The sequence below is a fragment of the Phacochoerus africanus genome, chromosome 14, assembly GCF_016906955.1.
Source record: "Phacochoerus africanus isolate WHEZ1 chromosome 14, ROS_Pafr_v1, whole genome shotgun sequence".
Taxonomy (NCBI): Eukaryota; Metazoa; Chordata; class Mammalia; order Artiodactyla; family Suidae; genus Phacochoerus; species Phacochoerus africanus.
The window spans coordinates 45,963,092-46,035,180 of NC_062557.1; the positions used below are offsets into that span (position 1 = coordinate 45,963,092).

Sequence of the window (72,089 nt, forward strand, 5' to 3'; positions counted from 1 at the left end):
AAAAGAGTAAAGAGTTATTTCCTTAAAGAATTATTTCCTCTTGGAGTTCCCATCGTGGCACAGCAAAAACGAACCCGACTAGGAACCATGAGGTTGCAGGTTTGATCCCTGGCCTCCTTCAGTGGGTTAAGGATCTGTTGCCATGAGCTGTGGTGTAGGTCGCAGACCTGGCTTGGATCCTATGTTGCTGTGGCTGTGGTGTAGGCCAGCAACAACAGCCCTGATTAGACCCCTGGCCTGGGAACCTCAATATGCCTCGAATGGGGCCCTAAAATAACAAAAGACAAACAACAAGAAAATTTATTTCCTCTTAAGCTAATCAGGCTCCCCAGAGAACACTTCCCATCTCCTGTGCACTAGGGCTCTAGGAGCCCAGTATGCCTGAGAACATTCAAGATGCAAATGCTCACATAGCTCCTTTAAGGCACTTTCACCTTCAGCTCAGTTTCTGACCTTCAGGCCATTAAACTCTTTTCCTCTCGAGAGAATAAATCTTGAATTGGCTGCTGTTGAGAGGGGGAGAGGCAGTCACCCAGCTACCCAAAGCAGGGAGGGAATTTAACAGATATTCAACCTTTCAGTAAGGCTCTTTTTACTCCCAATCCCCAGAGTAAGGCTCTCTGGTGCTCCCACATCTGACTCTTTTGGGGGTTATGCCATGAAAAAATGGTTTGCTTATCATTTTCTGTTTCCACTGCTGGCTTAGGATTCAATTTTTTTCAGTTCTGCTAAATTTTTCAATGCCTCCATCTGCTTTCCAGTTTGTTTCTCCTTTCCCTTCCTCCTGGGGCTTGGGGATCTATGTCTTCCAAACAAATTCCTTTACTGTCACTTTTGATAAATTTACGGGTATCTTGTGTTTCTCAACTTCAGTATAATAATACACTCCTTTCAACTTCTTTTGCCTGTGGGTATATACTTTCTTGGGGACCAGCCTTGTCAAATATCTGTTAATTTGCTGCTGCTTTTTTTTTTTTTTTTTGAAGAACCACTTTTGAAGAATCCCCTGCTCCTGTGTTTAATTTCTGCACTCATCTTTCCTATATCCTTCTACTTTCTCCAGGTTTATTTGGTACTTATTTCTTGAAATAGATGCTAAGCTCAATTTTTAGCCTTTCCTACATTCTAATAAAATTTTAATGCTATAAAACCTAGGTAGTACTATTTTAGCTGTATCTAATTTTTTTCTTCACCACCCCTGTGGCATGTGAAAATTCCCCAACCAGGGATCTAATCCAAGCTGAGCTGTGCCCTACACCACAGCTTCGGCAATGCCAGATCTTTAACCCACAGTGCCACTGAGTGGAAACTCCTGTATCTGATTTTGATATGTACTTTTATTATTGTTCAGGTTAAATTTCCTTTTATTTAGTTATTAGTTATTTATTTTTTTCTTTTTAGGGCTGAACCTGCAGCATATGGAAGTTCCCAGACCAGGGGGTGGAATAGGAGCTATAGCTGCTGGCCTATGCCATGGCCACAGCAACACTGCATCTGAGCTGCATCTGCGACCACCACCACAGCTCACGGCAATGCTGGATCTCCAACCCATTGAGCAAGGCCAGGGACTGAACCCAAATCCTCATGGATACTAGTCTCATTCATTTCTGCTGCACCACAACGGGAACTCCCATTAGTTATCATCTTTATTAGTTTTTATAGCTTTATTAGTTACCTTTTAATTTTTGGTTCCTAACTTCATTGCATTGTGGCTTGAGTGTGGTCTGCATGGTAGCCATCCATTTAAATTTGTTGAGACTGACTCTACTGCTCAGCATGTGGTTCATTTTTGAACAAGTTCCATGTGTGCTCAAAAAAGAATGAGCGGTTGTTAGATGTAGTAGGACACTAGGTGGTTACTAGATGTCCATTATATCAAACATATTAAATGGTTAAATCTTTTATATACTCCCCTGATTTTTTGGTTGATTGATCAGTAACTGAGAAGTGTGAAAATCTTCCATTAATGATATTGGATTACTTATTTTTTCCCACGTAGTCATCATTTTTTTTCAAGGCCGTTATTAGGTACACACTAATTTAGAATCTTTATAACTTTATAAATTTTTCTATATTTGTGTTTCTATCTCTAGTAACGCTTTTTGTTCCAAAGCCAATTTCTAGGGCTACTGTACTGTATCATTCCAGGATAGTTGTGAAAACCTTATCCTAAAATTAGTCTGCATGGCCAGGTTGGCTGGTTATTAAGACAGTTACATCAGACTTATTTTGGTTAGCATCTGCCTGATATAGCTCTTCTATCCTTTAGCCTAGGTTACTGATATCTCTCCTAATCAACTTAGAGCTGAACTTCTTTCAAAAATCCCATTTGACAATTTGTTTTTCTGAAACATTTAGCCACTTATAGACACTGTAATTATTGAATCATTAGATTTATTTGTCTTATTTTGGACAATGTATTTGTCCTGTGTTTCCTCTCTCGTATCTTTATTTTTGATATATTCATTATATTCTTGATTAGAAACTACATCCTGTTTTATTTCAGTAGTTAATCTAGAAATTTCTAGCACATACAATTAACATATTAAAGCCTGAAGTTAATCAATATACTCATCTTCTTCCTGAATAACATAAGGACTTTATTTTATATTTAAAAAAAATTTTTGGAGTTCCTGTCATGGCTCAGTGGTTAACCAATCTGACTAGGAACCATGAGGTTGCGGGTTTGATCCCTAGCCTCACTCATTGGGTTAAGGATCCAGCGTTGTCGTGAGCTGTGGTGTAGATCGAAGACACGGCTCGGATCCTGCATTGCTGTGGCTCTGGTGTAGGCCGGCGGCTACAGCTCTGATTGGACCCCTAGCCTGGGAATCTCCATATGCCGCGGGAATGGCCCTAGAAAAGACAAAAAGACCAAAAATAAATAAATAAATAAATAAATAAATAAATTACTTTTGGCATGTAAAAGTTCCTGGCACAGGGATCGAACCTGTACCACTGCAGCAACCTAAGCCATAGCAGTGAATGCCAGATCCTTAATCTCCTGAGCCACCAGGTAACTCCCAACATAAGAACGTTAGAATATGTTTATCTCACTCATCTTCCTAATGACCTATTTTCATGTATTTTGGTTTTATCTTTTTTTTTGAATCCTATAAGACTACCACTTCCTACTTAGATGATACACAGATTTATCACTTTCTGTTTTTTCTTTTTTGGCTGTGCCTGAAGCATATGGAAGTTCCCAGGCCAGAGACTGAATCCAAGCTACAGCTGCGACCTACACTAGAGCTGTGACATCAGAATCCACTGTGTCACAGCAGTAGTTCTTTTATCACTTTCTTTCTTTTTTTATTTTCTTGTCTTTCTGTTTTTCTAGGGTTGTACCTACGGCATATGGAGGTTCCCAGGCTAGGGGCCCAATTGGAGCTGCAGCCGCTGGCCTACACCAGAGCCACAGCAACATGGGATCCAAGCCATGTCTGCAACCTACACCACAGCTCATGGCAATGCCGGATCCTTAACCCACTGAGCGAGGCCAGGGATCCCACATTCTCATGGATGTTAGCTAGGTTCGCTAACTGCTGAGTCATGACGGGAACTCCTTTCTTTCTTCTCTTTTTTAATGGTTGCACCCATGGCACATAGAAGTTTCTGGGCTAGGGACTGAATCTGAGCCATAGCTGTGACCTACACCACAGCTGTGGCAGGGCTGGATATTTTAACCCACTGAACCTGGAAGGAGACTGAACCTGTGCCTCCAGAGCGACCAAGCTGTTCTAGTCAGGTTCTTAACCCACTATGCCACCTCAGGAACTCCCTTCATCACTTTCTTTGACCTGACATTCTTTGTTGAATTTCAGATCTTCTGTTAGATCACTATTGCTCTGGCTGGGCAACAGTTTTTGACTGAAAATATCTTTTATTTCACCCTTGTTCTTAAAAAAGTTTCACTCAGTAAGGAACTCTAGGTTCACGGTTAATTTCTAATTGTACTTTGAAGATATACTTCACAGTCTTCTGGCATATATAGCTGCTGATGAGAAGTCAGCTGTCAATTTAGTATTTCTTTCCTGGATGCTTTTAAGATCTGTTCTGGGGTTTCACCATGATGTGTCTAGAAATGGATTTCTCCTGCTTGGAACAGGATTACTAGAATATTGTAAACACTGATTAATCCTGGATAGTGCTGTGACAAACAATATTCCATGCTAGGACTGAGAAGATTCGTGGACAGCCTGAAAGGTGGGGAACTCAGGCCTTGATGGAAACGTTGATTAGGGTGCTGTGCTGATTTGCTTTCAGTGAAAGGGAGACCCAGTCTTAGTAAAATACTCTTCAGCCCATTCTAGGGCTGGACCCAGCAGAGCCTTACTTCCCACCCTTGCGGTGACCCTGGATCTTGGTGAAAGAATGGTTAAATGGAAGGAGCACAAGCCCTCCTAAAGTCGGTGCCTGGAAGCCCTGTGCAGAAGCCAGTGAGGATCAGCACAGGCTGGGAAGCATCATATATCCCACGGAGAAGCTAAAGCAGGGAGGCCCTTACTCATTTTGCTGGTGGTTTCACTTTTAAGAACACAAGCCACGTGGTTGTTTTCCTTTGCAGCTAAATAAACACACACTTCTTGGATCAAATAAGCCAACTTACTCTCATTTAGCAAAGTGTTTTATTCAAAAGCTTCTCAGCACCATCTAGTTGTCAGAAAGAACGGATATCTCCTTTTCATGCCCACCCAACTCCCAATTCCAGAGGGAGAAGTTAAACTGTTTGGTGAGAGCTCCCCCTAATGATTATGATGCAGATCATGATAAGGTTTTGGTTGGTCTCTCACCCACTTTCTCTAAGCCTCTCCCTAACCCTGCATCGAGTAAAGCTGTGTTCCCCACAGTTCAGAACAACAGGAAGGAATCATGTCAGTTTCGATCAACCTCCCATTCCTGGGCTATCAAGAGGCGCAAAAAATTACCTTGAAAACACTGACCTCAGAGACTGCCATCTAGGAGGGACAGTGCTACTGTCAGGCAGCATGCAGTTTCGAGAGCTCAAGATTAGGGCACCCTCCCCCTATTCTACTCTAGGAACAAGGAACACTAGGTCCATTTTCTCTCCACACACCTCAATTGCTCATCCTCTCCCGCCTTATGAAAACAGACACTGAACCAAACCTTTCAGACAGAGTTAAGACAAACAATGCCATCTGATTAAAACGCTAAGAGATCCTGAGCTGTTGGAGATGAGGAGAGTAGACGGTATGACCTGATCTTTCCCTTTTTTTCTTAAAGAGTATTTTGCTTCCGCATAAAGCACACTTCCCCAAAGAGGTTCCTGGAGGAGAAATCCAAGAGTCTGACTGTGTCCTGTGGGAACACACAGTCACCTGTGTAACTTTGGCTTCAGTCCCTGGATCTGTCCTTTGTAGCTACTTCAGGTCCCACAGGAGGCGGAAAAGCTGGAGGCAATATCACTCGGCCAAAGCACCCATGGGGTCCCAGGCTGGCAGGACAATGGGTTCCTGCTCTAGTACAGCTAGCACCTCTTCGGGGACATGCTTCTTGTCCACCACCACTTCGTAGACATATTCAGAGAACCACTCATCTGTCATGCACAGGTAACCTGGAGAAAAGAATAGAAGCCTCATGAGTCTAGAGGGCAAAGGGCAAAGAGCAGAAACCCTACTGGCACTGTTCAAAAAGCTTTTCACAAAACTAACATTTGTACCTGCTCTTCAGCTTTCCCATCTATGATCTCATTTAGTCTAGCAAAGTCTTCAATCCTGGGATGCAGACAGGGCAGCATGACCGTATTTTTAGCAATTAGAAAACTGGGGCAGAGTAACTAAGTGATGTGCCCAGGTCACATGGAAAGGTCAGAGCTGGGCCTTGGCCCTAAGGCTGCTACCAGATCCTGTGCTACTGCACTGCCAGGTGCCTCACTGAAGGTGGGTCGATGACCCTAGAAGGCAGGTGGAAATGTCTGCTATTCACACAGCCACACCTAGGGGATTAACCTCCAGGGTCAGAAGGGCAAGCATACCAGTTTGAGTCTTACTCTACCCACCTTTCTCGGCATCACTGGCTGTTTTCCTTTCTTCCTCTCTATCGTAAATTCCTACAGTAACCAGCTAAGCCACTAGGCGGGTGCTGATGGGGCCAGCGCATCATTCCCAGGTAGTCATTGATTTGCAGATGATACTGTGAGTCCTTGTTTTCTCAGGAGGAAATCTGTAGTGAGGACCAGGCAGAACCGAAGATGAGACACCTGCTCGGCCTGTATTCCTCACTAAGGAGGCCCTGGGACTTACGGATCTCTCCAGTGGTGGGACTGCAGAGGGGCAGAGCTGAACTAACACTCTCGATTGAGAGCTTAGCTGGGACAAGTGTGGTGTTATCAGGCATTTATCCTAGAAACCTGCCTCTTCCCATCAGGGAGACTGCATCTCAGGCTCCACTAGGAAAACACAAATTCCTCTTTAAGAACATAACTCCAACTAACTTTAACAGGGGGAAAAATGCTTCACCTGAGCTGCTGCTAAGTAAGAGCAAAATTAAAGCAAGGGATGAAAGCATGTGTGTTTAAAACAAGAATGGACCTGGGAGGGAACAGAGGACAAACATGGACACCTGCACGCGGGGATTCCCAGGAACCAGCAACCTTCACCTCCACCATCATCTTCTCTCTAGTGCCGTCCCTGTGCGAGACACGAGCTGTCTTCACCTCAAAGTGTTGATGCAGTTCTAGGTCCGCGTCATGTCATTTCCCACCACACGAGACCAAGGAAAAGGGAGGCGATACAGCTATTTCTCTTGAGGTGGTCCTCTAGAACACTGGTCCTCAAACTTCTTAACCCCAGCATCAAAGACTTTACACCTGAGGAGTTCCCTGGTGGTGCAGCGTGTTAAAGATGTGGCATTGTCACTGCTGTGGTTTGGGTGGCTGTTGTGGTGTGGGTTCCATCCCTGGCCCTGGAACTTCTGTATGCCACGGGTGTGGCCAAAACAACCAAAAAAACCAACAAACAACAACAAAAACCCTGTACACTTAAAACTATTGAAGACGCCCCCAAAAGTTGTTTATGTAGGTTATTTACTGTATTTACCATATTAGAAATTAAAACAGAAAGTTAAAAATATTGATTCATCACAAAGAAGAATTAGAAACCATGAATATACATATTTTTAGGAAAAAATAATGACAGACTCCAAAACAAAGTAAACTGGTTGGGAAAGTGGCATTATGTTACAATTGAGAAGACAGCTGAGTGTGCCTGTATCTGCTTTTGTGTTCAATCTGTTGTTCTGGATGAAGCAGATGATGCACATCTGGCCTCACATAGATACGTTGTCGGAGCAGGAAGACCTTGCAGATGCTCAAAAAGGGTCCCAGGGCTTGGCAGGGGTCCTCAGACCATTCTCTGAGAACTGCTCTCAAAAAGCAAGACTGATTTAAATAATTAAAAGGCAACATGATAGTAAGTCTATTTTTATAAGCTAAATGGTGTGACAGAAGACATTACTTAACTTGAAAAGAACTGCGTGGGGAAGCTCAGCTCTGCCTGATTCTGCTCGTCCCACTGACAGCAGAGACGGCTCGCACTGACCTGGCACCGCATGTCCACCCTCGCCAGAAACCCACGGGGAAAGCGCACAAGTCAGACCCTGACGAAGCTCTCATGATGGCAGCCTCCTGATCCGCTGCTCCTTTCTCAACAGCAGATACAGGGAAGAAGAACACAGACAACGCTGCAGCCTGCGCTCTTCCAAAGCCCCTGGTCCCTACCGTCACCTACTGCCACTAAAGTCCCGGCAGCCAAAGCTTGGTCCACTGAAGGGCCGACCAGTACCACTTCTGGCTGCATCCTGAGTGAGTGCTTCCTGAGAGGGCCAGCATCTGCTTTGCTGAAGAGGAGCTTTCGGTGGGCAGGAGACCAGGCTTTGAAATACTACAGCACTTGAGACACTAGGCATCCTTGCCCTCAGCCTAATGCCCGCTGAACAAATCCTTAGAGTGGCTCGGGGCAGTGAGGCAGGTGAAAGACAGAGGCAGATATCATGTAATAAAGTTCTGTGTCCTTATGACAATACTATCATCACACAATCAAATGAGTCTTCAAAGACTGCCCAGAGAAGATGGACAATAAGTACATCTACCCTATCTTGTTCCAAAAGCAGGCGATCAGATCAAGTCCTCACAAATTAAAACTCCTATCAGCTGTAATCCACCCTTTCAGTGTCCCTGCCAAGAGGACCTGCCTTGATTAGTCTCTCTCTTCAGGATATGAGTTCTTTGGGGGCCCACAAAAACCTCACAGTCTTTGTGGCTGCCAAATAATTGCACCCTGAGTAGATAATGAAGTTGCGGCTGCTTTAACTGTTGTTACTGCCTGTCCTGGAGTTTGACTGAGAAGATTAGGATCAGTATGTCTGAAGCCCAAGTGAGGGCTGTGAAGAGGAGCAGCGAAGCAGCCACTCCGGCAGGATGAAAGTGGCCATTCTGATCTGAGGAAAGCTGCAGCTTCGAGCCCTTATGTGCTCTGGCCACTAGAAATGAGCACTCCCCAAGAAAAAAGAAAACAGAAATCTGCTCCAAAGATCCCAAGGCTGCATTTAGGGAAATAAACAGACAGATGGATAAAGAAAGTCAGCTTTAGGAACTAAGGTGAAATTAAATTTTGTTTAAACTTTAATGTCTTGTTTACATGCAATGAGGAAGAAATAAAATAAGTGAACAGTCCCTCAAAGACACTGGCCATGTTTCTGTATTTCAGAGAAAGGACAGTATTGGTCTATCAAGGGAAAACCAGTGTCTGTGGATACAGCTCTGGACAGGTTAAGCCAAAACTCTTCACCCAGAAACAGAAGAGTTTTGAATGGATTTGTTAAAAAAAAGAACTTTAAATTCAAGAAGAACCTAAGAAAAAAGTTTGCTGAAATCCTACCAAAGATCTAAGTTTTAAGCCTCTCAGACTTAAGTCTTTCAAATTAAGGTGATAAGTGTATTATCACTTATGAACTGGATATCTTTTTTGCTTTGTTCCATGCATTATTTCACCTCCCTAAAAAACTATTTGTAGTTAAAAAAAATTTTTTTTTCCCTCACTATTTAAAAAAAAAGTATGACAAAATCAAACTATCTGTTCTGCTATGATGGATCTGTCTGGCAGCACAGACCTGTGGAAGCTGGACGACTGAGGCCTCGTTAAGTCACTGCCCATCTTTCACCTGATGCTTGGTAACTCAAGGCTGAAGAAAAGCTCCCGGAAAGGAAAGCAAAAACCTCACTGGCACTTGTCTCATATTTCAAATTTCCTAATAAATTGTGAGAAACCACTTCACAGAACATTAATTAGTCATTTAAAAGAAAGTTGCAGGAGTTGTGGAGGTCCTAAAAAGCAAAAAACAAAACAAAAAAACCCCTCAAAACTGGGCATATATAATTACACCTTTCTTTTTGGGTCCAATTTGAACTCTTCTCTGTTTGTCTGCTTATTTACAGTTTTCTTTTGTAAAATGTCTGTTTGGGACCTCTGCCTAATTTTAACTGGTGTGCTTGCCATTTTCACAGTGATTAGTAATAGTGCTCTCTATATTAATGTATTATAATAATCGCAAATATTTTTTCCTATTATGTAATTTGTCTTCTAATTTAGTTGATGATGTTTTTCTAGTCTACTAAAATTTTTTATTTTTATGAAGTCAAATTTATCAATCTTTTCCTTTATGGCTTCTAATTTTTTCATTATGCTTATAAGCATTTTTCTGCTACTACATTTAAAAAAAGAGAGAAACAGGGTAAGTGGTAAGAAAATATAAGAAACACAATATCAATGAAAACCCCCCCACTAAGGCCTTGGCACAATCTAGTGCCCAGCTAAGAAAACACACAATTTCAATAGGTAATTAAGTAGTAACAATCTGTCAACCACTTCTGTTGGTTACCCACTGCTTAAAGCAAGCTCTAATACCTTACATTTGTAGAAGAGTATGCTGCAATTGTACAAAATGACACAATTCCTACGGAATGGAATTTAGCAATCTAGAAAAAATTCACATGCATTTACCCTCTTCACTAAGCAATGCCATTTCTGGGACTTCATCCTACAGACACACAGTACTCACATGCACACTGTATTTATTTATGCACAGTAACAGCTAATACTTATTCAGCTCTTACTACGTGTCAGGCAATGTTCTAAGCATTGCACAAGATTAATTCACTGCAATATCGTTTGTCATAACCAAAGCCTAGAAAGAACCCAAGTTCCACTAGTAAGGGAACTGGTTGGTTAAACTATGGTACATCCAGGCAATGGAAGATAATGAAGCTGTACTGCTGTGAAAATGCACTGCTGGGGCTCCAAAACACGCTATTAAGTGAAGGGAGAGCGAGAGTCAGAGCAGGGGATCACTAAAGCCACCTTTGGGGCCCTAATGCAGAAATGAATAGAAACAGTAACCTGGGGAGTTCCCGTCGTGGCGCAGGGGTTAACGAATCTGACTAGGAACCATGTGGTTGCAGGTTCGATCCCTGGCCTTGCTCAGTGGGTTGAGGATCCGGCATTGCCGTTAAGCTGTGCTGTAGGTCACAGACACGGCTTGGATCCTGTGTTGCTGTGGCTCTGGTGTAGGCCGATGGCTACAGCTCCAATTAGACCCCCTAGCCTGGGAACTTCCATATGCTACTGGAGCAGCCCTAGAAAAAGACAAAAAAGAAAAAAAGAAAGAAAAAAGAAAGAAAGAAACAGCAACCTGGAAAAAGGGGAGGAGAAAGCAGTAGAAAAGGTGACAGCCAGGGAGAAGATTGCTCTTTATATACTTTTTTTGTCTTCTGATTTTGGAACAATGTAATTTTATTTATTTAATTTTTAATTTTTCTCTTTTTCTTTTTAGGGCTGATCCTGTAGCACATGAGAGTTCTGGGCTAGGGGTCGAATTGGAGCTGTAGCTGAGGCCTAACACAGCCACAGCCACAGCCACAGCCACATCAGATCCAAGCTGCAGCTGGGGCCTATACTGCAGCTTGAAGCAATTCCAGATCCCTAACCCAATGAGTGAGGCCCACATCTGCATGGACACTGTGTTGGGTTCTTAATCCACTGAGCCACAACAGGAACTCCAAATTTTATTATTTATTAAAAGAATTGCACCTTAGAAAGCAAAATAAAACAAACATACACACAAAGATCTGTAGGGAGCATAGCCTTCAAAATACAATTTTATATCAACTATGCTAGTTTTTTTGGTTTGTTTTTTTCTTTCTAGGGCCACACCTACTGCATATGAAAGTTAGGGGTCAAATTGGAGCTGCAACTGCCAGCCTACACCACAGTCACAGCAATGAAGGATCTGAGCCTTGTCTCTGACCTACACCACTGCTCACTGCAACGCCAGATCCTTAACCCACTGAGCGAGGCCAGGGATTGAACCTGCATCCTTATGGATACTAGTCAGATTCGTAATCCACTGAGCCACAACAGGAACTCTGACCTATCCTTGTTTTGATTCTAACCCTCACATCAACACTGTGAGGCAGGCAGGGCTGGGATGAGTTTTTTAAAGTCACAAAGCCAGGAAGTAAAGCCTATACTCAAATCTAGGTCTTAACTCCAAATTCAGTCTTTTCCATGGGGCTTAGTGTCCTTCAAAAGAGTACACAGTGGCAAGAGAGTGGCAGGTAGTCAGTTACAGCTTTGGCAACAGATAGCTGTGTAATCCAGCTCAGGCACCTCTCTGGAACCAATTCTATCTGCTCACACATCCCATGTCCATAGCCAGGGGTCCAATTTTTGAGGGGTCCATTTATGAAGTATTTATTTTCTTTAAATCAAAGAGATGTCATGTGGTCTAAGAGAATTTATGTAGAAGGACAGAGAACAGGATGGGCTGGATGTTTAAAAAAAAAAGAAAACACCATTTAGGAGACAGACATCTGTATAGTGATCTGAGGAGAGGCTTCCTTTCCTACAGAGTAAACACAGCAGTCTGGCTCTGTGGTGAGGACATATTCAGCTTCCTCTGTGTAAGAGAAGGGAAACTGTCAGAGCTGGATATTACCTGTGGCCTCTTTCAAAAACAAGGACCGGAGAAGATTCCATTTCCTTGGCAAGAAGGCAGAGTGGAAAATGTGGTTGGGAAAGAGAGTTGTTTTGGTTTGTGGGTTTTATTTTTTTCAATCATTAAAGCACAACAAAGTTCAGCCAGCAGTAGCGCTTACTTCCTGAGGAAGCGCCTCTGCCAGAGTCCAGAAGACGCCTGTCCACCTCTGGGCTGAGGAGAGAAGGCAACACACCAACCAGTCAGACTTGCTGTTTCCCTGGACCATGAGCACCATCCAACAAGTCTGCGATCATACAAAATTCTGCCAAGTTCTCTGATGTTGGACAGGAGGAGAAAACATAAACTTGGGTGTCATTCAGGGGTGTGTTTTCTCACCAAAACTCAATGACTTTTCTCTAACCCCAAACATCACTACTCCTATTTGTTTCCGGCAAAGCCTGCTTTGTGATCATTCCTCAAAAGCTCCATGTACGGGAGTTCCCATAGTGGCACAGCTGGAAAGAATCTCACTAGGAACCATGAGGTTGCATGTTTGATCCCTGGCCTCGCTCAGTGGGTTAAGGATCCGGCGTTGCCATGAGCTGTGGTGTGGGTCGCAGACATGGCTCGGATCTGTGCTGCTGTGGCTGTGGCGCGTAGGCCGGCAGCTAAAGCTCCTATTTGACCTCTAGCCTGGGGACTTCCATACACTGCAAGTGTGGCCTTAAAAAAAAAAAAAAAAAAAAAGGCTCCATGAACGGAGGCCATATTATTTCCTAGTGCCACACCTTAGGCCTGCCTGAAGCACGAGGTCAAGAGCTTCCCTTCCCTTGGCTGGCCTCCCACTTCCTTTCCCCAAAAGCCACAACCCTAACATCTTTCCTAAAACTCTACTCACTCCTGGAAGAATCATGAAGGAGCCTCACCAGTTGCAATCACTCACATCTCTCTTGTAGCTTATCCCCTATATTATTTTGCATTTACTCTCATGTTTGTGTCCTATGTATTTGTTCTCATAATCAATAAAAAAACACCAAACAGAGCCAGATTTACAGCCTCCATTGTCCCAGGTCAACTCCCCTCCTCCCGCCCCCAACTCCAAGCATCTGAAGGAATCAAGTACAAAATGTCTTCTGTGGCCTTAACAGCACAGTTGGGCTTCTACCCTCACCGCTTCTCAAGTTTCCAGAAACCTGCCTTTTAAAAGCCCAACCCCGAAAGCCTCTCCCTTGACTCATTTTCTGGCTGCCTGCTGCAGCACTATTCACCACCGTGTTCTGCCTGCCCTCACCCAGTCCCATGACTTCTGGCCCCTCAGCTTCAATGTCTTTCTACTGTCTCCCCACTAAGGGGCTCTTCCCTGGCTCTTTTGCTGTCATCTGCCTGTTTGGAAAAATCATCCCTTCTCTTGCTTTGCTCAGTCTACTTATCCTATATCTTACAGTCTGAGGAGCACACCATGAATGCCACTTCTGTCACATCTCAGCCTTCTTCAAATCTCCTTCTTGTGTCACAGGTGAATAAGTATAAACTCCTCTGAGGGTCAGAGACGTTCATTCCACCACAGCCTGTGCACAGTTCCCTGCATCCCGTCAACAGACGTGAGGTGATGCTATTGCTAATGGGTTTTCCTCAGCACCAGGTTTATGCACCACCACTGCTTTCTCTCCTGAAACTAAACCCACATGACAAGTTATCCATGCAGCAAACTGGCCATGTGGCCCAACAGTCACACCAGGGTCCTACATTCTTAGAGACCCCATGCTAGAACTGCGGGCAAGGTAGACAGCCCTCTTCCAGAGGGAAGGATTAAGGCGCCTTTTGCTCTTGTTCTCCTGCCCTCATCCGTCTGCAGAAAACATTCACAACGACAGCTGAGATCGTCGTGCTCTTCTTATACGCCCGGCACGGTGCTCACGACATCCCTGCGAGGGAGGTGCAGTTATTGTCCTCGTTTTACTGATGAGAAAACCAAGGCTTAGAAAACCAAGGCTACACAGCCAATAGGTGGGACTGCCAGGATGTGTCCCCAGGCATCTGGCTCCAGGTTTTGTGCTTAACCTCCATCCTTCTCAAAGCAACACAAACACAGTCTGGTGAGGACAGATCCTCTCTACAGGAGAAAGCAAACACACACACACACACACACACAAATCTATGCTAAATGTGAAGGGACTGCTCCCTGAAACCGAGGCCTGCTTGCAGGTTGGGGGAGCCTCTGTTCCATAGCTTGTCCCCCTCTCACAAACGGCAGCCCTCTCCTGGGCACACACGTCAATCTGAGAGCACGGACTGCCTCTGCTCCACTCACGCGCACTATCTTTCAGCTCGAGTCGTGCAGGGTCGTTGGTTAATGAAGACGGAAGATGAGGCGTCCCTCTGAAAGAACTCAGACACCTGAATTCGAAGGTAGCAGCCCCTTTCCCAAGCCTGGAGAGACACGAAAACCCTGAGGTGACAAAACAGATTTGTATCTTGCTCCTTTACAGGAAACCAGGAGCCTCTGCTTTTAGCCCATATAATGTTCTCTTATTTCAGCAAGTTCAGTTCAATGCTATCTGAAATTTACATTTTTTGTGTGTGCTAGGAATCCAAAGTAAATCTCACACTAATCTGCAAGTAATTGTCTATTTTTTACAGGTAATATACATTTTTAGGGAAGTTGCCCATGTCAAACTAAGAAATCTGAATCCCAATTCTATCTCTGACATTGGGCAACCTAAGTCAAACCTCTCACTATGTTGTAGTTTTTTCACACAGAACATGGTTACACTCATGCTCTCCAGTTACTCTACCTGACTCCATGAGGGAAAAAAAAACCATAAACACATCAGCAAACTGAATTCTTTTTTTTTTTGTCTTTTTGTCTTTTTTTGTTGTTGTTGTTGTTGTTGTTGCTATTTCTTGGGCCGCTCCCGCGGCATATGGAGGTTCCCAGGCTAGGGGTTGAATCGGAGCTGTAGCCACCGGCCTACACCAGAGCCACAGCCCGTGAGCTGTGGTGTAGATCACAGATGAGTCTCCGATCCCGCATTGCTGTGGCTCTGGCGTAGGCCGGCGGCTACAGCTCCAATTCGACCCCTAGCCTGGGAACCTCCATATGCCGTGGGAAGCGGCCCTAGAAAAGGCAAAAAGACAAAAATAAATAAATAAATAAATGCCCTTTTTTCTGATATCAGACATTTTCTCATCTCCAGATACTTTATACAAGTTATATGCCCCCTTAGTCCTAAAAAAGAGAAGCTCAGAGGAAGCCCAGTTCACTGGTTAAGAAAACAGGCTCTAATGTCAGACTGCCTGAATTATAATTCTGGCTCTACCGCTTATTAGCTAGCAGACCTGTCAGTAGATTTGGTTTAAAGATTATTCTCTTCTCAGATAAATTTCTGACTAAGAGTGAGAAGCACCGTAGGTTATTTCGCTTATTTAAAATTCTTAAGCATTTTACAATTAGACTTCGACAAGACTATCAACTTTTCAAAATGAAGAGAATGCAGCAAGTCTCAAAGTCTATTCCCTCATTCAACTATGAAATTCATTCCTAACATGATCCATAAACAAGGTACAAAATGCAGTCAAATATTTCAAGAAGCAAGGCAGTAAAGAAAGCCATGTTGGCTGCACCCCGTCTTAGATATGTATCTAATTTTCAGTCCAGCTGACTAGAATACTAGCTCTCAGCAATATGAAGTAACCCAATGAGCTCAATAAGATAAAATATGTCTCTCGCGGTCAGAGCTAGTATTTGTCCACGTTGGGAAACAGATCATTTGATTTAGTTAGTAGTCTCTGGGCCATGAATGTGCCCAATGGAGAAGACCAAAGCCAGAAATGGGCAGCGGGAAAAGGCCACCTGCCCAGGTATCTCTGCTCTGTTTACCTCCAGCCTGTATTCTTTTTTTTTTTTTTGTCTTTTGTCTTTTTTTGTTGTTGTTGCTATTTCTTGGGCTGCTCCCGCGGCATATGGAGGTTCCCAGAGCCACAGCAACGCGGGATCCGAGCCGCGTCTGCAACCTACACCACAGCTCACAGCTCACGGCAACGCCGGATCGTCAACCCACTGAGCAAGGGCAGGGACCGAACCCGCAACCTCATGGTTCCTAGTTGGATTCGTCAACCACTGCGCCACAACGGGAACTCCGAGAAACCATCAATCTTAACAAAAGAAATCCCAAAGAGAATGGTAACAACCCATCAACAACGTTATCTACAGAGGAGTTCCCAATGTGGCTCAGCGGTAATGAACCTGACTGGTATTCATGAAGATATGGGTTCGATCCCTGGCCTCGCTCAGTGTGTTAAGGATCCAGGGTTGCCATGAGCTGTGGCACAGGCCAGCAGCTACAGCTCTGATTCAATCCCTAGCCTAGGAGCTTCCATGTGCTATGGGTGTGGCCCTAAAAAGACAAAAAAAAGAAAAAACAAAACAAAACAATGCTATCCACAGAAACAAAATCCCAGCAATGCTGTTTAAGGCTGTCATGTCTCCAGAGAGCGCACAAAAGAAGTTCTCTCTTAGGCATGGCAGATGGGAGGGTCCTGCTGGGGTAAACACACGTCGCCAGCATAATAACATGCTATGCACTCCCTTAAGGTCAGGCCAACTATGCCAATTAAATTAGATCATGTTTTCTTTCCTTCCTTCCTGTTAAGTAGGAAAGAACATTACCAAGAAACACATGAGAGTAATTTATTTTGGCATTGAATGAACTATTCCCTACTCCCACTTAGTTCAATTTCTTATCTTTTGGCTCTACTGTAATGCTTTGCTCTGTAAAATCTCGGGCATTTCAGTTATTCCAGAACAACAAAAAAGTTAGTTTAATTTTAATTAGCCACCTGCAGGTTTCACTAGGCAGGCTTATAGGCAGACCATAGCCATTAAGACCCCAGCCCTCTCAACATAATAATGGAGTATGTCAGTACAAACAAAACTTTTACTGAGTTAGGAGTAAAGAGGTACAGTTGAATGGGGAAAAAAAATTAGCAAAGTGGCCTAGAATCCTCTTTAAGAGTAGGTATCTAGGTTCAAAGTAATAAAGATAATAACTCAGACTACACAAAACATAGAACATTTGCCTGACTTTACAAGTGTTTATCCTTTCTTAAATGGCTATCACTATAATCTACAAACTCAAGTGACTGTTACAGATAGGAAAGTATCTCAGGAGTTCCCCTGCCGTGGCGCAGTGGTTAACGAATCTGACTAGGAATCATGAGGTTGCGGGTTTGGTCCCTGCCCTTGCTCAGTGGGTTAACGATCCGGCGTTGCCGTGAGCTGTGGTGTAGGTTGCAGACGCGGCTCGGATCCTGCGTTGCTGTGGCTCTGGCGTAGGCTGGCAGCTACAGCTCCGATTCGACCCCTAGCCTGGGAACCTCCATATGCTGCGGGAGCGGCCCAAAGAAATAGCAAAAAAAAAAAAAAAAAAAGAAAAGTATCTCAGAAACAAGCCAACGAGTCAAGGCTAGTCTAAATAAATCATAACTTTAGTCCCTTTCTTGGACGCTAATCTTTATAACAAACCCATTTGCAGGGACCAAAAATGAAACAGAAGCTACAGAAATTCATCTGAAGCAATATCTTCTTTTGTTTTTCTGGCCATATCTGTGGCATGCGGAAATTCTCAGGCTGAGGATCAAATCCAAGTCACAGTAGTGACAACACCTGATCCTTAACTGGCTGTGCCACCAGGGAACTCCTTGAAGCAGTATCTTGTTTTAAAACGTTACAAATACCCAATCTTTCCAATTCAAGACATGCTTTCCCCTTGCATTCGTTTCTTAGCTATCATCAATCTACATATATAACGGAATTCTAAGGTGCTTTTTTTTTTTTTTTGGTCTTTTTGGCATTTTTTGGGCCGCTCCCGCGGCATATGGAAGTTTCCAGGCTAGGGGTCCAATCGGAGCTGAAGCCACTGGCCTACACCAGGGCCACAGCAACGCGGGATCCGAGCCGCGTCTGCAACCTACACCACAGCTCACGGCAACGCCGGATCGTTAACCCACTGAGCAAGGGCAGGGACCGAACCCGCAACCTCATGGTTCCTAGTCGGATTCGTTAACCACTGCGCCACGACGGGAACTCCCTAAGGTGCTTATTTTTAATCTTTCCACTAGCTTTGTTAAGGTGTATGTATACCCATCTCTACCCGATCCCAATGTTTTTGTGTCTTAAAATGAATCCATCTTTTTTTTTAATGTCTTTTTGCCATTTCTTGGGCCACTCTCGCGGCATATGGAGGTTCCCAGGCTAGAGGTCTAATCAGAGATGTAGCCGCCGGCCTACGCCAGAGCCACAGCAATGTGGGATCCAAGCCGCATCTGTGACCTACACCACAGCTCATGGCAACACCGGATCCTTAATCCACTGAGCAAGGCCAGGGATCGAACCCGCAACCTCGTGGTTCCTAGTCGGATTTGTTAACCACTGAGACACAACGGGAACTCCAAAATGAACCCATCTTATAAGAAACCACCAATTAAAAAATTTGTTGCACTTTAATTCATAATAGGTAATTTAGCAAGTACCCATAATTGAAGAACAATAACAAGTCACAGAAGGGGGACATCTCTGATGATGAACAGAGATGCACTAACAGTGCTGATATCTGTTTACATATAAACAACGAGTGCTGAGTTTCAAGCAGATCCCTGGAAGAGGTAGCCAAAATCCACCAGGGATCATTTCATGGAGAGATGAAAAGACTTGGAAGAATAGATTAAATGGCCTTCGGGTGCTGGCCATCACATACAGGCCTGTGCCACTCAATCGCAGCATTCTCCACTCTCCTCAAGGCTCTTCTAAGACAGTAGTTTTCAAATATAAACTCCCGAAGCCCCATTTGCTCATTTCCAAGCCTCCACACCCCTCCTGCCTCCACCTTTTACACTTAGAAATCCTTGCACTCGAAAGAACTTAGTTGGAATGGTTCTCACTTAGAGAGAAACAACAGGCAAAGAGTTGCTGAGATCTCTATTTTTTCTTTCATTTTGTTGTTTTAAATTTTTATTTGCTTTTTTCCTTTTTTATGGCCATACCTGCAGCATATGGAAATTCTGGGGCCAGTGGTCAAAACTGGAGCTGCCTACGCCACAGCCACAGCCACACCACATCCAAGCTGCATCTGCGACCTGTGCCAGAGCTTGCGACAATGCCAGGTCAACAAGGGATTGAACCCACATCCTCACAGACACTATGTTCAATTCTTAGTCTGCTGAACCACAAGGGGAACTCCGCTGTGGTTTTTTTTGTTTTTTGAAGAAAATTTATGGCTGATTCCTCTTGAGTGAGATATATGCTGAAGTTTGATTGCAAGTGTCTGGGTATCTCACTGGATTCCCTACTACCTACTTCCTCCCAGTCTTCTAACTAATCCAGTAAGCTGTGGTTAATGTGTCCTTCGTAGCCAGAATCTACCGGCTAAAGGTAAGGACTCTGGGAAACAGCTGCTACAAGACGTCACCAACACACAGCACACATGCAAATACATGATGTGATGACATGCATAGTATTCTACAGTAGTTGCCACTTTTTGGTTTGAAACCCTAAAAATTAAAGCACAATAGCACCTTAAAATGCTTTTTTATATACTATATGTATCAAGAAAAACAGTCTTAAAAAATATGATCTCAGGATTTGCAAGAATATACCCTAAATGGTTAATCAATTGGTGATCTCTGGGTAGCAGGATTATTAAATATTTTTATTTTCCTTTTGGCTATAGATTTTATTTTTCTACAACTCATATATTACTTGCATTTTTAAAAAAGCCTAATTACTATAATTTATTTAAGACTTCTGCCTGGGTTTTGATTTGTCAGAAAAAGAGTTTTAAATGACAACCAAAGCATTCTTTTTATCTTTAGACTTCACAACTTCTAAAGAGTCTTCAATAAATGTCTAAAGTTTCTTGCCAACCCCATTCTCCCACTCAGAAGGCCTCTGACTTTCTATAGAGAGTTAGTACAGCAAATGAAAATGTACCAAACGCTGTATATTAAGTGTCTCAGCAAAGGGAACTTCTTACTGGCTGCCTGGTTCTGGTAGAAAGCGGTCTGGTGGGATAAGTGTGGTTTGGAATGAGTGCCAGCACATACTGGTCCCAGAGCCAACTAGGGAGTTCAGGCACACCATGTTGGCCGTAGGGGTCCTGGAGGCAAAAAAGAGCCTCAGATTTTTTTCCAAAATAGTCTAGCTCATGGAACTAATTGTAGAAAAATAAAAATGTTCCACTGTAGCACATGCTTCTTCCCTTACCTCTTGGGAGGCAGAGAGGAGAGCAGACCTTAGTCACCGTGAGTTAGTATTACCAGGTTAGGCTTACCTTTGTGGCCATGGTCTTCACCCCACGAATTTTCCACTCTCCACTTCGTGAAAGCACCGTCCTGATCATCCTGCAAGAGTGGATAACAGGGTATTGTCTGAAACCAGATCCCTCCTGATGAGGTGTCACGTAATTTTAGCTCTCATTCAGCCACTCAGAAGAAACAGCCTTCTCTATACAGCAATGATATACATAATTAGGGCCGTATATCTTCCAATACAACTAAAGTGGAATTTGAATCTCTTGGGGTGAAAATGCAATAAACCTAACAAAGCAATAAATATTTTCTCCTTTACATTCTATTCTGTACAGAACATAAGCATATTAAAATACCCGTGGGCTAAGAAAAATAAACTATTAAAGTACCGAAAGCAGTGAAAACCATCTGAAGCCAGGGGCTCTCACTTTTAATTACTCAGCATTCTCTGCAAAGGCATCCCCTGTATTTATTTTAGAAACGATTCTAAGATGTAGTCAAGAGTTTAAAAAAGAAAACAAACTCATTCTCATCATTATACTGACTACTTTTCTACTTAGGGGAACCAAGGAATGATACTCTCCAAATGTGTCCTTTCGCTGATTCGGTTACACAGATATTGAATTTAATACAATAGAGACTGAATGGCAAGGCAAAAGAAAGACAATTCTCATAAAACGAAACCCAGGCAGTTCTGTTCTTCTGCCTTCATTAATAAGCTCCGTTTTCATCTTCTTAAAGGGACAACGGGACTCATCATGATAACCTTCATTTATCATCTGTATTACGGGACACAGAGACGGAGGAGAAGAAGGCTCCATTTGAGAAAAGACTTCTTTTTCGTATTTACCCAGGGCATTTGGTGACATCAAAACAAATCTTTGTAGCATGAGAAGCGAGCTGGCTCCTGAATTATCTAATGATTTCATCTGTCAACTCACACTTGCATAAAACTGCATGAGTCTCATCTACATGGGATTTGATTTTACTCTTAACGGTTTTCTTGAATCTCAGTAATTTTTAGTCTCAGAATGAATGATCAAACATACAAGTTACAAAACACCCTTATCTGTACTACCCCTTAATCTTAGTCCCAGGTACCTTCAAAACCACATCAATAAACTATACATTCCGGAGCTAGCTTATTAAATGTTTTCGTTTTCTACTCCCTGCACTGTGGTCCATCATTACTTTCTTTTTAAATATCACTGTCAGAATCTATATTACCCAAAGTCATCATAAGTCTGAAAATGTTTCTTCTTCTTCTTCCTTTCTTTGCCAGTGAATTCCTGCATGACCTAGATTGAGCTGCATGGTCTACAAATATAGAATAACACCTGGACCTCCCTCGCAGGAATTCCAAGAAATCAGCAACAAGAAAGAAGACCCCAGAAGACATGATTAGCTTTTATCTCTCATTATCATTCAAATGTAGTGCAAACTAGTTTTACAGTCATCAAAAACTCAAAGTGGAAGGAAGATAAAAATCTCAATAAAAATTCCAGCTTAATTATATATAATTAAGGGGTCCAATCGGAGCTGTAGCTGCTGGCCTACACACCACAGCCACAGCAACGCCGGATCCTTAACCCACTAAGCGAGGCCAGGGAACGAACCCGCAACCTCATGGTTCCTAGTTGGATTCGTTAACCATTGAGCCACGATGGGAAATCCTGGCTGAATAACATTAATTTTGCTTTATAATATTAACAGGTAATACAGCTCCATTTCCCAGAGGAAAAAACAGCATATTAATAAACCATGCCAATTAAAGAATGGAAGTTCCAGAAAAAACGACATGAAGTGTCAGATCTTTATTTCTGAAGAATATGAACACTCTATATAAGAGATGGAAAATGATAAAAAGCCAAAACTCTCTAGGAAATTTCAAGGTTTTTAATTAGTTTTTGGTTTTTTCTTAATCACCACACCCACAGCATATGGAAGTTCCCAAGCTAGGGCTGAGTCTGAGCTGTAGCTGCCGACCTATACTATAGCCACAGCAAGGCAGGATCCGAGCCATGTCTGCACAGCTGGATACAACCAGCCAGATCCTTTACCCACTGGGTAAGGCCAGGGGTCAAACCCGAGTCCTCATGGGTTCGTTACCACTGAGCCACGATGGGAACTCCTGTTTTGCTTTGTTTTTTTTTTGTCTTTTTGCTATTTCTTGGGCCGCTCCCACAGCATATGGAGGTTCCCAGGCTAGGGGTTGAATCGGAGCTGTAGCCACTGGCCTACGCCAGAGCCACAGCAATGCGGGATCTGAGCCATGTCTGCAACCTACACCACAGCTCACGGCAACGCCGGATCGTTAACCCACTGAGCAAGGGCAGGGACCGAACCCGCAACCTCATGGTTCCTAGTCGGGTTTGTTAACCACTGTGCCACGACAGGAACTCCTGTTTTCCTTTTTTTTTGGCTGCACCTCCAGCATGTGGAAGTTCTTGGGCCAAGGATTGAACCCGTACACCAGCAATGACAATGCTGGATCCTTACTCGCTGTGCCACCACTGAACTCCTGTTTTCCTTTTTAATAATCCTCTAAATAGTTTAAAAGTTTAAGGAGCTTTAGTTATAAATTCAGTGAACTTTACAATACAGCAGTTCCAAACATAAACATGAAAAGACTTAGCATTTTATTCTAAGTATTTTATTTTTAGGGCCGCAGGTGTGGCATAAAGAAGTTCACAGGCTAGGGGTCGAATTGGAGCTGCTGCTGCTGGCCTACGCCACCGCCACAGCAACGGGGATCCTTAACCCACTGAGTGAGGCCAGGGATCGAACCTGCATTCTCATGGATACCAGTCAGGTTTGTAATCTGCTGAGCCACAAAACAGGACTCCCATATTCTAAGTATTTTAGTAGTATTTTATTCTGTTTTATTTACTATGGTATTTTATTTCATTATTTACAGCATTTTATGAGAAGCTTCTTCTACTATTTAGCTTCTAATGTCAAGGTAGTTATTCTGTGACCTTTTTTCCAATAATTAGACTAGGGAAAGAACCTTTTTTCTTGTGATGTAAAGAATTAAAGCAGTTTGCAGTCTTCTGTTGCCCATGATCCCTGAGCACAGGAGTAAATGTCTATTCTACAGCCTTGACATGGGGAGGCTTATTTGTGAAAGATAAAACTGTAGTTTCTATTTCCAACACTGTGTCCTAGAAACAGTGATATTACTAGTCAGAGTATTTCATAGGAAATTCAAAATACTTCACATCTAATTTCTTGAAGCTCTGCACAAATCCAGTAATGGACATGAAGTCCACAAATTACTGCTATTGGCATTTTATAGCACAAGAATCTGAATGACAAATGAATGAAAGGAAGGTGAGTCTGAACTGAACATAAGCCATCAAGATAATGAACACTTTCAGGGCACATTTTAATTCCTTATTAAACTGAAGTTATCTTCTCCCCAGCTCCTTTGCTGACCTCTTTTCACACCAAGAATTTCCAGAGGTTACAGAAAAGCAGTTACTTCCTTACTCCCTGCTGACCCAAATTCTGCTCCTCAGGGAAAGTTCCTATTTTTATTGCTTCTAAGCATGCAGCCAAACCCCAAGTGAGGTGGGTCCAATGTCTTGCTTGGAAGCTAACTTTTAACAGAAATCATGTCCACTCTGAAGGAGCTCTGCAGGACAACGTGGAGCCATCTGTGCAAACACTGGAGTAGGCACGCTGAGGGTCATACCTTCTCTGAGACAGCAGTGAAGGCCATGGCGTGAGTCATAAGAGATTCGCCAAAAGTCAGCCTCTCGGCTTTATTCATGTTCTTCATGGAGACACCAAACACTAACTCATGGTCATAGCTGTAAAAAAGAATAGCATTGAATATAGGGAGTACAATCACAGGGGATAAAAACTGGTTTCTGGTTGTAAAAGGAACACAGAAGAAACCAAAGGGGCTCAATAGCTCCAAAAAAAAAGTCTGGGCTGTAGCTCTTCAGAGAATATGGTATATGCAGAATTTAGTCTCTCAGCGGGATTCCATTCCCTATGTGTCACGAGAGTACTTGGAAAAATATGAGGTGATCAAACATAAAATAACCCAAACCAAAAAGATGACAAGATGAGTCTGCACTGTCATTCTGGCAAGAAAATTAAAAAACAAAAACCAAAAAAAACAAAAAGCTTTTGAAATAACTTCTTTCAAAAATGGTTTCAGAGTTCCCGCTGTGGTGCAACGAGATTGGCGGCATCTCTGCAGCACTAGGACGCACTTTCGATCCCCAGCCCAGCACAGTGGAATCAGGCCACGACTACGGCTCGAACCTGATCTTGGGAACTCCATAAGCTGTGGAGTGGCCAAAAACAAAAATGGTCTCTTTTGGGCCAGTAGAAACACTCAGTTTCTGAAATGACTTAGACCATTGCTAACCGTGAAATTTAAATAAGTAATATCAAAATATTGGAGAATATTTTCAAAGTTAAAACTCATGAATTCTCTCTTTTGGCAGATTTCCCTTCTACTGTTGTTAACTGTCAAGACATTTACTCAATTTCCCACAAGTAACAATTACTTATAAGTAACACTAAAGTGATAGGTTTTTTTTTTTTTTTTGCTATTTCTTTGGGCCGCTCCCACAGCATATGGAGGTTCCCAGGCTAGGGGTTGAATCGGAGCTGTAGCCACCGGCCTACACCAGAGCCACAGCAACACGGGATCCGAGCCGCGTCTGCAACCTACACCACAGCTCACGGCAACGCCGGATCGTTAACCCACTGAGCAGGGGCAGGGATCGAACCCGCAACCTCATGGTTCCTAGTCGGATTCGTTAACCACTGCGCCACGACGGGAACTCCTTTCTTTTTTTTTTGTCTTTTTTTTTTTGTTGTTGTTGTTGTTATTGTTGTTGTTTAAAGTGATAGATTTTAAAAGTTGAGGAATTTGTATGATTCAGTTTGCAAATGAACCTTCACTGTCATAAACAACCAGGAGGGATGCTTTCAACCATGTGTGCCAATGAGCCCTGGCTGTCATAAAGGCAGATACATAAGGCCTGCAAGTAACAGAAGTAGTTAAGAAGGATCAAATAGCAAACAAGAGATCTGGAAAACCTTTCGTTACATCCCCAAACGCACCAAGCAGATTTACACGGTAATCGATTATTATTTTTTTAAAATGTCTTTCTCCAAATGTCATGACATCATGTGTATGTGGAATGTTAACAAATGATACAAAAGAACTTATTTACGAAACAGAAACAGACTCACAGACTTCAAAAACAAACCTATGGTTACCAAAGAGGACAAGGTGGGGGACGGATGGATTGGGGGTTTGGGGTTGGCATATGCACACTTCTGTATATGGAATAGATGGTCAGTTGGGACCTGCTGTATAAAACACCTAAAATTCTATAATAACATATATGGGAAAAGAATCTGAAAAAAAAAATCGCTATGTGTATACGCATAACTGAATCACTTTGTTGTACAGACTAAATTATCACAACATTGTAAATCAACTATAATTCAATAAAACTTAAAAAGTGTCTTTCTCACATAGGATGACTTTTTAGGAGCACCCAACAATTTCAATTCAGATATGACATATAATCCTGACTTCCCAGATTAGAGCATATAAACATATGCGGAGTTTTTGCTATGAATCCTCAAACTCTACAAGATGGAAAGAAAGAGACCCACCCCCAGGCCAACCTTTATCTTTGAGTGAACCTCAGCCGAGTCACTTCACACCAAGCGTGCACTCCAATGGCCACAACCCACCAATGACTTTCTATTTTAAATTTCTTGCACTCACACGTTCATGTCACTGAGGCCCAGCTTGCCATTGAAGTGTTTTCCAACATCACAGCCAAACCATACCGCCTAGAAATCGAGGAAAGAGGAAGAAAGAACATAAACACAAATCCTATCTTCCTATCACACCAAAGAAGTGGAAAAAGAGGTTTTCATCCCAATGCAGAAGACACAGAAACAATACCAACCTCGCCATCTTTGATGGAAGCAGCAACCATCTTTTTCAAGAAGTCGATGGGCTGGTTGTTATAGAGAGTTTTTCTCCCTCCAACCATATTGCTTAAGTAGTCCACTGTGTAAAGTCTGTTGAACTTGTGCTGGGGACGGGGGTCATTCACAATACAAATCTATTGAGAAGAAGACCATGATTAGAATATAAAAACAGGAATGTCAGGAAAGATACACAACTCTCCTCTAAGTTCATATATTTTTATCAAGCTTATCACTTCTGTCTACAAGAATAAGCATTACAAACACACTGCTGAATAACTAAGAAACAAAAGGTGGCAAGGTCACTTGAGGGATGCATCAACCTGTTTTTCCTACTGGCAAGAATTACCCCAAAAGTAATTCTGAAGGACTGTACATACTGAGTAAGGCAAGACAGAGATTCAGGAGCCCATCACTACAAGACCTCTGCTTTCAAGTTACAAGATGGGCTCAACATCTGGAGGCACCACAACTGAGGTGGGACAACACCAGTTATAAAGCAAAGCCACCTGCTTTTAAGAGGGTCAAGATGCCACTAAGAAGAGGCTCTGGACATCTTGCTAGGCAGGCGGAGAAGACCTAAAGTGAGCAGGAAAAACTAGGATGGAACACGGCTCCCTTCTATGAGAGAGTCCCCAGAGAGGCCCACAGTACAATGGTGCTCTGACCCCATGGTAACAAACACCCAGTAACACTTTTTTTTGTCTTTGCAGCTGAGAATGACTCAGGGCCCAAATCAGGGGAGTATGTGGGAATTAAACTAACTGCTGACCCATAGTTAGAAAACTCTCTGAAGAGGAGCACTGAGGATCCTGATATGACCAACTTAATAGGCATATAAAATACCTCAGGGGAAGGAGGAGAATTCTGTCTCGTGTCTAGTTTGAGGACACGCATGTTAACCCAGGAAGCGTATACTCCTCCCCTTAGTCATCAGGCATTTGAGAGTAAACAGCCAGTGGCTGCCAGGGCCAGTTTCCAACCTTATCTTCCATGTTGAAGAGTGGCTTGACATGATCCCTGTAAAACTTCAAGGGTGTTATGGGGCCAATCTTCTGATAGTTTTTGTCTTTGTCTCGATATTCCCAGGTGAATGTCTCTGGTGGATTACCCAGACAGATGCACACCACTCTGAATATCTGGAAAAAAGGAGGACCGATGAGTATGGCTAGGGAGAAGCAGTATTTTTTATTTCTTTATTATTTTCTTCAAGCTGGGAAACATAGGAAACCAGTGGCTAAATTCAAGCCAGAAATTTCACCGGAAATCTAGTATTACTCTAAAAATTAGAAGGTTGATGTCCAGGATTTGATAGCAGCCAACTTCTGAGTTCTTAAATAAACACTACACACACCACAATTCTGAAATGTTAATATCTAGGGGTTAGTGTTTTCCCTGCAAGTTAAACTTCCCTAGCCAAGAAATCACTCACCACTGATAAGTAACAAAACCTGGGTTGCTGCTTTGCTGATTATAGTTCAGGTGACAAATAATTACATACATTTTATAAATGGATTTCTTTCCCTTTATGCTTCTAGATTTTGCTTTGATTTTTTTTTTACTTGAACTCCTTTTTTATTTTTTAATTTTTTCATTTTATTTTATAATGATTTTTATTTTTTTCATTATAGCTGGTTTACAGTGTTCTGCTAATTTTCTACTGTTTAGCAAGATGATCCAGTTACACATACATGTATACATTCTTTTTCCTCACATTATCATGCTCTATCAGAGGTGACTACATATAGTTCCCAGTCCTATACAGCAGGATCTCATTGCTTATCCATTCCAAAGGCAATACTTTGCATCTGTTAACCCCAAATTCCCAAACCACCTCACTCCCTCCCCGTCCCCCTTGGCAACCACAAGTCTGTTCTCCATGTCCATGATTTTCTTAGATTTTGCTTTGATTTTGATAGGGGTCTCTACTCACAGTCATTAACTTTTTGCTGGAGCTTAGATGACAATGTCTATTAAAGGACATGAATAACTTTTAGTAGTAAGGTATCATTTTGGGGGTTGTGAGACTATAACATACTTTCTTTCTTTTTTTTTTTTTTTGTCTTTTTGCTATTTCTTGGGCCGCTCCCACGGCACATGGAGGTTCCCAGGCTAGGGGTCGAATCGGAGCTGTAGCCACCAGCCTACGCTAGAGCCACAGCAGCGTGGGATCTGAGCCGCGTCTGCAACCTACACCACAGCTCACGGCGACGCCGGATCGTTAACCCACCGAGCAAGGGCAGGGACCGAACCCGCAACCTCATGGTTCCTAGTCGGATTCGTTAACCACTGCGCCACGACGGGAACTCCTATAACATACTTTCTAATGATGTCATAAAACTTTTAAGTTAGGAGTTCCCCTCGTGCTCATTGGTTAACAAATATAACTAGGAACCATGAGGTTGTGGGTTCGATCCCTGGCCTCGCTCAGTGGGTTAAGGATCCGGTGTTGCCGTGAGCTGTGGCGCAGGTTGCAGATAAGGCTTGGATCTGGCATTGCTGTGACTCTAGTGTAGGCTGGCGGCTGTAGCTCTGATTCGACCCCTAGCCTGGGAACCTCCATATGCTGAGGGTGCGGCCCTAGAAAAAGACAACAAATACGTAAACACATAAAATAAAACTTTCAAGTTAGCATCATTACAATCGAAGGATAATACATTATTTTCACCTTACAGCAAAACAAAAACAGAACCACAGAGACATACCCTATATAAGGTCAAATTATAGAAAGTACTTCCTCTTCTATATCAAGTTTGCTGTATCTTTAAAAAATATACACATTACAATCTGCCTCTTTATTCTCCACCCTAGTCACCACTCTGATCCAATTTCATCACTTATTACCTGCATTATTTGCTCCATACATCTGTATACTCCATTATAGTCAAAAGAAATGGATCCTGTATTTATTAAGGACTGTTTTGTGCTAGATACTATATATATCTGCTAGGTTAACTTAATTCTCATAAACTCCCTCAAGGTATAATTTCCCCTCCCACCCCCAAAGAGATTGAGGCTCAAAGAAATTAAGTAACCTACTTAAGATCACACAGCCAGCAAATAGCAGGACCATGATCTGAACTGAGGTCACACACTGTCCAAAACAAAACAATTGTGCCACTGATACAGGGTTTTTTTTTTGGGGGGGGGGATTGTCTTTTTAGGGCCGCATCCCGGGCATATGGAGGTTCCCAAGCTAGAGGTCTAATTGGAACTGTAGCCACCGGCCTACACCACAGCCACAGCAATGCAGAATCTGAGCTGTGCCTGCGACCTACACCACAGCTCATGGCAACACTGGATACTTAACCCACTGAGCGAGGCCAGGGATTGAACCTGAAACCTTATGGTTCCTAGTTGGGATTCGTTAACCACTGAGCCACAGTGGGAACTCCCAGGGTTTTTTTTTTTTTTTTAAAGGGAACATCTACTGATCTTCTACTGTGCTACACTATAATCTCTGAATACTGTATCTTTTAATCCTCACAACAAAAACGGTAAATATTATCCATATTTTACAGATAAGGAAACCAAGGCTCAGGAAAACACAGAGCTTGACTGAAGTCCTAAAGTCAATAAATGGCAAAATTAGGATTTGAAACCAGGTCTGGAGTTCCCATCGTGGCTCAGTGGTTACTGAATCCAACTAAGAACCATGAGGCTGCAGGTTCAATCCCTGCCCTTGCTCAGTGGGTTAAGGATCCAGTGTTGCCATGAGCTGTGGTGTAGGTCGCAGACGCGGCTCGGATCCCACGTTGCTGTGGCTCTGGCGTAGGCTGGCAGCTACAGCTCCCATTCAACCCCTAGCCTGGGAACCTCCATATGCCGTAGGAGCGGCCCAAGAAATGGCAAAAAGACAAAAAAGACAAAAAAAAAAAAGAAATCAGGTCTGACTTCAGCACTATTACAACACAACAAATTAATAAGCATTTATCATTTGCTGTAACTTTCTGGGTTTTGTATAACTTGTTTCTTCCAGAAGATCATACATATCTCGAGGATAAGGCCTAGGTCACGGGTATTTTGTATCTCCTGTAACACCCAGCACTGTATCTGACCCAGACATAACAACTGGTGTGAACACTTCCATTCTCCACATCACTGCAGGATGAATAATTTCCGAAGCCCTATGTTTTCAAGTCACTTCCCTGTTGAAGATTCATTAATGCTTTTGTATTATATCCCCCAACAAGTCTAAATTCTACGACCTGATTTATTTTTCCTATTTTTGTACTTAAGCACAACATACACTCAGTAGGTATGAGAAGTGCACTCATTTCACACGTACAGCTTGGTTCAAATTTTTACATATGCATACAACCATGCAGCCACCATTCAGATCAATATACAGAATGTTTCCAGGGCTCCAGAGGTTCCCTACCCCCTTGTAATCAGTAACTTACGCCTCCCCTATAAGCACTGATTAACTTTGTCTATTCCTTAATTGCACATAAACGGAATCAGACAATATATTCTCTGTTGAGTCTGGCAACCTTTGTTGACAAGATGCCTGTGAGATTTACTGAAGGTGCTTCAGCTATGACTAATTTACCTCTGCTGCTGTGTAAATATAATTTATTTACTCTTGTGTTTATAGGTAAGAGATGTTTTCAGTTTGGGGTTATTACGAATAAAGCAGCTAAGAACATTTTTTTTTTTGTCTTTTTGCCATTTCTTGGGCCGCTCCCACGGCACATGGAGGTTCCCAGGCTAGGGGTCGAATCGGAGCTGTAGCCACCGGCCTACACCAGAGCCACAGCAACGCGGGATCCGAGCCGAGTCTGCAACCTACACCACAGCTCACGGCAACGCCGGATCGTTAACCCACTGAGCAAGGGCAGGGACCGAACCCGCAACCTCATGGTTACTAGTCGGATTCGTTAACCGCTGCGCCACGACGGGAACTCCTCTAAGAACATTTTTATCCAAACAGTTTACAAGGGGGTTGAAAGAATTTACATACTCCCCAGCAAAGGAAGAGAGTTCCAGCTGTTCTACATTCTTGTTGAAACCTGGCACTGTATTTTTAATTTGAGCCATTTTGGTGGGTAAGTAATGTATCTCAGTGTGGGGTTTTGGGGTTTTTTTTTTTTGGTCTTTTTGCCTCTTCTAGGGGCGCACCCGCAGCACATGGAGGTTCCCAAGCTAGGGGTCTAATCACAGCTGTAGCCACCGGCCTATGCCAGAGCCACAGCAACGCGGGATCTGAGCCGTGCCTTCGACCTACACCACTGCTCACGGCAACGCCGGATCCTTAACCCACTAAGCGAGGCCAGGGATCGAACCCACAACCTCATAGTTCCTAGTTGGATTCGTTAACCTCTGAGCCATGACAGGAACTCCCTCAGTGTGGTTTTAATTTGCATTTCCCAGATTAACATGGTTGGATTTTAAAAGCTCTCTGTAACTTCACCCAACCTTATTTCCCATCACAGAGCCTGCACTCCAGTCAGGCCTGTCTAGGTCTCTCCTTACTGTCCACTCAATGCGCTGAGCTCAATGTCACCTTCATAAGTTTACTGTCTCTTCTGTTCTGCAGACCCCAATGACCCCAATCCTATTCCCATGCTTTAAAGCTCAGTGGAGGATAACCCTCCTCCAAAAAGTTTCCACTAGTTAAATTTTATGGCAGAAGTGTTCAGAGAAGGGAGCAGTTAGTGGGAGCTAGAAAAATTAACACTTGGTTCCAGAGTACCATTTGTGTTTCTCTACTGTCTCCCCTGCTAGACTTAATCTATCAGGGACAGAAACTAGATCTTGGACATGTCCCAACGAATGCTAGAAGAACCACATTAAAAACTGTTTTCTTACAAGTTTTTCTCCAGTGATTGGTATAAAATTTAAATTCAGGAGCTGAAACTGGGCAGATCCTAAAAGCAGGCAAAAGGGAAGGCTTACAGAGTCAAACAAAGCTAGCGCCTGTAAGAAACACACCTCCCCTTCCTCCTCTCTCCCGGAGAACTCTGCTGTCCTTAACCTGAAAGAACCCACCTTCTTCCCCCACCTTACCTTCCTCTCCCTTGAGAAATGTCTGCTCCCACCTCCACTCTAGAATCACCAAATGATCTATGCCTGTCTGATTTCTTATTACTCCTACCTCCCACCACTCTGACCCTGAAAGACCACTTAAGGATTTAGTTTCTGGCACGCCTTAGCTGTACCTTAATAGTTGTTTTGAGCAGCCAGGGCTTCTCCAGAATGCTTCAGGGAAATTCATTAGAATTTCTCATCTGGCTTTCTTATCCATCAGAGAACACAAGTTCAAGATCCCCCAGTCCTCAGTTGACAAGTATGCATATGTCATCATCAATTACTGAAACTGTAGTCAATTGAAGAAATTATTTATTTCTTCATCATCTCCACTGTATTCCAGGCCTCAAAAAGCCTCAGGACAGATTGGAACCTAATTATCAAGGTTCAAAATAATCCTCTGAACTGAAGCTAGAAAACTAGAAATAGGCCTATGACATTAGACCTATAATTAAGGATAAAAAGACTCTTATTTCATGCGTTATTGTGGAAGACAGAGCCTGCTTCTACCATCTTATTAGAAGCAGATTAACCTACAGACGGCTTTCATTTCATGTTTTGTTTTCAAAGAAAGAAGCTTGCTTTACCAGGATTTACTTTGTGTTTTACAGGACTGAACATCTGGTACCATTTCAACCCCGTGTCATTCTCAGTTTGGTTTCCAGTACAGAGAAAAAGAGGCAGGGCACCACCTCAGCAATGGTAATTGGGTTCATCTAGCCATGGATTACTGAGCTATGTTTGGGATTCATAAAGGCCAGAGAGTCACCGTGTATTTGCTCAGCACCAAGGCCACAGCAACTTGGATGTCACGTGAGGACATTATCACTGATAACTGCAGTCAAGACAAGGACAATGAAAGTATAAACTGAGAACATGCTTAGATAAGGAAAGTTTTATAGATTTAAATGATGTATATTTTCAACTAGTAATCACTGTCACATGTGTATGAACACTTTATATGGAATCATTTTGATTAATTCTCAGTCATCCAAGGGTGGTTTATCCAGTTCAGGCAGGCCCTGCCCCCAAAAAGGGGGAGGCTAGGGCTAGACCTAATGAAGATTAAGAAAATGAAGTGAATTTCTGTTTACTTTTAAACAAATTCTAAATATAAATGAGTGTTTTACCCTCTAATTTACATAGTACCTTACTGTGTATTTGACTCCTTATCTAAAGTAAAAAGTGTTAAATCATTCCTTCCTTCTCTCCAAAAATGCATTAAAGGAAATCTGCATTTTAGCTACCTAAATGAATTCTCTGGTGAATCGTTTTATTTTATTTTATTTATTTTTATGGCTGCATCCACAGCATTCGGAAGTTCCCAGGCAGGGGACTGAGTCCTTCTGAGCTGCAGCCGCAACCTACGCCAGAGCTGTGGCAATGCTGGATCCTTAACCCACTGTTGGGGGCCAGGGATCGAATCTTTGCCTCTGCAGCAACCAGAACTGCTGCAGTAAGATCCTTAACTGACCGTACCACAGCAGGAACTCCTATGGTGAATATTTTTAGAAGAAAAATACTTAGGCCCTACTGCATATGTTTTATAAATCTGCATTTTTATCAAAGATACATAAAAGGAATGAATGAGAATAAGAGTGACATCTCTTGCTCTTGGATTTTAGTAAAACTGTAATTAGAGACATGTTTTATATTATGTTTACCATAACTATAAATTATGCAAAACCAATTACATTCAAGTAAGTTTATAATACTTTGGAAAGAATATTTGGCTCCAAGCCAACTAACAATAGTTAAATATGCTCTAATTTAAAAAATTCGCCAAGGTCCTTGATAACCATATTTCTTGCTAAGACACTCTGCTGTTCTGAAACAATATTCCCTGCCTCTCGAAAGTACAAAACTGCCAGTGAGCTTTGGATATTTGAGTCTTGTTCTCTGGTGGGCAACTTGGGGTGTCACCTGCTTTTCACAAGATGCTTTTGGCATTTAGGACAAAAGAAAGGATACTGGACACTGAGCTCAAGTCATTATGCAGAACTGAATATTGGTGAATAAAAGAACAAGTAAGGGACTAGAAAAAAGGACATAGAAAGTATGAAATATGGGACACGGGGAAAGAATATGTGGACCCCAATTTAAAGACAAATCATGTGGGATGGAGTAAATTTCCATACCTGTGGCTACACTGGGGGACAGACATCAAGTCAGAGGAAGAAGGCAGGATGCAACAGGTGAGAGTCACTCATGAATACTCAGAAGGGTAAGAGTTTAAAGCCAGCTACAGGCGGACACAGAATGGAAGGAACCACAGCAATAAGAAATATTAGAATGGGAAGGTAGTTCAATGCTAACAACCAAGCTAGTTGTAATGGAGCAAAACTGATTTCAGTGGCAGGAACCACTGCAGAAGTGACAGAATCTTAGAATCTTCATTTGTATTTACAATACTGGATTGTCCAGCAAAGTCTAGAGCATTGTAGAAATATTACTTCTCTTGCTATAAAAATGCAAAGCTATAGTCCCATTAAGAAGTCATCTACTCCTACGTTTTAATTTTACTAATGGAGAAATTAGATTCAAAGGTAAAATGACCTATTGATCATAGAGTAGAATGACCACAAGGATACAAAAGTGGTCACAGAAAATAAATAAACTTTGAAGAAAGTTCAGAGTTGAGAGTAAGTAAACCAGTTACAAGAGGGAAGGGGTAGTAGAGTTCCACTGTGGCTCATTGGGTAAAGGACCCGACACTGTCTCTGTGAAGATGAGGATTCGATCCCAGGCCTACCTCAGTGAGTTAAGGATCTGGAGTTGCCCCCAGCTGTGGTATAGGTTGCAGATGTGGCTTGGATCTGGTGTTGCTGTGGCTGTGGAGCAGGCCTCAGCTGCAGCTCCGATTCAGCCCCTAGCCTGGGAACTTCCCTATGCTGCAACTGCGGCCATAACAAGAGGGAAGGAAAAAAAAAAGAGTTCCTATAGTGATGCAGTGGAAACAAATCTGATTAGTATCCCTGAGGATGTGGGTTCGATACCTTGCCTTATTCAGTGGGTCTGGGATCCAGCGTTGCTGTGAGCTGTGGTGTAGGGTCGTAGACACAGCTTGGATTTTGCTTTGCTGTGGCCGTGGTGTAGGTCAGCAACTGTAGCTCTGATTCAACCTCTAGCCTGGAAACTCCATATGCCATGGGTGCGGCCCTAAAAAGCATTAAAAAAAAAAAAAAAAGTGGGGAGAAGGGGTAGAGACCTTAGTGACTGCTGATAATGTAGAGAAAGGAGCGAAGACAGCTCTCTACTGCCCTCTGGTGGGGAATGAGAAGCAAGGATCTATTCAGGCAGGGAAAGACATGAGGTACACTTAAAAGGTATGTGCTCTTCTGTGATACTAAAGGAAATGAGCTCATACAGATGATAACTGACAGTCAAATGACCATCTTGAAACTACTTCTAAAGTGGTATCTGAATCAAGGAAACACAAATTCAGACTCTCCAGCTCCACCCAGATTTACTGAATCAATCTGCACTTTTGAAAAGATCTCCAGGGGATTTGAATGCACATGAAGGTTGGAGAGCACGACTTTAGAGCACACCTCTTCCCCTACCCTCTTCTAAAACCCAGCTTCTTCAGTTATTACTGCTCTTATTTGTATTTGCTATCCCTTACCACACACAGGTTCCCTCATGACTGCCAAAAAGCCACCTTTCCTATCTGCAAGCCCCCACTTCAGATACATCACCCCGATTCTTCCCTCTTCCTTATCCTCCACACAAGAAAGTCCTGACAGCTTCTCTTCCAAGATACACCCCCAAATGTATTCATTTCTCTTCATTCACTCTCACCAACCTGGCCGGAACCAATACAATCTCTCACTCACACAACCACAAGAGCCTCCAAACTAGTCTCCTTACTTCCTCTCTTACTGTTTTACCATTTATCCTCAAAACAGCCAGAGTGAGATATTCTTAAAACAAAAATTAAATCACATCACTCCTCAGCTTAAACTCCCTGGTGGCTACCACACTTAGAATAAAATGCAACCTCCTTACCATGGCTCCCAGGCTCAACATAAGCCAGCTCTCATTTCCTCTGTGAAATCTATTCCAGCCACTCCCACTCTCTTTCCAAGCTCAAGCCCACACTGCCTTCTTTCTGTTCCTCAAAAACACCAAGCTCGGAGTTCCCGTCGTGGCGCAGTGGTTAATGAATCCGACTGGGAACCATGAGGTTGGGGGTTTGATCCCTGGCCTCGTTCAGTGGGTTAACGATCCGGCGTTGCCGTGAGCTGTGGTGTAGGTTGCAGACGCGGCTCGGATCCCGAGTTGCTGTGGCTCTGGCGTAGGCTGGCGGCTACAGCTCCACCCGACTGGACCCCTAGCCTGGGAACCTCCATATGCCGTGGGAGCGGCCCAAGAAATGGCAAAAAGACAAAACAAAACAAAACAAAACACCAAGCTCTCTCCTGCCTTAGGGCTTCTGCACCTCCTGTCCCTTCAGCCTGCTGTGCTCTGTGTCCAGATCTTTGCATGGCTGGATTCTTCCTGCTATTCATGTTTCAGCTCAGATCTGACCTCAGGAAACTTTCTTTTGCAGCACCTGTGACATTTGGAAGTTCCCAGGCCAGGGATCAAACCTGCGCCACAGTGGTAACTAGAGCCACAGCAGTGATTCTTAACCACCCTATCAATCACTGTTTTTTATGTTCTTCAGAGGGCATATCACTTCAGATTCTTTGTTTATTTACTGTGTTCTATCTGTCTCCCTCCGCCAGAAGCAAAGTCCAAAGAGCAGAGACAATGTGTATTTTGGTCATCACTGTACCCACAGGGCTTAGAATATGCTTAATATTTATCAGGTACTCAATAAATATTTATGGAATAAATGAGTAACAACTTCGCTCCTCTGCCCTGCCAAGCTTCTTGAAACTGCTTGCCTCTCCCTGCCTAGCGCCTTCCTTTCTCCATTCTATCACACCCCTATCTCAGCCCTCCTAGTCTCTAACCTGTCTGTAGCACCTGACACGGATAACCAGCAGCTAATCACATAGTTCTGACACTCGCTTTTACAAACAGAGATGTTTTATGGAAACATATTTTTCCAGAACTCTTTACTCAGACCTATCCCATCCTCCCATTCTCCCTCAGGAATTTTAATAATTTGCAAGGCTTCAGCCACCTATGCCATCATCACTATCACTTTTCTAGATTATTCTCTTTGCTGAACTCTGGAATTTCCATATGCTTGAAACCCATTTGCGACTGGCCAGTGCCCTGGGACCAGGCACTCTGAAGCCAATGTTCCTCCTCTTCACCCCTGCCTCTGAAAAGAGCAGCATTTTCCCAGTTACCAGGCTAAAACCTTAAAGTTATTTTTAATGATGAATCCTTGGCAGATAAGCTGCCAGGTCCTACAAATTTGTGCTCTAAGACCTCTCTCACATTTCTCTCTCCTTTGCAGTTCTTTCTTTTCTTTTCTTTTCTTTTTTTGTTTTGTTTTGTTGTTGTTGTTGCTATTTCTTGGGCCGCTCCCGCGGCATATGGAGGTTCCCAGGCTAGGGGTCGAATCGGAGCTGTAGCCACCGGCCTACGCCAGAGCCACAGCAACGCGGGATCCGAGCCGCGTCTGCAACCTACACCACAGCTCACGGCAACGCCGGATCGTTAACCCACTGAGCAAGGGCAGAGACCGAACCCGCAACCTCATGGTTCCTAGTTGGATTCGTTAACCACTGCGCCACGACGGGAACTCCAGTTCTTTCTTTTTTTTAGGGCCACAGGCGTGGCATATGGAGGTTCCCGGGCTTGGGGAGGGGGGAGTCGGAGCTGCAGCTGCTGGCCTAGGCCACAGTCCCGGCAACTGGGGATCTGAGCTGCGCCTGCGACCTACGCCACAGCCCATGGCTACGCCAGAACCCAGACCCACTGAGCTTGGCCAGGGATCAAATCTGCATCCTCATGGATACTAGTTGGATTCGTTTACGCTGAGCCACAACAGGAACTCCCTCTCCTTCCCATTTCTGTCACTATCCTCCTTCAGGCCAAATCAGTAGCACCTGAACTGCTACAGCTTCTAACAGGTCTTCTTACTCTCTTCCCTCCAACTTCACCTATTTAATTTAATCTCCTAAAGCACAGCTTTATTTCAAAAAGGAAACTCAATATGTGAATATAATCTATTTCCTTTAAGAATCTCAAAGGAAAGTTAGTCCCTTACTTGAGTCAGAATGTCTTCTACGACTATCAAAAGAGTAACTCCTTTCTTCTTCCAGAATCCAAAAGAGAAGACGAATTAGAAAATGTTATTTCTTAGCAGGAGTGGATTTTTTTTTTTTTTTGGTCTTTTGTACTTTTAGGGCTGCTCCTGTGGCACATGGAGGTTCCCAGGCTAGGGGTCGAATCAGAGCTGTAGCCGCCGGCCTACGCCAGAGCCACAGCAACATGGGATCCGAGTTGCGTCTGCGACCTACACTACAGCTCGCAGCAACGCTGGATCCTTAACCCACTGAGCGAGGCCAGGGATCGAACCCGCAACCTCATGGTTCCTAGTCGGATTCATTAACCACTATGCCACAACGGGAACTCCTGGATTTTTTTATTTTTGCTTTTTAGGGCCTCACCTGAAGCATATGGAGGTTCCCAGGCTAGGGGTCCAATCGGAGCTACACCTGCTGGCCTACGCCACAGTCACAGCAATGCAGGATCCGAGCCGCGTCTGCAACCTAAACCTCAGCTTACCGCAATGCCAGATCCTTGACCCACTGCGAGAGGTCAGGGATGGAACCTGCAACCTCATCGTTCCTAGTCGGATTCCTTTCCACTGTGCAAGGATGGGAACTCCACAGCAGTGGATCTTAAACCAGAATCACTGGAGAAACTCTTGACTCTACAAATGCCATGACTAGATAAAGGTCAAAACAAAATGAGCCAGGAAAACAGAGAACAGTGAAATAGGACTAACTTTACAAACACTAAAACACTATAAATAACTTCAGTCACTAAAATGCAGTTATTGGCAGATGAGTAAACCAAAAAAAACAGAACTGAATATGTGGAGACTTTGCAAATGATAAAGATGTTATCTCAAATCAAGGGGTAGGGAGAGGACAGGCTGTTTGAAAAGATACGGATCAGGAGGGTAGCCTCTTGCAGAAAAAAGATTCGTATCTCATACCTATGCCAGGATAAATTCTAAATGGGTAGATATTTAAATATAAAAATCAAAATCCAGGAGTTCCTGCTATGGCACAGTGGGTTAAGAACCTGATTGCAGCAGCTTGGGTTGCTGTGGAGGAGCAAGTTTCATCTCAGGCAGTGAGTTAAAGGATCTGAATTTGCTGCAGCTGCAGTGTAGGTCACAGCTGTGGCTCAGATTCAGTCCCGGGCCTGGGAACTTCCATATGCCATGGGTTCGGCCATTTAAAAAAAAAAAAAAAAATTAAACTCCTATAAGTATTAGCAGAAAAAAATCGAAGAATTCTTTTATAATTCAAGTCAGAAGAGATTTTCTAGTTAAAAACCATAAAAACCTTCAAATTTGACTATATATAAGTAAAAAACTCTGCATGGCAAAAAATAAAAAGGCGTATCATAGATAAACAACAAACTAGGGAAAAAACTTTGCAACTGATATCACAATGGGCTAATTTCTGTAATATTTTAGAAGTACCTAGAAATTGATAAAAGACTAAGAAGAAAAACAAGTAAAGGATAATAACAGACAGTTCACATAAAAGATGCTTAGCCCCATTCAAAATAAAATAAAAATTTAAACTACAATGAGATAGTTTATCTATCAGACGGTTTTACCCGTCAACTGTTTACCTTACCAGATTGGTAAGGATCCCATTGTTTGATAAATGCACTACCTTGGTAAAACTAAAGGGAAAGAGGTTTTATCGATATTGCTGGCGAGAGCATAAAATGATATAATTCCCAAAGAGAATAATTTGGCATTATATATCAAAATTACAAATGTATATTCTGACTCAAAAATTCCACTTCTAGGAATGTAACCTACATGTAGACATGCACATAGAGAAAAGGATGTGTATATGAGAGCATTTGATACAGTATTTTTATTTTATTTTTGTCTTTTTTTGCTATTTCTTGGGCCGCTCTTGCGGCATATGGAGGTTCCCAAGCTAGGGGTCGAATCGGAACTGTAGCCACTGGCCTACGCCAGAGCCACAGCAATGCAGGATCCGAGCAGCGTCTGCAACCTACACCACAGCTCACGGCAACGCCAGATCCTCAACCCACTGAGCAAGGGCAGGGACTGAACCCGCAACCTCATGGTTTCTAGTTGGATTCGTTAACCACTGCGCCATGACGGGAACTCCCTACAGTATTTTTAAATAGAAGTTTGAAAACAACCAGAATGTCCATTAATAGCAATCAGATAGAATTTCCTGCCATTTCCAGTGGGTTAAGAATCCAACTGCAGGTCTGATCCCTGGCTTGGTGCAGTGGGTTAAAGGATCTGGTGTTGCCACAGCTGGGGTGTAGGTCACAGCTGTGGCTTGGATTCAATCCCTGGCCTAGGAACTTCTATATGCCATGGGTGTGGCCACAAAATTTAAAATAATAAAGGGGGGGATCAGATAAATTAATTATGGTACATCTAAACAATGGAATACTATGCAAATATTTTTTTAAAATGCAGAAACTCTTTATGTAACAATGTGGAAAGAATTTACAAGACTTAAATAAAAAATGTGCAGACAATATGAATAATATATTAACATCTACGCAGAAAAGGAGGGAAAAATATATATTAAAAAGTTTTTAAAAAAATCTCTGGAGGATAACTAACAACTAACAGTTAATATTTACAACAAAAACTGGAGTTCCCGTCGTGGCTCAGTGGTTAAAGAATCTGACTAGGAACTATGAGGTTGTGGGTTCAATTCCTGGCCTTGCTCAGTGGGTTAAGGATCCGGCGTTGCCGTGAGCTGTGGTGTAGGTTGCAGACGCAGCTCGAATCTGGCATTGTGGTGGCCCTGGTGTAGGCCGATGGCTACAGCTCTGATTAGACCCCTAGCCTGGGAACCTCCATGTTCCGCAGGAGCGGCCTGAGAAATGGTAAAAAGACAAAACAAAACAAAACAAAAACAACCCAAAAAACTAATCAAACTAATTTGGGGTTGCATGAGAACTGGAAGAATGGGGAACAGAGCAAGAAGATTTTTTCCTGCATATCTTTTTATATTTTTGATGTTTATGCTAAGTGAAATAAGTCAAAGAAAGATGAATACCATATAATGGCACTTACACATGGAATCTAGAAAACACAACAAACTAGTGATTCTAACAAAAAAGAAACAGACTCACAGATATAGAGAACAAACTAGTGGTTACGAGGCGGGGGCGGGGGGAGTGGGAGGTTACAAACTGTTGAGTATAAGATAGGCTCAAGGATGTACTGCACAACATGGGGATACCAATGTTTTGTAATACCTAAATAGAAAGTAACCTTTCTTTTTTTTTTTGTCTTTTTGCCATTTTTTGGGCCGCTCCCGCAGCATATGGAGGTTCCCAGGCTAGGGGTCGAATTGGAGCTGTAGCCACCAGCCTACGCCAGAGCCACAGCAACACAGGATCCGAGCCACGTCTGCAACCTACACCACAGCTCATGGCAATGCCGGATCCCTAACCCACTGAAAGAGGCCGGGGATTGAACCCACAACCTCATAGTTCCTAGTCGGATTCGTTAACCACTGAGCCACGATGGGAACTCCAACAGAACATAACCTTTAAAAATCGTATAAAAATGAAAAAAAAAATTTATAACTTATGGTCACTAGAGAAAGAGAAAATGAAAAGAGCAAATTATAAAATAGTGTATAGGATTCCTTTTTAATTTATTTTTGTTTTTATTTCTTTTTCAGCCACACCTGTGGCATGTGGAAGTTCCCTGACCAGGGATCAATTCTGAGCCATAGGTGTAACCTACACCATAGCTGAAGTAACACTGGATCCTTAAATCACTGTGCTGGGCCAGGGATCCAGTCAGCGTCTCCACAGAGACAAGTCTAATCATTAACCCACTGCACCATGGTGGGAACTCTAGATCCTTTTTTTAAACTAAATTTTGTATGATCTTAAATGAAAAAAAAATGTGGAAGAAAAAGCATCAGAGTTAGTAGTGAGAACCTTTGGATCACAAAGATTTTCCATGTCATCCCGCCCTGTACTAGTTAGTATGTAATTTCTAATATTTAGAAAGTTTAAAAACACAAGCATTATTTATGCTCCTAGCACAACACTCAAAAGCCTCTAATGTGCAACACAGGAGAATGATTAACAAATGTAATTTAAATATGCTATATATGTTTAAAATAGAGAAGTTAATTGTTCAGTGAAAAATAAATGAGAGAGTTCACACCATGGCTCAGCGGAAACAAACCTGACTAGCATCCATGAGGATGCTGGATCGATCCCTGGCCTCGCTCAGTGGGTTTAGGATCCAGCGTTGCCATGAGCTGTGGTGTAGATCACAAAGGTGCCTCGGATCTGGCGCTGCTGTGGCTCTGGTGCAGGCCAGCAGCTACAGCTAGGATTTGGCCCCTAGCCTGGGAACCTCCATATGCCGCAGGAGCATCCCTAAAAAGACAAATATATATATACATAATATACACACACACACGTATACATACATGTTGTTTCTGGTCTTTATGTTTTGTCTTCAGCAGACAGTTTTGGTAGAGAATACATTTAATAATCCTAAGGGAATCTGGATGCTAAAGGAGAGCAGACACACTGAGAAAACACTGCAATAGAAGTGACTTCAAAATAGATTTCCAAAATAGATCTGCCTTGTCTGTCGTCACAACAAACAACCTGCCCTTACCCCCCTTAGAAAGAATGCCTTTAGCATAAATACATTTCATTCAAAGCTAGCTGAGCTTCACGCTATTGATTTAAGTCATCATTTTGATGTGCCTACAAGGTTAGGCAAATCTTAGGTACCAATCTGTGGCTTTAAAACCACAGTGAGACTCTTCATTACCAAAGAATAAAGAGGAGTCACTTGGGGGATTGTAAAAATCTAAAGACCTACCACACAGGAATTCTCAGCATGGCTCAGCAGAAACGAATCTGACTAGCATCCATGAGAACGCAGGTTCGATCCCTGGCCTTGCTCAGTGGGTTAAGGATCCAACGTCACCATGAGCTATGGTATAGGATGCGGCTTGGATCTGATGCTGCTATGGCTGTGGTGTAGGCCGGCAGCTGTAGCTCCAATTCGACCCCTAGCCTGGGAATTTCCATATGCTGTGGGTGCTGCCCTAAAAAGACCAAAAAGGACCCACCACAGAGAATTTTGTGGTCAACAGTTTCTGAGGAATCATTAAGTGAACAATTCTATAAAACATTCATACTCAGGACTTGGCAGGGTGATGCTTTACTATTTTTCCAAGGTTAGGAACAGGGGAGAAAAGATATGTAATATATTATCTGCCGTAATTCTTAGCAGCTAATCCCAGGGTCAGGACATGGATTTTAGATACATCATTTAAAAGATCATTAAAGCAAGCATCTTAAGCCAACAGAATGCTTATGATCTGCAAGAAGTATTATCTGAGCCCCTTTCCATAACTCTTTGCAGAACCTTTACCCTTACTACTATTTTACTATAATGATAAATAAGGGCAAATTATGCAGGAGACGTGGTCTCAACAAGAGATCATTTCAAGCAGGAAGGGAAGAAAACTAACATTTATTGGACACCTGCTATATGCCAGGCACTATGCCTCATATTCTTATATTTAATTCCTTATTTCATCCCCACAAAGATCCAGTGAGGATTATATTTTAAATCCCAGACTGAATCTCAGACAGGTTAAGTATTTTATTCAAGATCACAGAGTGGTTACACAATAAAGCCAGAACTGAAACCCATGTCCTACTACAAAGCCTATCTTTTTCTACTACAATCAGATACCTCTCTTAAAAAAGAAAACCTGAGTTCTTTCTTTTTTTTTGTCTTTTTGCCATTTCTTGGGCCCCTCCCGCAGCATATGGAGGTTCCCAGGCTAGGTAGGGATTGAATCAAAGCTGTAACCGCCAGCCTACGCCAGAGTCAGAGCAACTCGGGATCCGAGCTGCGTCTGCAACCTACACCACAGCTCATAACAACGCCGATCCTTATCCCACTGAGCGAGGCCAGGGATCGAACCTGCAACCTCATGGTTCCTAGTCGGATTCGTTAACCACTGAGCCATGATGGGAACTCCCGACCTGAGTTCTTTTTGAGATAAATGAGATAACAAGTGTATTTGGCAAAATGAAACCTCTGCATTCACCCACCGAACAAATATTTAAGAACCTAATATCGTATCAAGCTAGACATGTTACACTTGAACAAACTGCGACTTGAGACTTAAGGAACCTGTCCCACATCCCATGGCTGTTAAGTAATGAGAAGATCGGAAGTCTGGTTCCAGAGACCATGCTCTCAACTATACTAAGCTGCCTCTCTGAAATTGAAAGGAAAACACAAGTGAAGGATTAATGTTGTCCACTGCAGTGAAAAAAATTAGGCCATTTTAACTTCACAGTCTTGAAAGGACTGTTAGTTGAGTGATTCCTAGAAATGGATGAAAAAGGGAAATGTTTCTACTTTTCTCAAAGCAACTTCACAGTTTTATTCCACATACTCATCTGGATTATGGATAGTATTAAATAATAAAGACTCCTAACTGCCTTGATAATAAATATTACTGCCTTATATTTGTTTAGCGTTGTTTAAGTTTTTCAAAATGTTTTCACATACATAATTTTAACTGCTATAACCATCAGTAGCTTCCATTTTTATTCCTACAGAAGAAAGCCAAAAGACCTGGCATCTACCTATGATCGCTCACAGCTCTGCCTTTTAGCTTAGTTTGCTACCAAACACATTCACAAAGTGTTATGTTTCAACTACTCAGCTACCCCGTTCACTCAGGAGTCTACCTTTGTTCATGCCACTGTACATGCAATTGCTGCTGTCTATGATGGTCTTCCCACTTATCCATATGGTCAATTCCTACTGTTCTTTTTTTAATTAAAAAAATTTTTTAAATTTTTTGCTTTTTAGGGCCATACCTGTGGCATATGAAAGTTCCCAGGCTAGGGGCGGAATTGGAGCTACAGCCACCGGCCTACACCACAGCCTCAGCAACTCGGGGGATCTGAGCCGTGTCTGTGACCTACACCACAGCTCAGAGCAATGCCAGATCCCTGACCCACTAAACAAGGCCAGGGATCAAACCCACATCCTTATGGATAGTAGTCGGATTCATTTCCGCTGAACCAGAACAGGAATTCACTCTACTGTTCTTTCAAAAGGTGGTTCAGGCATCTTCCCCATGAAACTTTGAGCTTACTGAATCAGTTCCTCCCTCCTCTAGGAGCACCAAATCCTTTGTTACACATCTCTAGCACAGGATTTATTATCATTATTTATGTGTTTCTTTTACCAAGAGATTGACCTCCTTGAGAATACAGACTATGTCTTTCTCATCTTTGTATCCCCAGTGCCAAACTCCTAGCAGGTATTTAAAACTTTTGAAATGAATAAAAGAATGAATTATATAGAATACTAAATTGGGAATTATAAGATACACATACAAGCTTCATAGTCAACGGCAAAGTTTATACCTCAGCTATTTCTGCTGTGATAAGTAATTTGATACACGTCAACATTTACTACAATGGCCATATTTCCTCATCAGTTTAAAAGACAGGAATATTCTGCGACTTCTTTAGAAGGGTCAAAAGAATCCAAATAATTGTTCTTACCTCCTCCATCATGATGTCCTGTGTGGCTGAGATTTCGACTTTGGTTGCACCACTGTGTACCAGGTTCCGCAGTCGTATACAGAATTCTCTCATCTATGACAGAAACTTACTCAGTACTTCAATAGTTACCCAAACTCAACTGCAAATGAGCTTAATAAGCCAATGCTAGCTCTATTTTGAAGTATAATTCAGCCAAGACCCAGGGCAAAGTTCATAAAAGCAAATGTACTTCTCCCCAACCAGTCCACTTAAACAGAGTGAAAAACACTTTCTATAAGGAGAAAAGACATGAACTATTCCCAAAGATGATGATGGAACTGCTCCTGCTCTGCAACTGACAGTACCCTCCGTGAGAGTATGTGCCCGGGGACAGGGAAGATGTGACTCCAAAATGCCTATCGCCCTCAGAAAAAGCAGGAGACAAGATGATCATGCCACTAAGTCACTCTAATAGATTTTTAACTTAGAATTTACTGGCTGTCAATTTCTTCTCTGTAAAATCGTTATGATCATGGCTATGCCAACCCCCAATACAGTTTTCTTTTGTGTTGTTTTCTATTTTGAGAGATGCCTAAAATAAGGGTGAGTCATAAACCCAACCACAGTGCTAAAGAGGATCTCGCTCCCACCTGAAATGGAATCCGATGCTATACTATTAATGATCCTTTAGCCTGTGGATAATATTCCCTAGAGTTTCCTGGGTGGAAAATAACCTACTTCTAATATTGGGAAAAATGCATTTATAGTTTATTTTAAAATGCAGTCCTTCTCCCAGGGATAACAAATCCAATTTTAGCTCATAGATCAAGACAGCGGATTCCGACAACTCTCTGTTCTCAAAAAAGACGTCTGGCTGGCGGAGCAGCTCCCCTGGAGGATTTACAATCCTCCTTGGGAAAATGGGTTATGTAGAGAAGAGAGAATGGTTCATTAACATAACTGAGGCAACAGAAGGCAGTTCAGTGACTACATCAATGTTTAGAGAGTGGATAAACTACAATGATGTAGTTTGGGGAAGCCTCAGAACTGTGTACTCTTTAAGGAGGTCTCCTAAAGAGTTCTTTTTGGTTTTGCAAGAACATGAAGCTGTCCCAGTCCACCTCCACTAGAACCAAGTGAGAGGCCACAGCACCCAGTGTACTTGCAGTCCACTCTGAGAATGGGACTTCTCATCCTTAGTGTTCACAAGAAAATGTTAAAATCAACTTTAATAAAGATTTTCAAAGAAAAAAAATCCTAATCTCAATTATTTAAAAAGTTAATATGCAGCTACATCACCTTAGATAGGCTCTGAGTAAGCTAACCTGGGCACAAATTGTCTACAGTGAAATGCCTGGGAATTACCCTGGAAAATCAGTTAATTTTTTTTTTTGTCTTTTGTCCTTTTAGAGCTGCATCTGTGGCATATGGAGATTCCCAGGCTAGGGGTCAATCAGAGCTGTTGCTGCCAGCCTATGCCAGAGTCACAGCAATGCCAGATCTGAGCCACATCTGCGACCTACACCACAGCTCACAGCAACACTGGATCCTTAACCCACTGAGCAAGGCCAGGGATCGAATCCGCAACCTCATGGTTCCTAGTTGGATTCGTTTCTGCTACGCCATGACAGGAACTCCAGTTAAAAGTTTTAAGGTAAGTACACTACATGCAATCCCACCCTGCTCCATATGTTGTACCTTGTGATTCAGAATATCATTCATTCTTCTGGTTGCCTCTGTCGTATGAGATTCAGGGAAGCACTTCTTAGGGACGACACCATATTTTTCTAAAAGAAAACAAATTTCAGTGTTCAATAAAGTAAACATTCTCCAGTGTAAAAAATGCTGACAAAAATAGCTCCTGCTTTTTAAAATAGGCTGTATTTTGCTAGTTTAATCCATAAAACTTAACTTACGGTATTATTAAACAGGTCATTTAATCTGCATATTTACCCACCTATCTTAGAATTAATTTTATTCTTTTTTTTTTTGGTCTTTTTTCTAGGGCTGCACCCACGACATATGGAGGTTCCCAGGCGAAGGGTAATCAGAGTTGTAGCTGTTGGCCTGCACCCCAGCTCACAGCAATGCCAGATCCTTAACCCACTGAGGCAGGCCAGGTACTGAACCTGTGTCCTCATGGATGCTAGTCAGATTCTTTTCCACTGAGCCACAACAGGAGCTCCCAATGTGTTTCTTGATTACATCAATGGACAAGAGATAAACTTTTTCACGGCAAGTTAGCTCTGGAGTTCTCATTGTGGCTCAGTGGTGATAAATCCAACTAGTAAACAGAGGAAGTGGGTTCAATCCCTGACCTTGCTCAGTGGGTTAAGGATCTGGCATTGCCATGAGCTGTGGTGTAGGTCGCAGATGTGGCTCAGATCTGGTGTTGCTGTGGCTATGGCATAGGCCAGGAGCTGCAGCTGATTCAACTCCTAGCCTGGGAACTTCCACATGCTGCGGGTTTGACCCTAAAAAGACCAAAAAAAAGGGAGAAAAAGAAAAAAGAAAGTTAATTCTATTTAATAGACCTTTTCTTCTCTAACCCAACCTTCAGAGTACCTGTCTCCTGACCTCTAATTTATGAAATTACTTAAATATCTTAGATACTTCATAGGTAAGAATGTGAGATAAAGGTTCTTAGAGCTAACTGTATACCTTTTCTGGGGACTAGTTCTACTCTGTACTTAAGGACCAAAGAAATGGCCTATGCTTAACTACAGACCTTGTTTAATCATGCTGGCTTTCAGTTCCATTAGAGAAAGACTCTTACCAACAATATTGACAAGCATATCCCATTGTCCACCATCATTTGCAGGATTCATAAGCAAAAACTGCACCAGCCTACCATCCTCAGGCTCCTTTTTCTGGGCTGTATCCACAAAAGCATTTAAGAAGAAATAACAGCGTTCAACCTAGAGTAAGAAAAGTTAAATAAAACTAAAGGAAAAAAGAACTAGTATATTTATTGGAATTATCAACAGAAGTCCTAGAACTACTGTAACTCAAACTAAAGTTGGTAATTAAATATCTGTATCTGGTTTCACAAGAATATCTGTAGTGTTTTCTTTATCTGTGTATATACATTGTAATAGCTTACCCAAAACATGGCACTACTTTATTTTGAAACAAAAATCTATTATTCAGAGCCTTCTATCAATAAAGATCTAGTGGACACATATAATACACTTTATTTGCCCTGCACTCTCTGCATGTGGAGGCTCCCTGGGGCCAGGGATCTAACCCATACCATAGCAGTGACCCAAGCAACTGCAATGACAACACCAGATCCTTAACCCACTGTGCCACAAGAGACCTCCATAATATACACTTTAAAGATAAAAAATGGAATTAAATTATTTACTGTTTTCCAGATAAGTACTACTCAGAGAAGGGGAATTAGGTCTAGAAAGACAAATACCCTTAAATGAAAGTGCTAAAAGGGGAAATTATTGAAGACAAAATAAAAATTTTAAAATAAATACGGTAAAATAGTACAGTGAATCATCAGACTTATTATTTCACTGCAAAAAGTAACCACCTACCAACCAAAAGCAGTTCTGCTTTTGAAAACAATCAACTTTTGATACCTTGGAAATCAGGTTAAGTAGTGTCCCATTTATAATGGAAGGCAGACTACAAATGGAAAAGCAAGAAATGAAGAGACAGTCCCTACCAAGGCTGATATTGAAACAAAAGGAATCTTGCAAGATCAGTTCCATACCTTGTCCCAGAAAAAGAGGTAAGACTGACTAAACTCAAATTCTTCAATATTTAATTTTCTCATGAATGGAAGTCTCATAACATTCAGACAGGAGAAGATCCAGCATCGTCCTGAAAGAGAAAAGCAAACCAAGAAATTATGATGAGTGTTCACACAGACTACATTGTTTCAACTGTATTTCTCAACACTGAATCCATGACAGGATCTTGGACAATTCGAGACTAAATAGGAAGCAGAAAGATTAAAAAACAGGAAGAGGGAGTTCCTGTTGGGACACAGTAGAAACGAATCCAACTAATATCCATTTGGATGGGGGTTTAATCCCTGGCCTTGTTCAGTGGGTTGGAGATCCGGTGTTGCCATGAGCGGTGGTGTAGGTTTCAGACATGGCTTGGATGCTGAGTTGCTGTGGCTATGGTGTAGTGTGGCAGCTGTAGCTCTGATTCGATACCTAGCTTGGGAACTTCCATATGCCACACCTGTGGCCCTAAAAAGCAAAAGAAAAACAAACAGAAACAAAAACAACAAAGATAGTAACTACTATTTGCAATATATATGCAAAGATTTATATCCTTAACATATATAAAAAAAAACTCTGTATATATCACATACAGAATCCACAACAAATCACCAAAGAAAGTTATATTAGAAAAAGAAACACTGCTAGAGAAACATGAGCAGAGACCATGAACAGCTAAATTTTTTTTTTTGTCTTTTTGTCTTTTTCCAGGGCCGCACCCATGGCATATGGAGGTTCCCAGGCTAGGGGTCGAATCAGAGCTGTAGCCGTCGGCCTACTCCAGAGCCACAGCAACGCAGGATCTGAGCCGCGTCTGAAATCTACACCACAGCTCACGGCAACACCAGATACTTAACCCACTGAGTGAGGCCAGGGATCGAACCTGCAACCTTATGGTTCCTAGTCGGATTCCTTAACTTCTGTGCCATGATGGGAATTCCAGGAACAGCCAATTTAATAGCCAAAAAAGATAAAACTGTCAAGAAACATTTTTCTAAAGTTCATCATGAAATACCTGTTAGGTGGGGGAAAATATATTTTAATTAATAATGCCCAGGAGTTCCCGTCATGGCTCAAGTGGTTAATGAATCCGACTAGAAACCATGAGGTTGAGAGTTCGATCCCTGGCCTCGCTCAGCAGGTTAAGGATTCAGCGTTGCCGTGAGCTGTGGTGTAGGTCACAGACGCGGCTCGGCTCCCTGGATGCTGTGGCTGTGACGTAGGCCGGCGGCTACAGCTCTGATTCGACCCCTAGCCTGGGAACCTCCATATGCCACGGGAGCAGCCCTAGAAAAGGCAAAAAGACAAAATAAATAAATAAATAAATAAATAAATAATAATGCCCAGTATTGGCAAGGACTTGAGGCTACAGTATGATTATATATTCTCGATAGGAATCTAAACAAGTTAAAAAAAAAAAATCTGAGGGCAATGCGGTAATATATGGCAAAGATTTTTAAAAGTCCCTACCCTTTAATCTGGAACATACAGTATATTGTCCAATATAAAGTGACGCTAACATAAGTCAATCCTAATTCTCCCAATGAGAATTTTTTTTAAAGTTGTGTAGTTAATTGGATTATATAAATATTAGATGAAATAATAACTATCTATGGTATTTAATTTAGTAGCTTAAATATAGATATTTAAAATGTTAATACAATAAATTGACATATAAGCATTTTTTTTCCACTTTCACATGTCATTTTCACACTGATCTATACTTTTCACATGTCTTGGCATCAGTGCCTTTGCCATTATTAGATCCACTCTTTCCATCAGAAGGTATCATCTTTATTCCACTGTTGTGTCTGAGTCACAGCAATATTTTGAATCCATGCATGATCCTGTCCCTGAAGATGTTATGCCACCCCTCAGCTATTCAATCATTCTTCATTTGTCCTGTAAGTAGATAATGTCACCATCTCCTATACTGACTTAAGTGATCTTTAGAAGGCCCACTTACAATGCTATCCAACATTTTCATGTAAAGTCATGTCCTAGAAACATACTGTGATCAAATTTTTTGCTTTTTTAAAAACCTCAATCAAATGATCTCTATAAGCATCCAAAACCAGCACAGACTGAGGTCATTTCAGAGTAATTAATGTCTTTGTCAAATTATTCTTTACTTCCAGTTAAATTAACTGAGAATGCTCAGTATCAAACAGAAACTGTCTCTTTTCTGAAGGAAGATTCAGAGGCTAAAAACTTAAGACTTTTATTTGGGCATAACTTTTCTATTGATATGAAAGTATGTTCACAATATATTGGTGAGAAAGGTAAATAGATTACCTAACAATATGTAAAGTATCCACTCATATTAAAGACACACAGAATAAAGACCTGAGAGAAAAATATTTACTTCTTGGTATTTTGCACACATTCTACACTGAACAACAGTAATCTTATAACAAGAAAAAATAATTAAAAATAAGTAACTACAAACAGTGTTTTTCAAAAGTCACTAATGACTTAGTATAGCTCCTCTTTACCTCAAGTTTATCTGTATACCTCTCCCCACACACAGTGTTATTTCCCAGTGAGGAAATCTGGATAAACTGTTAATGCAAAAACTGCCTGAAAATAAACACAGCTTGTGTGCTATCTGTATCTTCTGTAAATAAAGCGACACTTCAGATTATGTAAGAACTGATCTGTTCCAGATGAACATTTCTTGGCCTCTCGCTAAGAGGCCACTGCAGTCTAAATCATGTAGGACCACCATGACACTGTAACTTAATAACCTGGATCATGTGTAGCCTGATGGTCCACACACCCCAAGCACTTCCTACTATGGCAAAACATTAATTATTGCAAGGTCATAAATTCTTTCTTAAAATTTAAAAATGTACTTTACTAAGGTATAATTTACATACAATAAAATATATCCATGTTATAAATGTACACTTTGAGTTCTGACTGGCTTCAAGCAAGCACTGATTGGCTTTCTGTCAAAATTAATAGACTAGGAGTAGTTTCAAGACTTCAGGAGTTCTCTGGTGGCTCAGCAGGTTGAGGACCCAGCACTGTCACTGCCACAGTGCGGGTTCAATCCCTGGCCCCGGAACTTCCACATGCTGCAGGTATGGCCAAAAACTAACTAAATCAATAAAATGGACAGACTTTAAAAACTCCTTTTAGTGCAATTCTGTTGTGAGAATGTTCTCCTTATTCCTGGATAACCCATCTTTCACTATAGCTGTTTTTCTGTTTTCTAGTGGTACTAGAGAGCAAAACAAGGGCCTGTGACCACAAGGCATGAGAAATGAATATTCTTCTGCATTACAAACCCGTCTATTGGTGGGAAGTGAGCCCATTAGCACACAGGCATATTTAAACATAACATCTGATGACATATTGATGCTATTTCTTTGTGTCTTTTCCATCCCATACATTTGCCCATGACTTTCAGGGCAACATGGGGGAGTCCACTAGGGTATGAATATTTCTGTATGGTTTGTTTTGTAGCAAGAACATGTATCACAAAGACATGGGGCTGCAATCACACAACTTCAAAAAGAACATACTGCATTGCATTCAGTCAAATGACCGTGGACTAGTCAGTCACTTTAGTGCTCAAATTACACTAAGAAGCACGGAGCACCAAAACAAGTCACAAGGTAATGTTCTTGATCCTGCCTGTACCTGTGGCTGCTCTCTAAGAACTTACCACAGGTTCTTTCAATCCAAAACTCTGCTTCCCCTAAGGCCATTCTTAACTAAGACACCACAAAGGGAGGCTGTCAAGAAAGTCAAGGCAAGTGTGCAAGAAGTCTGAAGCTCTCACCTGAGCTCTTCTGGTTGGTGACTGGCTTGCCCTCCTGATGCACCGTGTGCTGGAACACATGCTGAGTACCCTGGACCGTGGCCCTCTTCAGGCAGATGTCTAGCAGATCGTGAGTGGTGCCGACATTCTGGGCCAGTACGAACTGAGGGTCGGAATTCAGTTTCTGAAGCAGAGCAGCTACCTTCTCCGAATTCAGTCCTGCTCGGAAGACCCAAAGGGATTATAACATCAAAAAGAGACTGAGGAGACTGTTCGGGACTCCCACACTCCGGCTCTAACTTGGTAAGAGCATCCTGAGGTGACCACAGCAAGGGAGAAGCCCTTCACCGGCGTCCTAGCCTAAGATGCTGCCTTCCTCCGGGCCGCTCCAGCCCGCCCAGAAAGCTCCATCCCCGCCATCGCCCCCGGCCCCAGCCCCGGCCCTTCCCCGCCGCCGGGCCTCTGGGGCGCAGCTGAGCCCCCAGAGGGCAGCCGGCAGAGCCTCGGCGTGGAAGAGCCTCGGCGTGGAAGAGCGGCGCCTCACCTGCTTCGTTCATGGCGCCCACGCTGCCTGGCCGGGGAACGGTAGTTTCGGGGTCCTCAGACAAGAGCCGGACAGCAGAGCGACTCGCTAACCCAAGCGGCTGCACCAGCCTCTCGCACCCAGGGCGCCGGAAAGAGGAAACCGGCTCGGTGGTGGCGGAGGGCTGAGGGCGAGGGAAACGGGGTCCGCGGAGGGACAAAACTCCCCCCACGCGTTGCTGAGTCAGCGCCGTCGGGGCTGGCCCCGCCCGGGGGAGGGCCGAGGGGGCGGGCCCGCCGAGGCGCCCCGGGCCGCCTGCGCCCCCCTCGCCCCGCCCGGAGCGGCTTCCCTCCTGGCTCCCGCCCACGCCGCTGCCGCCTTCCTCAGCTCCCAGCTGAGGCGCCTCCGTCCGCTTGGCGTGGGCGTCCTCCGCAAGCCGTGATGACGCTCCCAGGCCATCGGGGCGCCCTCCGGGGACCAGGCGGGTTCTGAGGGGGGAACCCGAGGGCGTCCTGTGCTGGGCTCCGAGGCTGAATACGCTAGCCTGTGGACTTGACCCTGTAAAACCTTTTCGGAAGCCATGAGGGGGCTCCAGGCCGTACAGCGGCGTGAAAGGCCGCAAAATTAAGCCCCTGACTTAGGACAGGTTGACTGGTCACAAAAAGATGAACCCAAGGGCTCTTCTGATACGCGTCCCGTGCTTACCAGTCACTGCACTTTTTTTTTTTCCCATTTCTTAAAATTGTATTCACCTATAGTTGATTCACAAGGTTGTGCTATTATTTTCTGCTGTACAGCAAAGTATTTTTTTTTCATTTTTTAAAAGTTTTATTGAAGTATAGTTGATTTAAGATGTCAGTCACTGCAGTTTCAATGGCCACTTGTTGCTAGAATTCTAGCCATCGCTCACTTTCAGTGGCAACTTGTTGGGATTCTAGTCAGAACCAAGTTTTTGTGTTTGGAGGCGATTGGGAATCAAGCTTGTTCTTACCCACTCAGAAGCTACCACGGTTCTACAAATATGCAATTACCCATTTCAAGGAAGTTAGCCATTCTGGGCTTTATGAAGTAGGTGAGTGTTTCTTACCTAGACCGGGGTTTAACTAAGGGAAATGACAGAAGTCAGTCTTGCACACCCAGACTGTTTTGCTCATGCCTCTGCAAAACCTGCAAATGAGGGAGTTCCCGTCATGGCGCAGTGGTTAACGAATCCGACTAGGAACCATGAGGTCCCTGCCCTTGCTCAGTGGGTTAACGATCCGGCGTTGCCCTGAGCTGTGGTGTAGGTTGCAGACGCGGCTCGGATCCCGCGTTGCTGTGGCTCTGGCGTAGGCTGGTGGCTACAGCTCCGATTTGACCCCTAGCCTGGGAACCTCCATATGCCGCAGGAGCGGCCCAAGAAATGGCAAAAAGACAAAAACAAAACAAAACAAAACACAACAAACCTGCAAATGAGAGGCATCCCCCTTCTCAGGCTTTCAGGATAACTCAGACATTTAGTCAGGTTTTGAGATAGTGAAGCCTTTTTATATTGTTTTTCACGCTCTGAAATCTCAAACCTTACAGGGATATTGGGGTGGGACCCACAGGTGATAACTGCCTACTGCTGAAAAGTCTGATTCTGCTACTTGGAACAGTGAGAGTCTTCTGTGGAACCTATAATCTAAGTCCTAGATTGAAAATAATCTCTGGTTCTAAAGAACTCTAGTATCTGGAAAAATCCATACTCAGACACCAGTTAGTCTTTTTAGAAATCACAGTTACTTTGTCCCTATAGAGAAACCTAACTGAAGTTTGGGGATATGTCATAGAAACTTTCTCCAGCAGGGCCCATCGGTTGTCCCATTCTGAGATTTTTCTGATGTCTGAAGAAAAGGAACAGGCTAAAAGTTAATGCTGAAAGAAATCCTTGGTCCTTTCACAAAATAATGTTCAAGCATCTGCCCAATTCAACTCATGAAATTTTATTCAGTGTCTACCATGTAAGGGCACTGGACAAGCTGCTGATGATCCGGAGACCAGCAAGCTTAAATTTGCCCTAAGAAACAGACAGTGTAGTGGGAAAAATGGGATACAGGTTTTAGACTATACTAACATACCAGCAGAGCTGTAAAAGCAGTGAGGAAGGGGTGATTAATCCGGACTAGAGGCACCTGAGTAAAGAGGTCACAGCATAGGCTTTAAGAGTGGCTGATGTGATTTTACAAGGCAAAAACCAGAGGGAGGGCTTGCAAGGCACCAGCAACGGCACTGAGGCGTTACAGCACGTGGCAAAATCATGTTCAAGAAACCACAGTCTGATGTGGTTAAGAACAGGGAAGTTGTTGAGATCAGAGGGAAGGTATAGGACTGGAAAGGTAGGCTTTGGCCAAGATATGCAGGATTTTACATGCCGTGCCTGAGCATCTAGATTTTATCCTATGCTTAATTAGAAGCCCAAATAGCTTTTTTAAGCAAGGGAGCAGTGTGCTCATTTCCATGTAAAAAAAAGAAACAGAACAGCAGTGGGGAGAGATAGAACTAGAAGGCTAGGGAGTTCTCGTCGTGGTGCAGTGGTTAAGGAATCCGACTAGGAACCAGGAGGTTGCGGGTTCGATCCCTGCCCTTGCTCAGTGGGTTAACGATCCGGCGTTGCCGTGACCTGTGGTGTAGGTCACAGACGCGGCTCGGACCCTGCGTTGCTGTGGCTCTGGCGTAGGCTGGTGGCTACAGCTCCAATTCGACTCCTAGCCTGGGAACCTCCCATATGCCGTGGGAGCGGCCCAAGAAATGGCAAAAAGACCAAAAAAAAAAAAAAAAAAAACCAACCTAGAAGGCTAATCCTATAGTGCACTTGGGAGGTGACAAAAGCTTTAAACTGGAAGAAAAGGCACAGATAACTTGGAAGTTTTTCCTGGAATGAGCGGGTGGGTAGTGATATTATTAACCAAGAGAAGGAACACAGAAAAATAGACGTATCTGGGAATGTGCAGGTGAACAGATAATGAATTTAGTTTGGGCCTTGGTAAGTTTGGGGTACCCGCAGGACACCCAGAAAGAGAAGTTCAGGAGGCAGGTGAAAAGATGTCTAGAACTGTTTAAGACATGTAGGTCTTAGAACCTTGAAAGTCAACAAGGTTGTAGAGGGAAAGAGAAAAACGCAAAAGAGATAAGGACCAAGAATTGTTCTCTGGGCAGCAGCATGCAGCTGTACAGTGTGTTTATGACACAAAGGTACCAGGCTGAGTGGGGTGAATGGGCCCTGATGTCCATTCTAAGCTTTGCTTGCCAAGCCATGCACCCTGGCCCAGGGCTGAGCCCAGCCAGTATGGTGTGCATTTTACTTCTTGTTACAAGGATGCCATACAGGGATACTATTAACTCTGTCATTAAAGAATGGCTAAAGACAGAGAAGCCAGAAGAAAGAGCAGTCAGAGAGGTAGGAAAAGACCTGGAGAGTTTAATGTCCTAGAACTTGAGGAAGGCAAGGAGAAGATGGGTAACAGGACTGAAAGCTTCAGAAAAGTTTGGCACCTGGGTCAGAGGTGATCTTAGAGAAAACAGCTTCCGTGAAATGTCAGTGAATGGTCAGGTAGGCAGAAGCCACCGAATGACAGTAAGTTGAGAGGGAAGGAATTATTAGAGAAGATCTTTGGGAAATCTAAACTAGTGTCTACCTAGAGGATGAAAGGCAGGATCCAGTACAGACGAGAAACTAAATATATGCCAGAGAGGGTACAATTGCTGGAGTAAAAGCCCTGGAAAGAGGGGAGGGGCGGGATCTCTGGGGAAGGTGGAGGGGCCAGTTTTTCAGCTCTTGACACCCTTTTCATGCCAATGACTTCACTTCCCCACCCTCAGCCCAGAGATCCTATCATCATCGCTTTGCCAAGTCTCCTGCTCTGCCCTCCTTGCCAGGGTGTCACCCTTACTATCAGCTTTCCACCAAGCAACTCACACCCAGCCCCTGTGTGGGCACGGAGAAATGCAGAGGAAAACTGGTTTCCCACTGGGTCTGTCCTAAGTGACCCAGCCAGGAGGAGGCTTCCTTAAGAATAGGATTCTTAGGACCTGCCGCTCTAACTCCATCCAGAAGAGATGTTGTTGAGCCCTGTGACACCTCTTGGAACAAAGATACCAGAAGTAGAACTTGTGTATGAAATCCATAATTTTGGAAAAGAAAATGTTTATGAATCCTGTGAAATGGCATCATCTGCCATTGCAGACATGCCTTCTGCTTTCGGCTTCCTTGAAGTTCCCCTCGGTTAAAGCAAGCAGATCCTGTCTCAAGGCAAATTCTCCATCCTGTGACCCTTCGTTTGCTGTCTGTCCATCAGTCTTTGGCATGTGTTGGCCAACTGCTTCTACTTGATGGAAAAGACCAGATTTGTATGTTGGGTGAAAGTCTGGACTAGAATTTAACACAGATACTCTTGCAAGTCTGTGTAGTCGCAAACTGTTGCCAGAGTTACTCTGAGATTTGCTTTGCTCAGAAAGCCTCTTGTTAATTCACCAGACTGAATAGTTAACTTCAGAGGTCACACATTTGGTGTCCTGCTGGGTCAGATTCAGCTCCTAGATGTACTGTTTGGCCTGCATGGTGTGTTTACAAATTTTGAGCCTGTATTTAGAATTGGAAAATTTTGTGTACAAGTCTGAATTGCTGGCTTCTCTTGGAAATATTGTTATTTCCCCATGATAGTCATTTCTCTATCAAAAGTTAAAAAAAAAAATGTCAAGGGTGCCCACATAATTTTCCTTACATCTAGCTTTTTCCACTCATTTACATTTATTGCCTGTGGATATTTGAGTTTTTCAACCCTTAATTTAGGGTCACTTAGTTGGAGTTTGGGAGACTACCTCTCTCTTTCCATCCTCATCCCTACCCTTGGAATGAGCAAAGCCAGCAGAAGCTGACTCTGCTGCTAAGGTTTCCAATCCTGGATCCTGGGACTTGGGAGCTCCAGAGGTGCCCATGTCACTCCCTACAGTTTTCCCAGATGTACTCATATGAGTACAGGTGATGGGCAGCTTCAAGACTCTGACCTTCTCTAAACTCCATACAGGCTTAATCTAACCCTTGTCTCCCTCCTTCAGGTTCGGATTTTAAGTATTTTTGATACTTTCTACATACATTATAAATTATGTCTTTTACAAAAACATGTTCAGTATCTGGAATGGTATTGTTTTATCAGTGATATTATTGCTGCCTCCGGATATGACATTTCTGCCACTCATTTACTCTTTTAGGTGCTAACAAGTCACAGAACATTCCAGGCAGAGGAAACAGTGTATGCATAGGCAAAGAGGCTGAATGGACCTGAGTATGATTCCACAACAATTGGAAAGTCTGGTCAAGTTGTGTGAGTATTTGATTTATGAAAATTTGAAGTAGTTATAAACAAATAATAGCACCTTCCTGTATGCACAGAATTTGAAGCAATGGGAGGGAAGCCTTTACAATGTTTAAGGTTTGTCAGAAATTGCCTACTTTCAAAGTGGCTCAGTGAAATTAGGAACTGTGTATGCTGTGGCCACATGGCGGAGCCATTTTAGCTGGTAAAATTTTACTTTCCCTTCAATAAATGTACACTTATGATTAAATAGTCTTGCTAAATACTGTTGATAAATAGTCTTAAATTATAGACACTTTTAGTTTTTGTGAGGTTTTAGGAATGTATGCTTTGCATAAAAATCCAACTGTGCTAGGATTTGGTATGGAGAGTAAATGGTAGGGAGAAAAAGACATACAGGAGGTGAAAAATGAGGTTGAAGAAATTGTTTAGTTAGATTGTAAAGTACTTTGAAAGGCATGCATCCTTTATTTCTGGAGATATTACTATAACCACAAAAATCCCCCCATGGGCAGTGAGAGCAGGAGAAAATCATTATAGTGTTTGACACTATATTTCTCCCAAATATTTCATATTTTTTTCTCTTTCTATCCCTCTCTGTCTCATTTACTTATTCAATAGCTAATTGAATACTTGCTATTTGGCAGCAGCTGTACTGGGCACTTGAAATACAAAAATGAGTAAGACATTGATATCTGACCACAGGGAGCTTCAATCTAGTGGGGAAAATTTTTAAAAAATTAATCATTATTTTTTGATTAATGCAAAAAGTATTTAGTGAGCACTTACTATGTGTCAGGCACTATATCAAATATAGAAATACCCAGGAAAGGCAGATAGAACAGATTCCTGCTCTCCTAGTGCTTACATTCTAGTGGGGGAGGCTGATAACAAATAAGTGCAGATAATTTCAATAGTAGAGAAAATAAAATGGCATGATATGATAGTGACTGGCCAGGCATAGAGGTGGCATAAAACGCCCCTCTGAGGAGCTGGCCATTTTGGGCAGAGACTGAATGGCAATAAAAATCCAGCCATGTGAGGATCTGTGGCAGCATGTTGCAAAGAGAGCTGAAAGCAAGTGGCAAGGGCCTCAGACTAGGAACAAGCAGGGCACAGCAAGGTCATAAAGAACCCAGCTTCTCTCCGGCCCTGGGATCTGCCACCCATGGTGTGAGCACCATCCTTGGGCTTGTTCCCCTCATGCTTCATCCTTCAGGTTCAGTGGACAAAAAAGCCTAGCTGTTTCTCACTCCCTCCTAGGGGTCAAGACTGTCTTTCCCAGGAGCTTTCAGCAAACGTCTCCCTGAATGTTTTTGTCCAAATGAGGTCATGTACCTTTCCCTGAAGCAACCTTAGCTAGGAGAATGCAGTTACTTTTCCATCAGTCAGGCCTATCCCTAGTGCAGTAGTCCATTTCCCAAATGCATTCCTTGTCTTAAGTGTGGGAGGGGTTGGGTGGATGTTGGGGAGGCAACCATGGTGTTCACTACTTTGTAATCAGGAATTTAGATTTTATTCTAAGTGCAATAGGAAACCATTGCAGAGTTTTAAGGAGTGACAGGACGTGATCTGATATATGTTTGTAAGGACACACGGAAGATATTTGCAACACATTTAATTAGAAAAAATAATATTAAAAATGTGTAGAGAACTCCAAATTATCAACAGGAAAAAGAAGAATGGAAAGAAGAAGAATGGTAAAAAGATTTGAACAAGAATATCTTAGGAGTTCCTGTTGTGGCGCAGTGGTTACCGAATCCGACTAGGAACCATGAGGTTGTGGGTTCCATCCCTGGCCTCGCTCAGTGGGTTGAGGATCCGGCGTTGCCGTGAGCTGTGGTGTAGGTCGGCAAGACTTGGCTCAGAACCCGCATTGCTGTGGCTGTGGTGTAGGCCGGCAGTTACAGCTCTGATTCGACCCCTAGCCTGGGAACCTCCATATGCTGTGGATGGGGTCCTAGAAAAGACAAAAAAAAAAGAATATCTCAAAACAGGAAGAATGAATGGCAGATAAACAGTAATGATGGAAATGCACAACAAAATTATTACAAGTGCGACTACTTCAGATTGGCAAAAATTTAAAGGCAAACTTCAAAAGGTACTGGTGGCAATTCTTACTGCTTGTGGGAGTATAAATCATTCTTACCATTTAGAAAACACTTGTCAATATCTATAGGATGGAAGATGCACATGCTCTATATAATTGGGTATATATTCTAAAACTACTCTGTCCCCACTAGCCACTTTATCCCCACTTTAATTAGCCCTTTAATTGTGCCTAATTAAGTGTATTAATTAAAATTAAAGTTAACAATTTACTTTCTCAATACTAGTAGTCACATCCCAAGTGCTCAGTAACAACATGTGGCTACCGTATTGGAGAGCGCAGGTGTAGAACTCTTTCATCAACACAGTAAATTCCACTGGACGGCCCTGCCCTAGAGAAGTTCTTGCATACGTGCACTAGGAGGCATAGTCACGACTGTTTATGTGAGCATTGACGGCGATTGCATAGAACCTGGAAAAAACCCAGTAGTTCATCAACAGGAGCTTGTGGGAATTGTGACATATTCATACAATGGAATACTACAGAGAAGATGAAAATCAGCATGGGTGAATTTCAGAAACGTCATGTTGCGTGCAAAAAGCCAGTTACAAAGCAAATGGCACACGACTGCTTTTTAAAAGTTCACCATTAAGCAAAATTAAATAATGTATTGTTTAGAGATACAGACATACATGGTAAAAGAATTTATTTTTTTTATTTTTTTAAATTTTATAGTGATTTTTATTTTTTCCATTATAGCTGGTTTACAGTGTTCTGTCAATTTTCTACTATACAGCAAGGTGACCCAGTCACACCTACATGTATTCATTCTTTTTTCTCACATTATCATGTTCCATCATAAGTGACTAGACATAGTTCCCAGTGCTATACAGCAGGATCTCATTGCTTATCCATTCCAAAGGCAATAGTTTGCATCTATTAACCCCAAATTCCCAGTGCATCCCACTCCCTCGCCCTCCCCCCTTGGCAGCCACAAGACCGTTCTCCATGTCCATGATTTTCTTTCTGTGGATAGGTTCATTTGTGCCGTATATTAGATTCCAGATATAAGTGATATCATATGGTATTCGTCTTTCTCTTTCTGACTTACTTCACTCAGTATGAGTCTCTAGTTCCATCCATGTTGCTGCAAATGGCATTATTTTGTTCTTTTTTATGGCTGAATAGTATTCCAGGAATTTATTTTTAAAACAACAGGATAATAATAAACACCAAATTCAAGGTAGCATTCACCTTTGGGAAAGAGACACAGCCAGCTTCAAAGGTATTGGCAATGTTATATTTCCTAAACTGGTGGTAAGTACATGGGTTTTTATCTCATTTGTTATACCTGATTTTTTAAAAAAATTATTATAGTTGATTTACAATGCTTTGTCAATCTCTGATGTACAGCAGAGTAACCCAGTTATACATACACATTTATATATACACATATATACACTCTTTCTTTCACATTATCCTCCATGATTTAAAAAAAAATTTTTTTATGGCTGCACCTGTGGCATATGGAAGTTCCCGGGTTAGGGGTCGAATTGGAGCTGCAGCTGCTGGCCTACACCACAGCCACAGCAATGCTGGATCTGAGCTGCAGCTGCAACCTACATTGCAGCTTGTGGCAATACTGGATCCTTAACGCCGTCTTAAAAAGATCACTCTAGCTGCATGTAAATGATGGACTGAAGGGAGACGGGAATGTAAGCAAGAAGCCTCTTAGGAGGCTCTAATTTGTCTAGGCAAAAGGTGAAAGTTGATCTGGATCAAGAGGGCAGCAGTGGAGATGGAAAAAAAAATGGATGAACATAGCATATATTTTGGGGGTGAATCACTCTAATCCTAATCCTAATCCTAACTCTAACCATTAGGCTCTGGTAGAGGTTTGCATGGTGTAAGGAACGGGATGGAAGAGGAATAAGTTAGGTCAGACTGGGAGCTTTATGGAGAGCTCCTTGGATGAGAAGACAGATCATCCGAATTTGGGACAGTTAGGAGTTTGTTAAATAATAATGACTGGAGTTCCCGTTGTGGTGCAGTGGTTAGTGAATCTGACTACGAACCATGAGGTTGCAGGTTCGATCCCTGGCCTTGCTCAGGGGGTTAAGGATCCGGCATTGCCGTTGAGCTGTGGTGTAGGTCGCAGACGTGGCTCAGATCCTGAGTTGCTGTGGCTCTGGCGTAGGCCAGTGGCTACAGCTCCAATTAGACCCCAAGCCTGGGAACCTCCATATGCCGAGGGAGCGGCCCTAGAAAATGAAAAAAATAAATAAATAAACCAATAATAATAATAATAATGACTGAGGAAAGGCATTCAACTTGGAGGTAATGGCTCACATGAAGAATTTAAGGCAGCAAGTCTCTGTGTGGGAGCTGAAGAAAATGAGCATGACCAGAACGAAAGAGCCAAACATGGAGGGCCAGCTCTGCTCGCAGAGGGGTTGAGACCTTATTCTGGAACATGCAGGGAAACTGCCCCCATGTTTCTTTCCTTTTGCCAGATCCTTGTGAACAGCAACAAAATAAGGCACTGATATAATGCTGTGATGTAGCCACAAGGAGGCCCTAGCCCGGCTATTTTGAAAATGCTTCTCTCTGGTTTATCTTGTTTTTGCTTTTTAGGGCACATCCACGGCATATGGAGGGAGGTTCTCAGGCTAGGGGTCGAATCGGAGCTACAGCTGCCGGCCTACACCACAGCTGCAGCTACTCAGGATCCGAGTCGCATCTGCAACCTACACCACTGCGCATGGCAACACCAGATCCTTAACCCCACTGTCAAGGCCAGGGATTGAACCTGCAACCTCATGGTTCCTAGTCGGATTCATTAACCACTGAGCCACGATGGGAATTCCTGAAAATGCTTCTCTTTGTACTAATCATTTTTATAAAATGATCACCTGTTGATCACCCAAACTGAAATTGTGGGATTACAGAAAGATTGAGGTGAATATTGAAAGGAAGAGAAAATGATAGAAATGTAAAAGAAGAAATTAGACCTGAGAGAAAATAAACACCATTTGAGGCTACAGATCCTGGTTTCCTTTTAGAAATGCTGTTAGACTGGTTTTCCTTAATGCTGCAATGGATGAAACCAGAGCTTTCTTTAATTCTTTTGTTCATGAACTACATTCTTTACTAACTTTAGCAAATATTTAAGTGTAATAATTATGGTATTCTTGTACTCTTTTTAGAGGTGTTTCCTTTTTAATAAAATAAATTTCATTGGAATATAGTTGACCTAGAAAGTTGTGTTCGTTTCAGGTATACAGCAAAGTAAATTAGCTATAACTACATATATATCCATTCCTTTTCAGATTCTTTTCCCATATAGGTTCTTATACCGTATTGAGTAGATGACCCTGTGTTACCTATCTATTTTATATGTAGTAGTATGTATATGTCAATCCCAACCCCCTAATTTATCCCTCTTTCCACATTTCCCCTGTGGTAACCACGAATTTGGTTTCAAAATCTGAGTGTTTCTGTTTTGTAAGTTCTTTTGTATCATTTTTTGTTAGATTACACATATTAGTGATTTCATATGATAGTTGTCTTTCTCTGTCTGATTTGCTTCACTTCGTATGATAATTTCTAAGTCCCTCCGTGTTGCTACAAATTGCATCATTTCATTCAGAGGTGTTTCTCGAGACCAAGCATAAAAACCTCAGAGATAAAGTTAACATGCAGGAGCTGGTGACTCAAATCCACCTTTTCTAAATGTATATCCTTTATGATATTTTCTCATCAGATTTCCACTTGTGCATCTTTTTCATTTTATCTTTCATTTAGTTTTCTTTCTTCCTTGTTCCAAGAAGACTAATTTCATCAGATAAAAGCAAAACCGAATACATTCACAGGGCAAATAAAAAAACTAAAAGAAGATAATATGCATCTCGCCTGAAATTAAATGAAAAAATTGTTCTCTCTTTTTAGAACTAAATAAAGAAAAGAACATGTTCCTAAAAAGCCCTCTGTTAGAAAGCCTGGTTTCCTATGTTAAATAAGAAAAGCAGCATAGAGTTAGGAAAGGAGGCCATGATTTGAAGTCCATGAGACCTGGTTTTTAAATCCCAACTCCTATTTATAGGTGTAAACAATATTTTAATCTGAGGCTCAGTTTCATCTTCTGAATGGTGGGATAGTAGCCATAATAGCTAAAATGTAATGAGTGCTTACTCTGTCACGGATCTTACAATGTACATGTCTTAGTTCATTTAATCCTCATAGTAACCATACATCAGGAGGTCAGTCCATTACTATCCCTATCTTTTAAATGAAGAAGAGTGGGAACAGAGACGTTAGGTAACTTGTCCATCATCACACAGCTAGTAAAGTGGTAGAGTTAGGATCTATACTCAGGTAGTCTGTTTCCAGAGACTAATAATTCAGGCTTTGTAAGCTTAAGAATCAAAAGCTATAACAGAAGTGAAACTATTTTGAAACTCAAGTACTTAAGACATCAGTTTAAACAATAACCTGAAGATTTATAAATTGCTGAGTGTTATTGTATGTCATTTTTCATTTTGCAGCAAAGTAACTGCTGTGGATATTCCATTTGTGAATGGTTTGGTTTTATGGGTACTTTTACTCTAGGCTTTGACAAATAGAATATACTTAGGAAATTTTTCTTAGGCCCATAGGTATGCAGATGTTAAGTTTTCACGTTGGCATATTTATATTTGTAGGTAGAAAATGATGACCACTCAACATGGTAAATAAGGATCCATGATAAAAGCCTTAATTAAATGACTAATAGCATTGTGAAATCATAAAACCTTATTCCTGTATTTGGAGTGATTGAACAAGATTGTGCAGAAATCTTTTCAGAATGAAATTGTTAATAAATCATTAAATATTTCCTTAAAGACAAATGTGATACACTTGTCAGATGGGGCAAAGTCCTTTAGCCTGGTGGTTTCCAAGTGAGCCAAGTTTGTTATTAAAGGCTTTTATGAGTACCATAACTATAAAATTCAGGAATTTAAGGCTATGATTCTTTAGCGGCAGCAAAGTTTATATCCTCTTAGGCGGAATGTTTTAAATAATGCCTTGCACTGCCTATAAAACCTACAGAATGACAGCTGGAATGAAAAATGACCTATTTTGGGATGAGAATCTGTTGCAAAAGGAACAAATAGTTTGCAAAATGACACACAAGGAGGTAGTAAGACTTCCTAAGGTTCGTTACTATTAGATTTTTTTTTTAAGTGTCAGTCATGTAATACAAGGGCTCACAGGATCTTAGAGATTATCTTTTGGTCTAGTCCCTTAGTGTGGAATTTCTGAATGATCACGTGACATTCTTTTTTTTTTTTTTGTCTTTTGGTCTTGTTGTTGTTGTTGCTATTTCTTGGGCCGCTCCCTCGGCGTATGGAGGTTCCCAGGCTAGGGGTCGAATCGGAGCTGTAGCCACCGGCCTACGCCAGAACCACAGCAACACGGGATCCGAGCCGCGTCTGCAACCTACACCACAGCTCAGGGCAACACTGGATCGTTAACCCACTGAGCAAGGGCAGGGACCGAACCCGCAACCTCATAGTTCCTAGTCGGATTCGTTAACCACTGCGCCACGACGGGAACTCCCTCATGTGACATTCTTGAGCTGAGCAGCTCACTAATGGCTGAGCGAGGAGGAGAGGGCTGTTTTTTGAAGCAATTGTTTGTACATCTGGTAACTTCATGTATATCTGAGAGCTGAAACTTTTCCATGAGCAACGTTGAACATACACAGCAGAGTTGTGTTGCAATCTGCAGGAATCCAGCTACTCCTTTTGGCCCTGGTCATGTTCAATGATACAAGTGGATTGCGGCTTACTCAGGGTTTAAGTTCCAAAGTCAGGAAAAAATTGATTACAGTTAGAACTATCCTTGGAAGTTCCTTGGGAAAACATCACTTCACAGAGATCCAAACACCTCCTTTTAATAAGCACAGCAGAACAAGTTTTTATTCCAGTGTGGGAAGAGATTGTGCTTCTCTGATCAATGAAGTAGTTGGCAAATCCATGAACACTAGATTCACCCTCAGCACACAAGATGCTCACACTTTGAGAGCCGCAAGGGAACTTGGACTGGCAAGGGGACTCGATTTCCTCCTCATCTCATTGTCACATCAGGGCACGTGTTCTTTGAGTTGAATGGCAGGCCTCCTTTCAGCCACTTTTAAGTTGTTCTTCTTGTCTGTCTGTCTCTCCCTCCTTTTAAAAATTTTCTTTTAATTTTTGTCTTTTTTTTTTTTTAATAGGGCTGCACCTGCAGCATATGGAGATTCCCAGGCTAAGGGTCGAATCGGAGCTACAGCTTTTGGCCTACACTACAGCCACAGCAATGCCAGATCTTTAACCCACTGAGTGAGGCCAGGGATCAAACCTGCATCCTCATGAATACTAGTCAGATTCATTTCCGCTGAGCCATGACAGGAACTCCTCTCCCTCTTTTTTGAACCCATCCTCTTTTTCCTCTCTATCTCTCTGTGTCTAATTTCTATTTGAATTAAAACGTTGTATGTGTCACTAATAGGGATTAAATGAGTTTATATGTGTTTGTTCCTGCCATATAGGAAGTAGTATGCAAGTTAGTTCTTAATCTAAGAGGCAATTTTGCTTAATGGTTAAGGACCCAGGAACCATTTGGTCTAAATTTATCCACATTGGTCTGAATTCTGATTTAGCCACTAACAAGCTGTGTGACCCAGGACATATGACTTAAATTTCTGTGCCTCAGTTTCCCTCCCTTATAAAATGAGTGTGATAAAAATAGGACCCTTGTTATTTGATTGTTATAAAGATTGAGTTATACGTAAGGTATTTAGGGTAGTACAAAGTACTTATGTAATTATTGTATGATATCACTATACTTTAGGTTACTCAGAGAACTCAGTTTTGAAAAGTCTGAAAATTGTATGTGATAGTTGAATTTCTCATCTTCTATCTCCATTCTTACTGGCATACAGCAGTTACCCACAAAGCTGAATGATTGTCCTGTACAAAAGAGAGCAATTGTCATACTTACGCGGATCCAAAAGTTGGGGTAATGGGAGGAGTGACTCCTTCATACAAGCTGTGTAACCTTGGATCCATCACTTAACCGTTCTGAACTTTAGCATCTTCGGTTGCACGTCATAAATAATGACATCCCTATCTGTCTCACAGAGGGCTTGTGCGAATCAAACAAGATATGTGTAAAATGTTTATAAGCTATAAGGTAACTTGAAAATGTAAGAGATTGCCATTAATACCTATAATTTCTTTTTTTTTTGCTTGTCTTTTTGCTATTTCTTTGGGCCGCTCCTGCGGCATATGGAGGTTCCCAGGCTAGGGGTCGAATTGGAGCTGTAGCCACCGGCCTACGCCAGAGCCGCGTCTGCAACCTACACCACAGCTCACGGCAATGCCGGATCCTTAACCCACTGAGCAAGGACAGGGACCGAACCCGCAACCTCATGGTTCCTAGTCAGATTCGTTAACCACTGCGCCACGACGGGAACTCCGATACCTATAATTTAAACAGAGGCTGGTACTGTTGTTACTACCAAGATTGTCTGAAGAAATAAAGACAAATAATCCATGCGTTTCCACAGCAACACTTTAATATAAGAATCTGTCGGCAGATACACCAGATCTCCATTATTATTATTATTATTTTTTACAGCCACACCGGCAGCATGTGGAAGTTCCCAGGCTAGGGGTCAAATCAGAGCTGTAGGTAGCTTCCAGCCTGTACCACAGCTCTTGGCAATGCCAGATCCTTATCCCACTGAGCAAGGCCAGTGATCAAACCCTCGTCCTTATGGATACTAGTTGGGTTTGTTAATGCTTCGCCACCATGGGAACTCCCAATTTTTTCTTAATGTGTACACAGTTCTCTGAGAACTCAGGTTTTTGGGAATTCACAGTAGTGTCCTTTGTGTTTTCTAGTGTTACATAAGCGAAAACTACCCATGATCTAAGTTGTTAGGCGTATAACAAGCTTGACACAGAGACAGGCTCTTGAAAAAAGATTACCTGAATGTTAAGGAATTTGTTATTGACTTAATTATAGATTTTTGTTTTCTATAGTCACTGGCGTGAGATTGAGTATAATTTATCTTCTTTAATAAAATGAAACAGATTAATTATTTTTTCTGGCTTGCACTACTGCTGCCTAATTTCCTTAAAGATGTGTTGTCAAAAGATGTAAGACTATTCAAAGGGAAAAATATGATTTTATCACAGGTTATTTAGTATTTTATATAACTCAGGGTCCCTGGTGGGAGGGGCAGGGTTTATTATGAACTTGCTTGAAATTAAACCTTGTCTCATTAAATTAGATTAAACTTTCTCCTGAATTCTTATTAGAATGAAAATTTTATGAGTTTTGAATTATGCCAATGAATATACCTGCCTTAGTCAGAATAGGCTAAGTTATGCTGCAGTAACAAATGAACCCTGAAATCTAGGATTTTAATGCAAGGGTCCTTTTCTCACTTACATGTGAGCAGGTAGCTCTGTTCTACCGTGTTATTCTGAATTCCATGCTGACAGATGCATTAACATTTAGCCACAGTTGATATGTCAGAGGAAGAAAGAAATTAAGGAGCATGCACCCATTCTGCTTTGCTTGGTCCAGAAGTGACACCATTAATTCTATCCATGGCCCCTTGACTAGAACTAGTCCCATGGACTAGCTAACGGCAAGAGTACAGGGAAATGTGAAGAGCACAAGGATATTGAGTGAATGATGAATATCTCTGCTACAAGCCCCAACCCAAACTCCTAAAGCAGTAGGATGTTCTCAGTCACATTCCAGTTCTTTATCCTTATGCTTTGGCTCTAAGACAGTGCAGTGTAGAGGAAGGACCATGAACTCTGGGGTCAGGGTCAGACTACTTTGGGTTTGAATCCCAACTACACTTCCTGCTAGTTGTGTGAGTTTGAACACGTTATTTTCTTTCTCTAATCAATCCTCAATTTCCTCATCTATAAGATTGGATTTCTGATACCTTCCTGTTAGGGTTGTTGCAACCACAGGATATTATCTATGCAGACCCTTTGGCAAAAAGTAATACTTGGTGATTATGATCATCAGAAGGACAAGCAAATATTTAGGGCAGCAATTCTTAGCTCCAATTCTGCAGTACTATAGGATATCTGAAATTATCTCAAGGAGTGTTGTGACATTTTCAAAAGGCTTTCCAACTCAGATTGTTTTAAGTTCCCTTTACTCAGCAAAATAAATTCTCCCTATGTCGTCAGAAGTGGAGTGATGCTGACCTCATTCTTGAACCTCTAATTTCAAATTACAGACGTAGTTTTTAATATAGACTGTTTGTTTTTTTCAAAACAGTAAGGCAAAATGAAAGACAAAGATCATTTGGAATGTTGCTGTACTCTGTTAAAACTAGTTAAGTTTCCTGTCTGTGCTAATGTACAAGGTCACTGCATTTTATAAGGGTGAAGAAACTCTTTCTTGACGACTTGTAATTCTCATGATTATTATATGTCCTAGTACAAAGCTGATTCATAATTCTACTAGGTGGGGCAAAGGTGTTACATATTCAGTCTTTCTTGCCAACTCCTTCCAGCATTTAACTGAACTATATGGGAATCTTTTGAGAATCATAGAATTTTCAAGCTAAGATGAAATTTATCCCTAATCCTACCTCCTCATTTTCCAAAGACCCAAGAGAGGGAAAAAGACTTGCCCAAGGTAACACAGCCAAGACTGGAACTCAGATCTCCTGACTTGATTCCAAGTCCAGTTAGATATGTAAATTCTTCTGTTTCCTCTTTGATTTTAAACTATCCCAACTCACCATTGCCTGAGCTCTATTTCTTCCTCATAGTCCTTAGGCTTCTACTTCATTGTCTTTATTTATTTGCTTATTTATTTATTTGTCTTTTGTCTTTTTTAGGGCCACACCCACAGCATACAGAAGTTTCCAGGCTAGGGGTTGAATCAGAGCTGTAGCTGCCAGCCTTCACCACAGCCACAGCAATGCCAGATCTGAGCTGCTTCTGTGACCTACACCACAGCTCATGGCAACACCAGATTCCCAACCCACTGAGCAAGACCAGGGATCGAGCCCCTCATGGATCCTAGTCAGGTTCGTTAACCACTGAGCCACAACAGGAACTCCCTACTTCATTTATCTAACCTTTCCTATTTCCACAATCCTCATATCTTATCCTTACAGCATTTTTATAGGGCTTCCAAATTCCAGTCGGAGAAGTCCCGAATGAGGGACGTGATCTGAAGTCTTCCCCCCAAACCCTGCTGGGGCCTTCAAGAAGACAGAGAAATCTGTAAACCACAGTCTTCAGTGGTCTCCTTTCTCTCCATTTCATGCTGATATTTCCAAGGAAGCAAAGAGGACTCTAGCAGGAGGATGTATCTGTTCTTCTTAGCAACCAGATCGTTGAGATTTCATACATTCTGCTCATTTCTTCTCTTTTCTTCTAAGCCAATAAGGGGCTTTTTACCACCTGTCTGGCAGAAGATCTCCCTCTCTCCCCCTCTCTCCCTCTCTCCCCCTCTCTCCCTCTCTCCCCCTCCCTCCCTCCCTCCCCCTTTCTCCTTCTCTATGTTGCTCACGTGTGCTGTGGCACATTGAGCTCTTGCAAGATTAGACGAAAAAAAAATTTTTTTTTTC

General features: G+C 42.4%; 1 protein-coding gene across 1 annotated transcript; it reads right to left on the reverse strand.

Annotated features, from left to right (window-relative positions):
- Positions 1–4,609: 4,609 nt before the first annotated feature.
- On the reverse strand, positions 4,610–54,327 carry BLMH (bleomycin hydrolase). Its single transcript, XM_047757508.1, has 12 exons — positions 54,086–54,327; positions 53,563–53,760; positions 49,754–49,863; positions 48,803–48,944; positions 47,725–47,813; positions 46,048–46,140; positions 27,258–27,413; positions 26,253–26,411; positions 26,066–26,133; positions 23,996–24,113; positions 20,322–20,391; positions 4,610–5,575 (listed from the first exon to the last, which is right to left on the reverse strand). The coding sequence occupies exons 1-12, from the start codon at positions 54,096–54,098 to the stop codon at positions 5,424–5,426; spliced, it is 1,368 nt and encodes a 455-aa protein (XP_047613464.1). The 5' UTR covers positions 54,099–54,327; the 3' UTR covers positions 4,610–5,423.
- Between the last annotated feature and the right edge of the window lie 17,762 nt (positions 54,328–72,089).

What these genes read in the sequence shown, in the direction of transcription:
- BLMH (XM_047757508.1), bottom strand. An exon ending in ACCTCTTTTTCTGGGACAAG is followed by an intron (nt 48,945 to 49,753) that starts GTATGGAACTGA and finishes TTCTTACTCTAG; the next exon opens with GTTGAACGCTGTTATTTCTT. An exon ending in GGCCTCAGTGACATGAACGT is followed by an intron (nt 24,114 to 26,065) that starts GTGAGTGCAAGA and finishes TCTTTTTTACAG; the next exon opens with CTATGACCATGAGTTAGTGT.